Source organism: Ascaphus truei, chromosome 17, assembly GCF_040206685.1.
Source record: "Ascaphus truei isolate aAscTru1 chromosome 17, aAscTru1.hap1, whole genome shotgun sequence".
NCBI lineage: Eukaryota > Metazoa > Chordata > Amphibia > Anura > Ascaphidae > Ascaphus > Ascaphus truei.
In genome coordinates this window covers 7410350-7478760 of record NC_134499.1, presented here as the reverse complement: position 1 = coordinate 7478760, position 68411 = coordinate 7410350, and the positions used below count along the sequence as shown (strand labels likewise).

The 68411-nt window shown below is 53.5% G+C and overlaps 2 protein-coding genes across 3 annotated transcripts; one reads left to right on the top strand and one right to left on the bottom strand.

The window, feature by feature from the left end:
- Positions 1-7816: 7816 nt before the first annotated feature.
- Positions 7817-34330, bottom strand: LOC142468451 (uncharacterized). The gene is made up of 6 exons (XM_075575058.1): positions 34205-34330; positions 30298-30340; positions 29894-30044; positions 8832-9784; positions 8377-8485; positions 7817-7968 (listed from the first exon to the last, which is right to left on the bottom strand). Exons 1-6 carry the CDS (start codon positions 34321-34323, stop codon positions 7928-7930), a joined length of 1416 nt encoding a protein of 471 aa, XP_075431173.1. The 5' UTR covers positions 34324-34330; the 3' UTR covers positions 7817-7927.
- A 7593-nt stretch (positions 34331-41923) lies between these two features.
- On the top strand, positions 41924-60291 carry LOC142467875 (protein shisa-5-like). Of its 2 annotated transcripts, none has more exons than XM_075573817.1 (5): positions 41924-42188; positions 53531-53693; positions 57174-57295; positions 58414-58629; positions 59014-60291. In XM_075573817.1, exons 1-4 carry the CDS (start codon positions 42131-42133, stop codon positions 58617-58619), a joined length of 549 nt encoding a protein of 182 aa, XP_075429932.1. In that variant the 5' UTR covers positions 41924-42130; the 3' UTR covers positions 58620-58629; positions 59014-60291. The 2 variants fall into 2 exon arrangements, with proteins under 2 accessions (XP_075429932.1, XP_075429931.1); XM_075573816.1 differs by having other exon boundaries at positions 41931-42188; positions 58414-58581.
- The last annotated feature ends 8120 nt before the right edge of the window (positions 60292-68411 follow it).

Genomic DNA, 68411 nt, shown 5'->3' with positions numbered 1-68411 from the left:
AGGCAGAGGTGCCAGGTTGGCGCATGCCCCTTGACAGACTAAGAAAAGGTACCCACCCGGCTTTACAATACCGGCAAATCAGTGATTGGCTGGCAGGAGAATTCCCACGCTCTGATTGGCTGTAGAGATTTGTGAATGGGACACTGAAACCCATAAGGAGCCTTGCAGCCAATGAGATTCGGCGATTCCAAGCGCCAAACCATCAGCGGGAAATTCAAAGATGCTCTGTACTGAATGGACGCGAGCCGGCATCAAGGATTTTCAACTCAGAAAAGTTTCTACGTCCCGCTTTTTGAGAACGTAGCGGTCGCGGTTGGCATTGCGCCGAAATCAGTTCCAGGACTTTCGTGAGAACCTCCCGGTCAAAGAAAAGGCTCCTACAGAGGTCATTTTTGTGAATTTAATTTAAAGGACAAGTTTAGTCGTTAGCCCCGTTCCCAGTAAGTATGCTAACCCTGTAAATTGTGTTACATTGTGTGTATATGTCTTTTCCTGTAATAAATCACAATTTATTTTACCTCCTTGCTTTGCTCAAAGATCCCGGTATAAAAAAGGTGTTCATAAACCTGGTCTCCCGTGACAACGGTCAAGCAAGGTCAGCCTGTGCAAGGTCATCCTGTGCAAGGTCAAACAAGGTCAGCCTGTCCTGAAGAGCTCACAGCCCATTCTTGTTTTGCTCCAGCAATTAAATGGTTAAGCAAGTCCAACACAGCACAACAATGCATTTGATTTCCCGGTGTTTAATGGGTTAACTCTTGGTGCGTTCATTAATTCCCCTGTTTCAATAGGGTTAGGGCCTGGAACGCATGGCTGGCTAATTTATCTGCCTAGTGGGACTGACGGCACTCGCATGGTTGTGGGATTTCTGTGTGGGCTCGGTTATCAGGGATCAGACGTGCCTTGTTATTATTATTATCGCTTATTTGTAAAGCACCAACATACTCCGCGGTGCGGTACAATGCGGGTACAGAGAGGTGATAAGGACGTAAACGGAGTTACAGACATAATGAAAATATTCAGTCTTTTGGGACACAAACAGTTAACTTGAGCTACAAGCTGTCTTAAAAATAGGGAGAATTGGTTTCAGGGCCAGTCAAGCCGCTGACCGTACCTGTTTTGTTCTGCGGGTTTAAAGGACGGAGGTTATCTCAGGTCAAGGTCTGGTTTTAGGAATCTGGCATCACAATTCTTCTCTGATCGTTGAAATGAATCAAAACACTTTTATTACATAGTTACACAGTTATATACTGTAGTAGTTACATAGTAGTTACATAGTTACATAGTTACACAGTTATATACTGTAGTAGTTACATAGTTACATAGTTACATACATAGTTACATAGTTACATAGTAGATGAGGTTGAAAAAAGACGTACGTCCATCATGTTCAACCTATGCTAAATTTAGACAACTGATAATTTATCCTATATCTATACTTACTTATTGATCCAGAGGAAGGCAAACAAAAAACCCCATTAAGGGGAAAAATTAATTCCTTCCTGACTCCAAGAATTGGCAATCAGATTATTCTCTATGACTATATTTTATCTATTTTAATACCATAGGGTGTGTCCAGGAAGGTATTCCAGAATGGTGTAAATTGACTAAATATAAAGATAAAATGGGTCTAGCAACGATTCCCGAGCATTACAGATGAATCTTTGTAACAGTTGCGATTACCAGATTAGATTGATACAAAGAAAGAATGACAGGCTGGTTTATGTTATATCTCTGATAACGGATTTCTCCTGCAAAAGTCAAAGGTGAGTGGGTATATTTGATATCTACTCCTGTATGTTAATTATGTATGTCTTGTTTATATAGCGCCATTAATGTACATAGCGCGTCACAGCAGTAATATACGCAATAATCAAATAAATAACATAATGGGAAGACGCGCTTCAGACATAAAAGTAACATTAGAAAAAGGAGTCCCTGCTCCGAAGAGCTTACAATCTAATTAGTTGGTGGGAAGAACGTACAGAGACCGTAGGAGGGCGTTCTGGTAAGTGCGTCAAACTTAACAGTGAAGATTGCTTTCTAAGTATTATAGGAATACAAATATAAAATGTCCCATATGTCCAAGGCAGATATTTTTTATGTTGTTTTTGGTTTCTATAGTCTCATTCCTCTCTGAAGTAATTAGACGCTATGCAGTAAAGTAATTAGACAAATCTATTTTACTCCCTTTTATTTGATGAAACTGTCTGCATTTATTGTACTGTAAGTTTTTGTAATTTTACCTAAGTGCTGTACTATTTGACAGTGGAAGGCAGAGTGTGGGCGTAGGGTGACAGTGGAAGGGAGAGTGTGGGCGTAGGGTGACAGTGGAAGGGAGAGTGTGGGCGTAGGGTGACAGTGGAAGGGAGAGTGTGGGCGTAGGGGTGACAGTGGAAGGGAGAGTGTGGGCGTAGGGTGACAGTGGAAGGGAGAGTGTGGGCGTAGGGGTGACAGTGGAAGGGAGAGTGTGGGCGTAGGGTGACAGTGGAAGGGAGAGTGTGGGCGTAGGGGTGACAGTGGAAGGGAGAGTGTGGGCGTAGGGTGACAGTGGAAGGGAGAGTGTGGGTGAAGGGGTGACAGTGGAAGGGAGAGTGTGGGCGTAGGGTGACAGTGGAAGGGAGAGTGTGGGCATAGGGTGACAGTGGAAGGGAGAGTGTGGGCGTAGGGGTGACAGTGGAAGGGAGAGTGTGGGCGTAGGGTGACAGTGGAAGGGAGAGTGTGGGCATAGGGTGACAGTGGAAGGGAGAGTGTGGGCGTAGGGTGACAGTGGAAGGGAGAGTGTGGGCGTAGGGTGACAGTGGAAGGGAGAGTGTGGGCGTAGGGTGACAGTGGAAGGGAGAGTGTGGGCGTAGGGTGACAGTGGAAGGGAGAGTGTGGGCGTAGGGTGACAGTGGAAGGGAGAGTGTGGGCGTAGGGTGACAGTGGAAGGGAGAGTGTGGGCATAGGGTGACAGTGGAAGGGAGAGTGTGGGCGTAGGGGTGACAGTGGAAGGGAGAGTGTGGGCGTAGGGTGACAGTGGAAGGGAGAGTGTGGGCGTAGGGTGACAGTGGAAGGGAGAGTGTGGGCGTAGGGTGACAGTGGAAGGGAGAGTGTGGGCGTAGGGTGACAGTGGAAGGGAGAGTGTGGGCGTAGGGTGACAGTGGAAGGGAGAGTGTGGGCATAGGGTGACAGTGGAAGGGAGAGTGTGGGCGTAGGGGTGACAGTGGAAGGGAGAGTGTGGGCGTAGGGGTGACAGTGGAAGGGAGAGTGTGGGCGTAGGGGTGACAGTGGAAGGGAGAGTGTGGGCGTAGGGTGACAGTGGAAGGGAGAGTGTGGGCGTAGGGTGACAGTGGAAGGGAGAGTGTGGGCGTAGGGTGACAGTGGAAGGGAGAGTGTGGGCGTAGGGTGACAGTGGAAGGGAGAGTGTGGGCATAGGGTGACAGTGGAAGGGAGAGTGTGGGCGTAGGGGTGACAGTGGAAGGGAGAGTGTGGGCGTAGGGTGACAGTGGAAGGGAGAGTGTGGGTGTAGGGGTGACAGTGGAAGGGAGAGTGTGGGCATAGGGTGACAGTGGAAGGGAGAGTGTGGGCATAGGGTGACAGTGGAAGGGAGAGTGTGGGCGTAGGGGTGACAGTGGAAGGGAGAGTGTGGGCGTAGGGTGACAGTGGAAGGGAGAGTGTGGGCGTAGGGTGACAGTGGAAGGGAGAGTGTGGGCATAGGGTGACAGTGGAAGGGAGAGTGTGGGCGTAGGGGTGACAGTGGAAGGGAGAGTGTGGGCGTAGGGGTGACAGTGGAAGGGAGAGTGTGGGCGTAGGGGTGACAGTGGAAGGAAGAGTGGGCGTAGGGGTGACAGTGGAAGGGAGAATGTGGGTGTAGGATGACAGTGGAAGGCAGAGTGTGGGTGTAGGGGTGACAGTGGAAGGAAGAGTGGGCGTAGGGGTGACAGTGGAAGGGAGAATGTGGGTGTAGGGGTGACAGTGGAAGGGAGAGTGTGAAAGGGAGAAAGATTAATTAAGTTTTGCACATGTTAAGCTTCTGATAATGGTGGGACATCCAGGGGGCGATCATGGACACAGTTGGTGACACGGGCCAAGAGAGAGGTAAATTTGGGTGTCATCAGCATAGAGATGCTACTGAAAGCCAAAAGGATTGTATTAGTTCACCAAGAGAGGCGTAGAGCGAGAAGAGCAGAGGACAAAGGACAGAGCCTTGTGGGACTCCAACAGAAAGAGGGAGTGAAGGAGACAAAAAGAGTGGTTGCATAGGTAGGACTTTAACCAGGAGAAGGCTATATCACGGGGGCCAATGAAGCAGAGAGTGCAGGAGAACAGGGTGATCAGTGTCAAAAGCAGCAGAGAGAGAGGAGAACTAGTAACCCTTAGACTTGGCTGCGAGTAGGTCATTGGCCACGTTTCTTAGTGCTCTCTCAGTGGAGTAAGGATGGAAACCACATTGCAAAGAGTCCAGCAGGGAGTTGGAAAAGAGAAAGTGAAATCAAGCGGTTGTATACAAGTTGCTCAAGTATCTTGGAGGTGAAGGAGAAGTGATAGGGTGGTAGTTGGAGAGGGAGGCTGTGTGAAGAGAGGGTTTCTTTAGAATGGGCGTGATGAGTGCATGTTTAAAGGAAGATGGGAATGTGCTGGAGGTGAGAAAAGTTTAAAAGGCGAGTTAGGGTGGGGTTTAGTGTGCCAGAGAGGAGATGTGAGGGAATAGGATCAAGGGGGCAAGTTGTAGGGTAGGATGGAGCAGAGAGACTTCAGTTACAGGGGGAAATGAGCAGAGCGGGAATTTAGGTGTGTGACGGGAGGTAGATTTTGTATGTGGAGCATGACCTGAAGAGATCTCACGTCTAATAGACTTATCTAATCTGTGAAGCAGGTGGCGAGGCCTCAGGCCGTGAGAGGGGAAGGGGGTGAAGGTGCCATTGGGCAGAGAAGGGAGTTAAAGGTAAACAGGCATTAAGGGTTAGGAGGACAAGAGTTAGTGGGAGAAAAGGTAGATTTGCTTGGCAAGGGAAAGGGCAGATTTATAGGAGGAGAGTAGGAATTTGAAGTGGAGGAAGTCTGCTTTAGAGCGCGATTACCTCCAGTAATGCTCCTCAGTGTGAGCACTGAGTTACTCGGAGTTAGCGGTGGAGCTTGTCCCATGGTTGTGATTGAAGTGGTCAGGGGTGACAGGAGCAGTCTGGTCCATGGCTGATGAGTGCCGCGGTCAGTGATGCTGCCAGGTCTGTGCAGGAAAGGTTACAGATGGACCAGAGGTTGCATGTTGGAGGGAGTCTAGGTGCATCTAGGTTTCTGTATGTGCGTGTGTAAGTAGATGTTGGGGAGGGTGCAGAGGGTGGAGCAAGGTCCAGGGGAACAATAGATGACAGGGACACAGGCCGGGATAGTGCAGCATGGGGAAAGACAGACATGTGCCAACTCCTCCACCATTTCTGCTCCCTTGTCTGGGGAGGGGTGGGGGGTGCAGCTGAGGGAAAGACCACCATAGGAGAGAGCAGGAGACGCGGTGGTCTGAGGGAGAGTCCAGTTTCGGTCATTGCAGAGAGTTGGACATAAAGACATGTATTGTAGTAAGTTTGTTGCAGATCGTACGTTCCATGGGACACAGGAACAGGGAAGGGGGGTGATGAGGTTGGAAAGATTGGCAGTGCATGGCGAGAAGACTTTGGAGCAGGGTGTGGGACAGGAGAGGACTGGCATGTGGATAAGCCCATGATTAGGGGACAGGTTGACAGAGTAGGAGTAACAGTAAGGAGAGGGGGAGAATGTGTCAGACTGGGTGTGTAACGAGAGGAGCAGATGGGAGGCGATGGCTGCAGAGTGAGGGAGATGACCGAAGGGCAATTGAGGGTTTAGGGGTGAAAGTGTGGGAGCAAATAGGGGGAGCAGAGTAACGGTGGTGCAAAGTCAAAAGGTGTTTGAGGTCATGACTTTGCATGTCCCTGTGCAATGCACAAACGGAGGTGTGCAAGTGTCCGTTCTTTGCATCTTCATAAGGAAAGAGATGGAACGAAGGTTTAAGAGCAGCCAGCGATTAGGGCAATCTGTACGTGCATTACCAGATCGCTTCTTGCCCTTCCCAAAGCAGCCGTTCAGAGATATTGCAAAGGTGCCTGGGAGGTTAAAAATGGAGTCCATATGCAGTCTGAAAGGTTACCATGGTAACCTGAGAAGCAAGAGAACTGTTGTTTTAACACTAGGAAGTCCCCTCCCCAAAGCAGGACATGTTCAGGGCGCGAAATCCCAACATTAGGAGTTAAACCCTATAGGATTCTGAGGGCATTGCCGCTTTAAACACTGAATGCAGCAAAAGCACGAGAACCTTGGTACACAGCGCCTCCAAGTGGTGCTAAAAGATAGCTACATCTCTACGTCTGTGTTCTCAGAGCAGAACAAATCCACCAAAGGTGTCACGTACAGTACAGCCACAGGAGGGAGCCAGAGCCCATAAACGGGCCTTGGGTACCAAGCAGTGATGGGGCAAAGGAAGTCTTACAGCTCAGCACCACTAATATGCCTGCCCCCCTCTGTATATGGATATTATGCCTGCCCCCCTCTGTATATGGATATTATGCCTGCCCCCCTCTGTATATGGATATTATGCCTGCCCCCCCCTGTATATGGATATTATGCCTGCCCCCCCCTGTATATGGATATTATGCCTGCCCCCCTCTGTATATGGATATTATGCCTGCCCCCCCCTGTATATGGATATTATGCCTGCCCCCCCCTGTATATGGATATTATGCCTGCCCCCCCCTGTATATGGATATTATGCCTGCCCCCCCCTGTATATGGATATTATGCCTGCCCCCCTCTGTATATGGATATTATGCCTGCCCCCCTCTGTATATGGATACTATGCCTGCCCCCCTCTGTATATGGATACTATGCCTGCCCCCCTCTGTATATGGATACTATGCCTGCCCCCCTCTGTATATGGATACTATGCCTGCCCCCCTCTGTATATGGATACTATGCCTGCCCCCCTCTGTATATGGATACTATGCCTGCCCCCCTCTGTATATGGATATTATGCCTGCCCCCCTCTGTATATGGATATTATGCCTGCCCCCCTCTGTATATGGATATTATGCCTGCCCCCCTCTGTATATGGATATTATGCCTGCCCCCCTCTGTATATGGATATTATGCCTGCCCCCCTCTGTATATGGATATTATGCCTGCCCCCCTCTGTATATGGATATTATGCCTGCCCCCCTCTGTATATGGATATTATGCCTGCCCCCCTCTGTATATGGATATTATGCCTGCCCCCCCCTGTATATGGATATTATGCCTGCCCCCCCCTGTATATGGATATTATGCCTGCCCCCCCCTGTATATGGATATTATGCCTGCCCCCCTCTGTATATGGATATTATGCCTGCCCCCCCCCTGTATATGGATATTATGCCTGCCCCCTCTGTATATGGATATTATGCCTGCCCCCTCTGTATATGGATACTATGCCTGCCGCCCTCTGTATATGGATATTATGCCTGCCCCCCTCTGTATATGGATACTATGCCTTCCCCCCCCCCCCTGTATATGGATATTATGCCTGCCCCCCTCTGTATATGGATATTATGCCTGCCCCCCCCTGTATATGGATATTATGCCTGCCCCCCCCTGTATATGGATATTATACAATATATTCATGATAAATTGATTGGGAGGCCTCCAACACCACATACGTCCTTTGTAACTTCCATTCAGACCCTACCCACGCGGCCGTAATAATCAGGAACCATGCTACAAAATAAGCAGACATCTTTATTTGCATCCAGACTTTTTTTTTTTTTATATAGAATATATTAAAATATTTCCCCGTGCTCACGTCAGCAGAAAATGCCCCTGTGCAGCCAACGCCTCCCAACACAGAATGGGGGCCATGAGCCCGCCGCAGTGACGCCGTGCAACCCGCGCCCAGGTTACAGGGGCGCTAATCTTCCCACTCGTCCGCATTGTCACCATCTTCCTCACCTGCAACAAATCAGAGAAACCGCGTTCAGAAAGGGGACAAGAGCAAGCACGAGGGGAGCGGCTCACAATCCTAAATGAGGCGTGACCGAGTGCTCATTTGCATGACATTACCCAGAATCCCTGGCAGCACTGCGAGTTAGGAGGCAGCTCTCTACTGGTCTTTGATGTGTTACAGGGGGTTTGCCACCATATGCCACAGACTAAAGACCTTCTCACCCAAGGTGTCCACTCTTAGGGATCAGGACTGGGACCTTCCCCCACCAGGCAAGGAGCTCCAGGCTGGCCCCTAAAGTGCCGTCTTTACAGATCGGAGGTTCCAGTGGGCAGGGGCGCCCTCCTGTATGGGACCAGCCAATTAACCGGTCCTTTGCTGCATGACAAAGCCCCTTACAGAGCGAGCGGACGCACCCGAGGAATGAATAGCCCTGTGCCTCTTCTGTATAACATCCATCAGGGCGGTGACGATCTCGTGGGTGCTGGAACAATGGGGGGGGCCCACCTTCGCAGCCACGGCAACCTGGGAACAGTTTACATGCAGGGGCATTAGGGAAGATCCATTTAGATTGCAAGCTCTGTGGGCCAGATTATTTGAAGGACTTTATCCTAGAGTTGCATTATTCCTGTATCTATAGGCAAGGACCATACCAGAATATTGAGGCAGGTCACGGGCGGCTTAGAACACACTGCAATGTCAGGAGGAAGAGGGGGTTTGCAGGACATCCCTAACGCAACTCGTTACTTCTAGGGGAGAAGGGGGAGCAACACAAATGCAATAAATGGGGGTGCTCATGAAATCAGGTATCTGAGCATACACTCCTCCCAGCAACTTACACCCCCTCTCTGCTGCACCCCAGGTTACTCACAGACTTTAGCTGCACCCCCTGCTTTATCTGCTCCAGGAAAACAGGCGGATCATCTCCTCTATTGGAGTGCTGGGTGCCTTCTCTCTTTATCTCTTTGCTCTGTGCCACCCTCTTGAACGCCGAGGCTGGTGCTGGCACTGCACCATCAGAGAAAGGGCCAGTAAGGGGAGGGGGTAAGGAGGACACCTTACTCTCAGAGTGGTGCTTGTTAAAAGACAGAAGAGGGGGAGGCGGGGGCACCATGCCATTAGTAGGGTCACCGGGTAGGGGAGCAGATGCCGAGCTCGGAAAGGAAGGCATAGGGGGAGGGAGAGGGGGGAGAGGGCCCAATGCAGAGTTCTGGATGGACGTTGGTAAGGGGAGAGGGCCCAATGCAGAGTTCTGGATGGACGTTGGTAAGGGGAGAGGGGGGAGAGGGCCCAATGCAGAGTTCTGGATGGACGTTGGTAAGGGGAGAGGGCCCAATGCAGAGTTCTGGATGGGCGTTGGTAAGGGGAGAAGGGGGAGAGGGCCCAATGCAGAGTTCTGGATGGACGTTGGTAAAGGGAGAGGGCCCAATGGGGATCTTTGGATTAAAGGAGGGAGGGGAGGCCGGTGAGTGGGACATGGGGGAACAAAAACCACAGGTAGCTTATTTTTGGAACGTGGTGGTATAGGAGGGACTCTATTGGCTGAAGGTGGAGTCAGCACCGAGGAAGGTGAATAGTTCCCCAGGCACGGAGGTGGTGGAAGGGGCCTCATGGATGGCAAGTAGCTGAGAGGTGGAGGAGTGGGCATGGGAGGGGGCACCTTGCTGATAGAGGGCAGGTAGCTGAATGGAGACCCAAGTGGCAGGGTGGTTGGCATTTTAGCCGTGTGGGGAGAGGGCACAGAGCTTTGTCTCTTGGACGGGGTCAGCTGTGAGGACGACAGTGATCGAAGCCGGTAACGAGAGCTGGGCCTCTCCACGGCCGCTGGAGAGAAGAGATGACATGGGTTAGACAGCAGCCATTATGTACCCAACACCTACCCGACAACCAACACAGGGCAGAGAAACGTCACGTACCCAATGTGCGCAAAGCCACGTCCAACAGTTACATCATAAAAACAGCATGACACCACAACACATGGGGAATATGTACCCAATGCCTTTCAATAGCAATATTTACATCGTTAAAATAATTACTCCAACAAACTAGGTTTTCCATTTAAAGTCCCTTCCACACACAGAGGACCCTTCCACCCACACAGAGGACCCTTCCACCCACACAGAGGACCCTTCCACCCACACAGAGGACCCTTCCACCCACACAGAGGACCCTTCCACCCACACAGAGGACCCTTCCACCCACACAGAGGACCCTTCCACCCACACAGAGGACCCTTCCACACACACAGAGGACCCTTCCACCCACACAGAGGACCCTTCCACCCACACACAGAGGACCCTTCCACACACACACACACACACACAGAGGACCCTTCCACACACACACACACACACACACACAGAGGACCCTTCCACACACACACACACACACACACACAGAGGACCCTTCCACACACACACACACACACAGAGGACCCTTCCACACACACACACACACAGAGGACCCTTCCACACACACACACACACACAGAGGACCCTTCCACACACACACACACACACAGAGGACCCTTCCACACACACACACACACACACACACACACACACACACACACACACACACACACACACACAGGACCCTTCCACACACACACAGAGGACCCTTCCACACACACACAGAGGACCCTTCCACACACACACAGAGGACCCTTCCACACACACACAGAGGACCCTTCCACACACACACACACACACACACACACACACACACACAGAGGACCCTTCCACACACACACACACACACACAGAGGACCCTTCCACACACACACACACACACACAGAGGACCCTTCCACACACACACACACACACAGAGGACCCTTCCACACACACACACACACACAGAGGACCCTTCCACACACACACACACACACAGAGGACCCTTCCACACACACACACACACACACACAGAGGACCCTTCCACACACACACACACACACACAGAGGACCCTTCTACACACACACACACACAGAGGACCCTTCCACACACACACACAGAGGACCCTTCCACACACACACACACACACAGGACCCTTCCACACACACACACACACACACACACACACACAGAGGACCCTTCCACACACACACACACACACACACACACACACACACACACACACAGAGGACCCTTACACAGAGGACCCTTACACACACACACACACACACACACACACACACACACACACACACACACACACACACACACACACACACACACAGAGGACCCTTCCACACACACACACAGAGGACCCTTCCACACACACACACACAGAGGACCCTTCCACACACACACACACACACAGAGGACCCTTCCACACACACACACACACAGAGGACCCTTCCACACACACACACACAGAGGACCCTTCCACACACACACACACAGAGGACCCTTCCACACACACACACACACACACAGAGGACCCTTCCACACACACACACACAGAGGACCCTTCCACACACACAGAGGACACACACACACACACACACACACACACACAGAGGACCCTTCCACACACACACACACACACACACACACACAGAGGACCCTTCCACACACACAGAGGACACACACACACACACACACACACACACACACAGAGGACCCTTCCACACACACACACACACACACACACACAGAGGACCCTTCCACACACACACACACACACACACACACAGAGGACCCTTCCACACACACACACAGAGGACCCTTCGCCACACACACACACACACACACACACACAGAGGACCCTTCCACACACACACACACACACACACACACACACACACACACACACACACACACACACACAGAGGACCCTTCCACACACACACACAGAGGACCCTTCCACACACACACACAGAGGACCCTTCCACACACACACACAGAGGACCCTTCAACACACACACACACACACACACGACCCTTCCACACACACACACACACACACACACACACACACACACACAGAGGACCCTTCAACACACTCACACACACACAGAGGACCCTTCCACACACACACACACACACACACACACAGAGGACCCTTCCACACACACACACACACACACACACACACACACACACACACACACACACACACACACACACACACACACACACACACACACACACACACACACAGAGGACCCTTACACACACACACACACACACACACACACACAGGACCCTTCCACACACACACACACACACACACACACACACACACACACACACACACACACAGAGGACACTTCCACACACACACACAGAGGACCCTTCCACACACACACACAGAGGACCCTTCCACACACACACACACACAGAGGACCCTTCCACACACACACACACAGAGGACCCTTCCACACACACACACACAGAGGACCCTTCCACACACACACACAGAGGACCCTTCCACACACACACAGAGGACCCTTCCACACACACACAGAGGACCCTTCCACACACACACACAGAGGACCCTTCCACACACACACACACACACAGAGGACCCTTCCACACACACACACACACACACACAGAGGACCCTTCCACACACACACACACACACACAGAGGACCCTTCCACACACACACACACAGAGGACCCTTCCACACACACACACACAGAGGACCCTTCCACACACACACACACACAGAGGACCCTTCCACACACACACACACACACACACACACAGAGGACCCTTCCACACACACACACACACACACACACACAGAGGACCCTTCCACACACACACACACACACACACACACACACACAGAGACCCTTCCACACACACACAGAGGACCCTTCCCCACACACACACACAGAGGACCCTTCCCCACACACACACAAACACACACACACACAGAGGACCCTTCCACACACACACACACACACACACACACACACACACACACAGAGGACCCTTCCACACACACAGAGGACCCTTCCACACATACACACACACAGAGGACCCTTCCACACACACACACACACACACACAGAGGACCCTTCGACACACACACACACACACACACACACACACACAGAGAGGACCCTTCCACACACACACACACACACACACACACACACACACACACACAGAGGACCCTTCCGCGCACACACACACACAGAGGACCCTTCCACACACACACACACACACACACACACGACCCTTCCACACACACACACACACACACACACACACACAGAGGACCCATCCACACACACACACAGAGGACCCATCCACACACACACACACACACAGAGGACCCTTCCACACACACACACACACACACACACACACACAGAGGACCCTTCCACACACACACACACACCCACACACACACACAGAGGACCCTTCCACACACACACACACACCCACACACACACACAGAGGACCCTTCCACACACACACACAGAGGACCCTTCCACACACACACACACACACAGAGGACCCTTCCACACACACACACAGAGGACCCTTCCACACACACAGAGGACCCTTCCACACACACAGAGGACCCTTCCACACACACAGAGGACCCTTCCACACACACAGAGGACCCTTCCACACACACAGAGGACCCTTCCACACACACACACACACACACACACACACACAGGACCCTTCCACACACACACACACACAGAGGACCCTTCCACACACACACACACACACAGGACCCTTCCACACACACACACACACACACACACACACAGGACCCTTCCACACACACACACACACACACACACACAGGACCCTTCCACACACACACACACACACAGAGGACCTTTCCACACACACACACACACACACACACACACACACACACACACACACACAGAGGACCCTTCCACACACACACACAGAGGACCCTTCCACACACACACACACACACACAGAGGACCCTTCCACACACACACACACACACACACACAGAGGACCCTTCCACACACACACACACACACACACACACACACACACACAGAGGACCCTTCCACACACACACACACACACACACACAGAGGACCCTTCCACACACACACACACACACACACACACAGAGGACCCTTCCACACACACACACACACACACACACACACACACAGAGGACCCTTCCACACACACACACACACACACACACACACACACACACACACAGAGGACCCTTCCACACACACACACACACACACACACACACACACACACACAGAGGACCCTTCCACACACACACACACACACACACAGAGGACCCTTCCACACACACACACACACACACACACACACACACAGAGGACCCTTCCACACACACACACACACACACACACACACACACAGAGGACCCTTCCACACACACACACACACACACACACACACAGAGGACCCTTCCACACACACACACACACACACACACACACACACACACACAGAGGACCCTTCCACACACACACACACACACACACACACAGAGGACCCTTCCACACACACACACACACACACACACACAGAGGACCCTTCCACACACACACACACACACACACACACACACACAGAGGACCCTTCCACACACACACACACACACACACACACACACACAGAGGACCCTTCCACACACACACACACACACACACACACACAGAGGACCCTTCCACACACACACACACACACACACACAGAGGACCCTTCCACACACACACACACACACACACACACACAGAGGACCCTTCCACACACACACACACACACACACACACACACACAGAGGACCCTTCCACACACACACACACACACACACACACAGAGGACCCTTCCACACACACACACACACACACACACAGAGGACCCTTCCACACACACACACAGAGGACCCTTCGCCACACACACACACACACACACACACACAGAGGACCCTTCCACACACACACACACACACACACACACACAGAGGACCCTTCCACACATACACACACACAGAGGACCCTTCCACACACACACACAGAGGACCCTTCCACACACACACACAGAGGACCCTTCCACACACACACACAGAGGACCCTTCAACACACACACACACACACACACACACGACCCTTCCACACACACACACACACACACACACACACACACACACAGAGGACCCTTCAACACACTCACACACACACAGAGGACCCTTCCACACACACACACACACACACACACAGAGGACCCTTCCACACACACACACACACACACACACACACACACACACACACACACACACACACACACACACACACACACACACACACACACACACACACACACACACACCCCTTACACACACACACACACACACACACACGGGACCCTTCCACACACACACACACACACACACACACACACACACACACAGAGGACACTTCCACACACACACACAGAGGACCCTTCCACACACACACACAGAGGACCCTTCCACACACACACACACAGAGGACCCTTCCACACACACACACACAGAGGACCCTTCCACACACACACACACAGAGGACCCTTCCACACACACACACAGAGGACCCTTCCACACACACACAGAGGACCCTTCCACACACACACAGAGGACCCTTCCACACACACACAGAGGACCCTTCCACACACACACACACACACACAGAGGACCCTTCCACACACACACACACACACACAGAGGACCCTTCCACACACACACACACACACACAGAGGACCCTTCCACACACACACACACAGAGGACCCTTCCACACACACACACACAGAGGACCCTTCCACACACACACACACACAGAGGACCCTTCCACACACACACACACACACACACACAGAGGACCCTTCCACACACACACACACACACACACACACACAGAGGACCCTTCCACACACACACACACACACACACACACACACACACACACACAGAGGACCCTTCCACACACACACAGAGGACCCTTCCCCACACACACACACAGAGGACCCTTCCCCACACACACACACACACACACACACACACACAGAGGACCCTTCCACACACACACACACACACACACACACACACACACACACAGAGGACCCTTCCACACACACAGAGGACCCTTCCACACATACACACACACAGAGGACCCTTCCACACACACACACACACACACAGAGGACCCTTCAACACACACACACACACACACACACACACACACACACAGAGAGGACCCTTCCACACACACACACACACACACACACACACAGAGGACCCTTCCGCGCACACACACACACAGAGGACCCTTCCACACACACACACACACACACACACGACCCTTCCACACACACACACACACACACACACACACACACACACACAGAGGACCCATCCACACACACACACAGAGGACCCATCCACACACACACACACACACAGAGGACCCTTCCACACACACACACACACACACACACAGAGGACCCTTCCACACACACACACACACCCACACACACACACAGAGGACCCTTCCACACACACACACACACACACACACAGAGGACCCTTCCACACACACACACAGAGGACCCTTCCACACACACACACAGAGGACCCTTCCACACACACACACACAGAGGACCCTTCCACACACACAGAGGACCCTTCCACACACACAGAGGACCCTTCCACACACACAGAGGACCCTTCCACACACACAGAGGACCCTTCCACACACACAGAGGACCCTTCCACACACACAGAGGACCCTTCCACACACACAGAGGACCCTTCCACACACACACACACACACACACACACACACAGGACCCTTCCACACACACACACACAGAGGACCCTTCCACACACACACACACACACACACACACACACACACAGGACCCTTCCACACACACACACACACACACACACACAGGACCCTTCCACACACACACACACACACACACACAGGACCCTTCCACACACACACACACACACACACACAGGACCCTTCCACACACACACACACACACACACACACACACACACACAGAGGACCTTTCCACACACACACACACACACACACACACACACACACACAGAGGACCCTTCCACACACACACACAGAGGACCCTTCCACACACACACACACACACACACACAGAGGACCCTTCCACACACACACACACACACACACAGAGGACCCTTCCACACACACACACACACACACACAGAGGACCCTTCCACACACACACACACACACACACACACACACACAGAGGACCCTTCCACACACACACACACACACACACACACAGAGGACCCTTCCACACACACACACACACACACACACACAGAGGACCCTTCCACACACACACACACACACACACACACACACACAGAGGACCCTTCCACACACACACACACACACACACACACACACACAGAGGACCCTTCCACACACACACACACACACACACAGAGGACCCTTCCACACACACACACACACACACACACACACACACACACACAGAGGACCCTTCCACACACACACACACACACACACACACACACACACACACACAGAGGACCCTTCCACACACACACACACACACACACAGAGGACCCTTCCACACACACACACACACACACACACACACACAGAGGACCCTTCCACACACACACACACACACACACACACACACACACACACACACACAGAGGACCCTTCCACACACACACACACACACACACACACACAGAGGACCCTTCCACACACACACACACACACACACACACACACACACAGAGGACCCTTCCACACACACACACACACACACACACACAGAGGACCCTTCCACACACACACACACACACACACACAGAGGACCCTTCCACACACACACACACACACACACACACAGAGGACCCTTCCACACACACACACACACAGAGGACCCTTCCACACACACACACACACACACACACACACACACAGAGGACCCTTCCACACACACACACACACACACACACACACACACACACACACACACACACACACACACACACACACGACCCTTCCACACACACACACACACACACACAGAGGACCCTTCCACACACACACACACACACACACACAGAGGACCCTTCCACACACACACACACACACACACACACACAGGACCCTTACACACACACACACACACACACACACACACACACACACACACACACACACACACACACACACACACACACACACACACACACACAGAGGACCCTTCCACACACACACACACACACACACACACACACACAGAGGACCCTTCCACACACACACACACACACACACACACACACACACACACACACACACACACAGAGAGAGGACCCTTCCACACACACACACACACACACACACACAGAGGACCCTTCCACACACACACACACACACACACAGAGGACCCTTCCACACACACACACACACACACACACACACACACACACACACACACACACACACACACACACACACACACACACACACACACACACACACACACACACACACACAGAGGACCCTTCCACACACACACACACACACACACACACACACACACAGAGGATCCTTCCACACACACACACACACACACACACACACACACACACACACACACGACCCTTCCACACACACACACACACACACACACACACACACACACACACACACACACACACACACACACACACAGAGGACCCTTCCACACACACACACACACACACACACACACACACACACACACACACACACAGAGGACCCTTCCACACACACACACACACACACACAGAGGACCCTTCCACACACACACACACACACACACACACACAGAGGACCCTTCCACACACACACACACACACACACACACACACACACACACAGAGGACCCTTCCACACACACACACACACACACACACACACACACACACACACACACACACACACAGAGGACCCTTCCACACACACACACACACAGAGGACCCTTCCACACACACACACACACAGAGGACCCTTCCACACACACACACACACACACACACACACACACACACACACACACACACACACACAGAGGACCCTTCCACACACACACACACACACACACACACACACACACACACACACACAGAGGACCCTTCCACACACACACACACACACACACACACACACACACACACACACACACACACACACACACACACACACACAGAGGACCCTTCCACACACACACACACACACACACACACACACACACACACACACACACACACACACACACAGAGGACCCTTCCACACACACACACACACACACACACACACACACACACACACACACACACACAGAGGACCCTTCCACACACACACACACACACACACACACACACACACACAGAGGACCCTTCCACACACACACACACACACACACACACACACACACACACAGAGGACCCTTACACACACACACACACACAGGACCCTTCCACACACACACACACACACACACACACACACACACACACACACACACACACACACACACACACACAGGACCCTTCCACACACACACACACACACACACACACACACACACACACACACACACACACACACACACACACACACACACACACACAGAGGACCCTTCCACACACACACACACACACACACACACACACACACACACACACACACACACAGAGGACCCTTCCACACACACACACACACACACACAGAGGACCCTTCCACACACACACACACACACACACACACACACACACAGAGGACCCTTCCACACACACACACACACACACACACACACACAGAGGACCCTTCCACACACACACACACACACACAGAGGACCCTTCCACACACACACACACACACACACACACACAGAGGACCCTTCCACACACACACACACACACACACAGAGGACCCTTCCACACACACACACACACACACACACACACACACAGAGGACCCTTCCACACACACACACACACACACACACACACACACAGAGGACCCTTCCACACACACACACACACACACACACACACACACACACACACACACAGAGGACCCTTCCACACACACACACACACACACACACACACACACACACACACACACAGAGGACCCTTCCACACACACACACACACACACACACACACACACAGAGGACCCTTCCACACACACACACACACACACACACACACACACACACACACACACACACACACACACACACACACGACCCTTCCACACACACACACACACACACACAGAGGACCCTTCCACACACACACACACACACACACACAGAGGACCCTTCCACACACACACACACACACACACACACACAGGACCCTTACACACACACACACACACACACACACACACACACACACACACACACACACACACACACACACACACACACACACACACACAGAGGACCCTTCCACACACACACACACACACACACACACACACACAGAGGACCCTTCCACACACACACACACACACACACACACACACACACACACACACACACACACAGAGAGAGGACCCTTCCACACACACACACACACACACACACACAGAGGACCCTTCCACACACACACACACACACACACAGAGGACCCTTCCACACACACACACACACACACACACACACACACACACACACACACACACACACACACACACACACACACACACACACACACACACACAGAGGACCCTTCCACACACACACACACACACACACACACACACACACAGAGGATCCTTCCACACACACACACACACACACACACACACACACACACACACACACGACCCTTCCACACACACACACACACACACACACACACACACACACACACACACACACACACACACACACACACACAGAGGACCCTTCCACACACACACACACACACACACACACACACACACACACACACACACACAGAGGACCCTTCCACACACACACACACACACACACAGAGGACCCTTCCACACACACACACACACACACACACACACAGAGGACCCTTCCACACACACACACACACACACACACACACACACACACACAGAGGACCCTTCCACACACACACACACACACACACACACACACACACACACACACACACACACACAGAGGACCCTTCCACACACACACACACACAGAGGACCCTTCCACACACACACACACACAGAGGACCCTTCCACACACACACACACACACACACACACACACACACACACACACACACACACAGAGGACCCTTCCACACACACACACACACACACACACACACACACACACACACACACACAGAGGACCCTTCCACACACACACACACACACACACACACACACACACACACACACACACACACACACACACACACACACACACAGAGGACCCTTCCACACACACACACACACACACACACACACACACACACACACACACACACACACACACACAGAGGACCCTTCCACACACACACACACACACACACACACACACACACACACACACACACACACACACAGAGGACCCTTCCACACACACACACACACACACACACACACACACACACACACACACACACACACACAGAGGACCCTTCCACACACACACACACACACACACACACACACACACACACAGAGGACCCTTACACACACACACACACACAGGACCCTTCCACACACACACACACACACACACACACACACACACACACACACACACACACACACACACAGGACCCTTCCACACACACACACACACACACACACACACACACACACACACACACACACACACACACACACACACACACACACAGAGGACCCTTCCACACACACACACACACACACACACACACACACACACACACACACACACACAGAGGACCCTTCCACACACACACACACACACACACAGAGGACCCTTCCACACACACACACACACACACACACACACACACACAGAGGACCCTTCCACACACACACACACACACACACACACACACAGAGGACCCTTCCACACACACACACACACACACAGAGGACCCTTCCACACACACACACACACACACACACACACAGAGGACCCTTCCACACACACACACACACACACACACACAGAGGACCCTTCCACACACACACACACACACACACACAGAGGACCCTTCCACACACACACACACACACACACACACACACACAGAGGACCCTTCCACACACACACACACACACACACACACACACACACACACACACACACACACACACACACACACACACACACACAGAGGACCCTTCCACACACACACACACACACACACACACACACACACACACACACAGAGGACCCTTCCACACACACACACACACACACACACACAGAGGACCCTTCCACACACACACACACACACACACACACACACACACACAGAGGACCCTTCCACACACACACACACACACACACACACAGAGGACCCTTCCACACACACACACACACACACACACAGAGGACCCTTCCACACACACACACACACACACACACACACACACACAGAGGACCCTTCCACACACACACACACACACACACACACAGAGGACCCTTCCCCACACACCACACACCACACACCACACAGAGGACCCTTCCACACACACACACACACAGAGGACCCTTCCACACACACACACACAGAGGACCCTTCCACACACACACACACACACACACACAGAGGACCCTTCCACACACACACACACACACACACACACACAGAGGACCCTTCCACACACACACACACACACACACACACACACACACACACACACACACACACACACACACACACACACACACACACACACACACACACACACACACACAGAGGACCCTTCCACACACACACACACACACACACACACACAGAGGACCCTTCCACACACACACACACACACAGAGGACCCTTCCACACACACACACACACACACACACACACACACACACACACACACACACACACACACACACACAGAGGACCCTTCCACACACACACACACACACACAGAGGACCCTTCCACACACACACACACACACACACACACACACACACACACACACACACACACACACACACACACACACACACACACACACACACACACACACACACACACACACACACACACACACACACACACACACACAGAGGACCCTTCCACACACACACACACACAGAGGACCCTTCCACACACACACACACACACACAGAGGACCCTTCCACACACACACACACACACACACACACACACACACAGAGGACCCTTCTCCACACACACACACACACACACACACACACACACACACACACACACACACACACACAGAGGACCCTTCCACACACACACACAGAGGACCCTTCCACACACACACACAGAGGACCCTTCCACACACACACACAGAGGACCCTTCCACACACACACACAGAGGACCCTTCCACACACACACACACACACACACACACACACACAGAGGACCCTTCCCCACACACACACACACACACACACACACACACACACACACACACACACACACACACACACACAGAGGACCCTTCCACACACACAGAGGACCCTTCCACACACACAGAGGACCCTTCCACACACACAGAGGACCCTTCCACACACACACACACACACACAGAGGACCCTTCCCCCCACACACATACACACACACACACACACACACACACACACACACAGAGGACCCTTCCACACACACACACACAGAGGACCCTTCCACACACACAGAGGACCCTTCCACACACACACAGAGGACCCTTCCACACACACACAGAGGACCCTTCCACACACACACACAGAGGACCCTTCCACACACACACAGAGGACCCTTCCCCACACACACAGAGGACCCTTCCCCACACACACAGAGGACCCTTCCACACACACACACAGAGGACCCTTCCACACACACACACACACAGAGGACCCTTCCACACACACACACAGAGGACCCTTCCACATACACACACAGAGGACCCTTCCACACACACACACAGAGGACCCTTCCACACACACACACAGAGGACCCTTCCACACACACACACACAGAGGACCCTTCCACACACACACACAGAGGACCCTTCCACACACACACACACACACAGAGGACCCTTCCACACACACACACAGAGGACCCTTCCACACACACACACACACACACACACACACACACACACACACACACACAGAGAGGACCCTTCCACACACACACACACACAGAGGACCCTTCCACACACACACACACACAGAGGACCCTTCCACACACACACACACACAGAGGACCCTTCCACACACACACACACACACACACACACACACAGAGGACCCTTCCACACACACACACACACACACACACACACACACACACACACACACACACAGAGGACCCTTCCACACACACACACACACACACACACACAGAGGACCCTTCCACACACACACACACACACACACACACACACACACACACACACACAGAGGACCCTTCCACACACACACACACACACACACACACACACAGAGGACCCTTCCACACACACACACACACACACACACACAGAGGACCCTTCCACACACACACACACACACACACAGAGGACCCTTCCACACACACACACACACACAGAGGACCCTTCCACACACACACACACACACAGAGGACCCTTCCACACACACACACAGAGGACCCTTCCACACACACACACACAGAGGACCCTTCCACACACACACAGAGGACCCTTCCACACACACACAGAGGACCCTTCCACACACACACAGAGGACCCTTCCACACACACACACAGAGGACCCTTCCACACACACACACAGAGGACCCTTCCACACACACACACAGAGGACCCTTCCACACACACACAGAGGACCCTTCCACACACACACAGAGGACCCTTCCACACACACACAGAGGACCCTTCCACACACACACAGAGGACCCTTCCACACACACACAGAGGACCCTTCCACACACACACAGAGGACCCTTCCACACACACACAGAGGACCCTTCCACACACACACAGAGGACCCTTCCACACACACACAGAGGACCCTTCCACACACACACAGAGGACCCTTCCACACACACACACACACACACAGAGGACCCTTCCCCCCACACACATACACACACACACACACACACACACACACACACACACAGAGGACCCTTCCACACACACACACACAGAGGACCCTTCCACACACACAGAGGACCCTTCCACACACACACAGAGGACCCTTCCACACACACACAGAGGACCCTTCCACACACACACAGAGGACCCTTCCACACACACACAGAGGACCCTTCCCCACACACACAGAGGACCCTTCCACACACACACACAGAGGACCCTTCCACACACACACACACAGAGGACCCTTCCACACACACACACAGAGGACCCTTCCACATACACACACAGAGGACCCTTCCACACACACACACACAGAGGACCCTTCCACACACACACACAGAGGACCCTTCCACACACACACACACAGAGGACCCTTCCACACACACACACAGAGGACCCTTCCACACACACACACACACACAGAGGACCCTTCCACACACACACACAGAGGACCCTTCCACACACACACACACACACACACACACACACACACACACACACACACACACACACACACACACACACACAGAGGACCCTTCCACACACACACACACACAGAGGACCCTTCCACACACACACACACACAGAGGACCCTTCCACACACACACACACACACACACAGAGGACCCTTCCACACACACACACACACACACACACACACACACACACACACACACACACACACACACACACAGAGGACCCTTCCACACACACACACACACACACACACACAGAGGACCCTTCCACACACACACACACACACACACACACACACACACACACACAGAGGACCCTTCCACACACACACACACACACACACACACACAGAGGACCCTTCCACACACACACACACACACACACACAGAGGACCCTTCCACACACACACACACACAGAGGACCCTTCCACACACACACACACACACAGAGGACCCTTCCACACACACACACACACAGAGGACCCTTCCACACACACACACAGAGGACCCTTCCACACACACACACACACAGAGGACCCTTCCACACACACACAGAGGACCCTTCCACACACACACAGAGGACCCTTCCACACACACACAGAGGACCCTTCCACACACACACAGAGGACCCTTCCACACACACACACAGAGGACCCTTCCACACACACACACAGAGGACCCTTCCACACACACACACAGAGGACCCTTCCACACACACACAGAGGACCCTTCCACACACACACAGAGGACCCTTCCACACACACACAGAGGACCCTTCCACACACACACAGAGGACCCTTCCACACACACACAGAGGACCCTTCCACACACACACAGAGGACCCTTCCACACACACACAGAGGACCCTTCCACACACACACAGAGGACCCTTCCACACACACACAGAGGACCCTTCCACACACACAGAGGACCCTTCCACACACACAGAGGACCCTTCCACACACACAGAGGACCCTTCCACACACACACAGAGGACCCTTCCACACACACACAGAGGACCCTTCCACACACACACAGAGGACCCTTCCACACACACACAGAGGACCCTTCCACACACACACAGAGGACCCTTCCACACACACACAGAGAGGACCCTTCCACACACACACACACAGAGGACCCTTCCACACACACACAGAGGACCCTTCCACACACACACAGAGGACCCTTCCACACACACACAGAGGACCCTTCCACACACACACAGAGGACCCTTCCACACACACACAGAGGACCCTTCCACACACACACAGAGGACCCTTCCACACACACACACACAGAGGACCCTTCCACACACACACACAGAGGACCCTTCCACACACACACAGAGGACCCTTCCACACACACACAGAGGACCCTTCCACACACACACAGAGGACCCTTCCACACACACACAGAGGACCCTTCCACACACACACAGAGGACCCTTCCACACACACACAGAGGACCCTTCCACACACACACACACACAGAGGACCCTTCCACACACACACACACACACAGAGGACCCTTCCACACACACACACACACAGAGGACCCTTCCACACACACACACACACAGAGGACCCTTCCACACACACACACAGAGGACCCTTCCACACACACACAGAGGACCCTTCCACACACACACACAGAGGACCCTTCCACACACACACACACACACACACAGAGGACCCTTCCACACACACACACAGAGGACCCTTCCACACACACACACACACAGAGGACCCTTCCACACACACACACACACAGAGGACCCTTCCACACACACAGAGGACCCTTCCACACACACAGAGGACCCTTCCACACACACAGAGGACCCTTCCACACACACAGAGGACCCTTCCACACACACAGAGGACCCTTCCACACACACAGAGGACCCTTCCACACACACACAGAGGACCCTTCCACACACACACAGAGGACCCTTCCACACACACACAGAGGACCCTTCCACACACACACAGAGGACCCTTCCACACACACACACACAGAGGACCCTTCCACACACACACACACAGAGGACCCTTCCACAGACACAGAGGACCCTTCCACACACACAGAGGACCCTTCCACACACACAGAGGACCCTTCCACACACACAGAGGACCCTTCCACACACACAGAGGACCCTTCCACACACACAGAGGACCCTTCCACACACACAGAGGACCCTTCCACACACACACAGAGGACCCTTCCACACACACACAGAGGACCCTTCCACACACACAGAGGACCCTTCCACACACACAGAGGACCCTTCCACACACACAGAGGACCCTTCCACACACACAGAGGACCCTTCCACACACACAGAGGACCCTTCCACACACACAGAGGACCCTTCCACACACACAGAGGACCCTTCCACACACACAGAGGACCCTTCCACACACACAGAGGACCCTTCCACACACACAGAGGACCCTTCCACACACACAGAGGACCCTTCCACAAAAGAGGTCCCGTCAGTGTAATGAGCTCTTCTAAACCAAATCTCAGGACGCCAACATCTGGCCGCTTTTAATTACCATCACAAGTTGTATTTAAAAGCCGCTGAACGGGGAAAGTCAGTCACTCGCGTGCTTTCTGTAATAAATATCCCACCCTGTCCGTATCAGAGCCAAAAAATATATATAATGAAGGGGGGGGGGGGTCCCTGCGCAAACTCTTGCTCAGCACAGACTCAAGACAAAAGGGCACAGATGGAGGATGGCGGCACCACGTGAGCAGGGAAATCTGGCAGCGTTTCAGGGCGACGGTAGGTGGCGTGGGTGGTACGCGCGGCGGTGGGTGGTACGCGCGGCGGTGGGTGGTACGCGCGGCGGTGGGTGGTACGCGCGGCGGTGGGTGGTACGCGCGACGGTGGGTGGAACGCGCGACGGTGGGTGGAACGCGCGACGGTGGGTGGTACGCGCGACGGTGGGTGGTACGCGCGACGGTGGGTGGTACGCGCGACGGTGGGTGGTACGCGCGACGGTGGGTGGTACGCGCGACGGTGGGTGGTACGCGCGACGGTGGGTGGTACGCGCGACGGTGGGTGGTACGCGCGACGGTGGGTGGTACGCGCGACGGTGGGTGGTACGCATTACAGTTTGGAATATTAGGAGGTCCGGTTTGCTGGCAAACAATGGCCTCTATATACGAGGTAACCAGGAGTGGGGGGGGGGGGGGGCAGGATGACCGGCCTAACTTTGCCGTACTGCGGTTTGCATACTGTGGGGCCAGCTGTGTGTGTAGAAAGCGACACACACAGGTCATATTAACAACTACATTGCATTCAGTCAGGAAATCTACTGATAAGATGGGAACAGGCGGGACCTCAACATACAAACCGGTGTCAGAGTTTAGCTAAGCCCCCACTCAAACAGCCCACCCAAACTCCTGTATTCAGTTTTAGTGGCCAGTGTTGGTTCCTAGACATTAAAAACAGCACTGCAACAGGCCACTGCAACAGGCCACTGCAACAGGCCACTGCAACAGGCCACTGCAACCTACTGGGCGGTGGTATTTGGCAGCCATTTTGATTTACCTAAAGGGGAAGTAAACACCAGTAAGTAGCTCAGAAACCAGTTGGTACCTGGGAGGCAAAGATCGTGCAGTTCAGCCCTGTTGGACCATATCACAAAGCAAATGGGTAGGCAAGATGGCAGCTTTAACCCTTTGCGAGTCTGAAGGGCAGTGGTCCAGCATACCACGACCCTCAGCGAAGCAGGCTTACGTGACCACACGGTCACCGTGAATTGAGAACCTTCAGAAGCGTAGGATGTAGAGCAGGGGTGGCCAACTCCAGTCCTCCAGAGCCACTAACAGGCTAGGTATTAGGGATATCCCTGCTTCAGCACTGTTGGCTCAATCAGTGGCTCCGTTATGACTGCACCACCTGTGCTGAAGCAGGGAGATCCAAAAAAATAAAAATAAAACAGAACTATTGGTGGCCCTTGACAACTGGGAGTTGGCCACCCCTAACGTAGTCTGTCACGGAGACCTGACCTTACACCCCAAGGGTTAAACAGGTCCCATGGCAGGGACTGCCTGCCGAGTAACGGCGAGAGTATATTTCAGAGTACTGCGTTCGTTACGCCACATACTCATCCGGCGAGCCTCGTTCCTCACGGCCGCCATCCCGCCCTTCTTCTCGATCACCTCGAAGATCTTGCGGGACGTGTCGCGATCACGGAGGTGCTCCTCTCGGATCCCCGCCAGGTTAAAGAGCCTCTTGAGGTCGGCGTCAGACCCGGCCTGGAACACACAGGAGGAGGGTTACCGTCACTGACCAGGGAGCTAACCCCTTCACTGCCAAGCGGGCAGTTAAATCCATTTACTGTACGGATCAGAACTCATCATGGGGAGGGAGGGGAGAAAACTAAATCTAAACAATAAATATTTTACTTATAAGAAGAAATATTTTTAATAATAAACATTTTATTAATAATAATAATAATAATAATAATAATAGTAATAAACCCACAAAGTATATACACGTATTACTTACGTCAAATCCAGTCACAGAATTCCATCCGATGTGTGTCACGTGTCTGAAGATAGAAGGATAAAGGGAACACAGGTTGCGCAGGGATCCCAAGCACTGGCGCCATCTTTAATCCTGCCCGTTCTACTTCATTGTATGATCGTTTATCAGTGTAGCAGCAACATATTCCGCAGCGCGGTACAATGGGGCACAGAGTGATGTATATTACACAAACTGTGACATACAAACATGCACAGATACAAAGAGGTAGTGAGAGCCCTGACCCAGAGAGCTCACACTCTAATGGAATGAGGGACACTGTTGAAACAAGTAGGTAAGGCGGCTGCTTGTTCTTACTGATAGATCTATCCCTCGCGCTTTATAGCGGGGACACTGGAACACACGGGAATAAGCGCTTTGTACATTATTATAGTAACATAAGCAAAAGGAGACCCTGGCCCGAAGAGCTTGCAATCTAAATGTTAAGTAGGGAAAATGTAGACAACCGCGTTTAGGATACATTGTAGGGAGACAGGAAGGTTACAATGGCCGAGACGGGAGCAGCAGCGCCGCCCCGAGGCACGGACATGTGTCCTGCCGCCTTCCATCGCCTCTGGAATCCCAGCGTCCAACGATGCCGCAGACAATCAACGCGACGTCACACTGCGTCTCGTTGCCATGGTAACGCACCGCCACGAGACGCCGTCATGTTGATTGTCTGCGGGTGCTGGGATTCCAGAGGAGACGGAGAGCGGCAGCAAGGAGGCGGCAGACGCGCAATTGCCTTCCCATTAGGTCTGATAGGCCAGAGTGCGCGGCAAATGCATATGCCGCCCTAGGACCGGGCCTAGCGGGAAATCAGAGAGCCTGTGTGAGAGTTTCAGCAGTAGAGGGACAGAGGAAAGGGCGAATCTTTGTAATGTTACGGAGGGAAAATACGACAACAGGTGTCAGACATGGTGAACGTGAGGAGAATGTGAGCGAGGAGTCTTGTGACCCGTAGGCCACGTGCTTGTGATACTAGGTGCCGGGTTGCGCTGCCCGCAGTAATGCGATAGATCTTTATCAGGCAACGGATTGCGTAACAATACATGTGATGAAAATGCCCATAACACCGATCAATATAAATACACCAGAAAATAACCCCGTCACTGCCAGGAGAGACCAGCGAAATTACTGGGCAAAGCTAGCCCCCCCCCCCCCCCCACCTCACTACCGGGCAAAGCTAGCCCCCCCCCCACCTCACTACCGGGCAAAGCTAGCCCCCCCCACCTCACTACCGGGCAAAGCTAGCCCCCCCACCTCACTACCGGGCAAAGCTAGCCCCCCCCACCTCACTACCGGGCAAAGTTAGGCACCCCCCACCTCACTACCGGGCAAAGTTAGGCACACCACCCACCTCATTACCGGGCAAAGTTAGGCGCACCACCCACCTCACTACCGGGCAAAGTTAGGCACACCACCCACCTCACTACCGGGCAAAGTTAGGCACACCACCCACCTCACTACCGGGCAAAGTTAGGCACACCACCCACCTCACTACCGGGCAAAGTTAGGCACACCACCCACCTCACTACCGGGCAAAGTTAGGCACACCACCCACCTCACTACCGGGCAAAGTTAGGCACACCACCCACCTCACTACCGGGCAAAGTTAGGCACACCACCCACTTCACTACCGGGCAAAGTTAGGCGCACCACCCACCTCACTACCGGGCACAGCTCGGCGCACCACCCACCTCACTACCGGGCACAGCTCGGCGCACCACCCACCTCACTACCGGGCACAGCTCGGCGCACCACCCACCTCACTACCGGGCAAAGCTAGGCGCACCACCCACCTCACTACCGGGCACAGCTCGGCGCACCACCCACCTCACTACCGGGCAAAGCTAGGCACCCCCCACCTCACTACCGGGCAAAGCAAGGCACCCCCCACCTCACTACCGGGCAAAGCTAGGCACCCCCCACCTCACTACCGGGCAAAGCTAGGCACCCCCCACCTCACTACCGGGCAAAGCTAGGCACCCCCCACCTCACTACTTGGCAAAGCTAGGCACCCCCCACCTCACTACTTGGCAAAGCTAGGTGCACCCCCCACCTCACTACTGGGCAAAGCTAGGCACCCCCCACCTCACTGCTGGGCAAAGCTAGGCGCACCCCCCCACCTCACTACTGGGCAAAGCTAGGCGCACCCCCCACCTCACTACCGGGCAAAGCTAGGCGCCCCCCACCTCACTACCGGGCAAAGCAAGGCACCCCCACCTCACTACCGGGCAAAGCAAGGCACTCCCCACCTCACTACCGGGCAAAGCAAGGCACCCCCCACCTCACTACCGGGCAAAGCTAGGCACCCCCCACCTCACTACCGGGCAAAGCTAGGCACCCCCCACCTCACTACCGGGCAAAGCTAGGCATCCCCCACCTCACTACTTGGCAAAGCTAGGCACCCCCCACCTCACTACTTGGCAAAGCTAGGTGCACCCCCCACCTCACTACTGGACAAAGCTAGACGCACCCCCCACCTCACTGCTGGACAAAGCTAGGCGCACCCCCACCTCACTACTGGACAAAGCTAGGCACCCCCCCCACCTCACTACTGGACAAAGCTAGGCACCCCCCCACCTCACTACTGGACAAAGCTAGGCACCCCCCCACCTCACTACTGGACAAAGCTAGGCGCACCCCCCACCTCACTACTGGACAAAGCTAGGCGCACCCCCACCTCACTGCTGGGCAAAGCTAGGCGCACCCCCACCTCACTGCTGGGCAAAGCTAGGCGCACCCCCCACCTCACTACTGGGCAAAGCTAGGCGCACCCCCCACCTCACTACTGGGCAAAGCTAGACGCACCCCCCACCTCACTACTGGACAAAGCTAGGCGCACCCCCACCTCACTGCTGGGCAAAGCTAGGCGCACCCCCCACCTCACTACTGGACAAAGCTAGGCGCACCCCCCACCTCACTGCTGGACAAAGCTAGGCGCACCCCCACCTCACTGCTGGGCAAAGCTAGGCGCACCCCCCACCTCACTACTGGGCAAAGCTAGGCGCACCCCCCACCTCACTACTGGGCAAAGCTAGACGCACCCCCCACCTCACTACTGGACAAAGCTAGGCGCACCCCCCACCTCACTGCTGGGCAAAGCTAGGCGCACCCCCACCTCACTGCTGGGCAAAGCTAGGCGCACCCCCCACCTCACTACTGGGCAAAGCTAGGCGCACCCCCCACCTCACTACTGGGTAAAGCTAGGCGCACCCCCCACCTCACTGCTGGGCAAAGCTAGGCGCACCCCCACCTCACTGCTGGGCAAAGCTAGGCGCACCCCCCACCTCACTACTGGGCAAAGCAAGGCGCACCCCCACCTCACTGCTGGACAAAGCTAGGCGCACCCCCACCTCACTGCTGGGCAAAGCTAGACGCACCCCCCACCTCACTGCTGGGCAAAGCTAGGCGCATCCCCACCTCACTACTGGGCAAAGCTAGACGCACCCCCACCTCACTGCTGGACAAAGCTAGGCGCACCCCCCACCTCACTACTGGACAAAGCTAGGCGCACCCCCCCACCTCACTACTGGACAAAGCTAGGTGCACCCCCCACCTCACTACTGGACAAAGCTAGGCGCACCCCCCACCTCACTACTGGGCAAAGCTAGGCGCACCCCCACCTCACTGCTGGACAAAGCAAGGGCCCCCACCTCACTACTGGACAAAGCTAGGCGCACCCCCCCACCTCACTACTGGACAAAGCTAGGTGCACCCCCCACCTCACTACTGGACAAAGCTAGGCGCACCCCCCACCTCACTACTGGGCAAAGCTAGGCGCACCCCCACCTCACTGCTGGACAAAGCAAGGGCCCCCACCTCACAGTTAAATGGTCTAAACTCTGGCAATCTCAAAGGGGACAGCAACAGGGACGGCTCAACTCACGTGAAGTTACTGGGGGAGCCGATATCCGCTTTATTCAGCTTCCCTCTCGGCGGACGCCCCTTGGGAGTTTCCATCGGCGAGAAGTACACGGAGACATCCTGAGCGCGCGTCTCCTGCATCTGGAACATGGAGCCTTGGGACAGGCGAGAGAGCGTCAAGAGAGCATTGCCGGCAGTGAAAGGGTTAAACTGCAAGGCGCCTCCGGACACCCACCGAAGCAGCCGCCGGCGATCGATTGTGTCGCCCGACCGGTTGTATTACCACAAATAAAGTTTATATAATATTTATGATTGGAAGACAGAAAACGGACAGATTATGGAACACGCGCACAATAGTGAAAAAACAAACCCATGGATCGTTACATTTACCTCTGTATAAAGCAAGGGTGTGCAACTCCAGCTCTCTAAGGCCAGCAACAGGACAGGTTCAGGATATCCCCGCTTCAGCACAGGTGGCTAAGTCAAAGAGCCTGCTTCAGCACAGGTAGCTCAAGCAGGGATATCCTGAAAACCTGACCCGTTTGGTGGCCCTTGCCCACCCCTGGTATAAAAGCATGAAAAGAACACCTTTACATAGTGAGCGCGGGACGGGACGGGCTCGGCATTGCTCTCCCGCAGGCGGGTTACAATATAAACAAGGCCTCAAGAATAATATTTATTCATCTCTTTTCAGAAGAGGGAGGACCTCTAATTTGGGCCAGGAACACAGTTTTCGGGACCAGTGTTTGGGAATCCCATGGACATGCAACAGTTGAGAGATCTGTCAAGTAGGAACCAGGTTAGGCCGCGGGCATGGTCAGCGCTGACCCGCGCTCACCAGTGCGCCCCTGCAGCCGCAATGAGAGCGGCTTTAGCAGGGGCGCGCGCACGCTTCCGCAGGCGTGCGGAGGCGGAGCAGACAATTTTATTTTTTTAGTTTACGCGCTGAGGGGAGCGGAGGGACGGTCACGTGAACGGTTAGCCCAATGAGGGGGGACCAGCTCCGTGACGTCACTGGCCCGCCCCCAGACAGCGCGCGTATTAAGGCCGGGGAAAGCACCCGCCTCCGCCCGGCTGGAGTCTCTATGGGCTCAGCCTTAGAAGTCAGCACCCCACCCCCGCCCAAATTATGCAAATAACAGGGAGAGGGGGGCAGTATATAAAACATTATGGGGGCAATATGCAAGTTTAGGGGGGCACAACTCCAGTCCTCTTCCCCCAACAACAGGTCAGGTATTCAGGATCTCAGCTTCAGCACAGGTGGCTCAAACATAAAGCTTGGCCCCCTGCAGACGCACTTACTAGTATTCCCTCCTACTGTCTCTGTACGTTCTCCCTACCTACCAATTAGACTGTAAGCTCCTCGGGGCAGGGACTCCTCTTCCTTAATGTTACTTTAATGTCTAAAGCACTTATTCCCATGCGCTGTTATTTATATTATCTGTTATTTATATGATTATGTCACGTGTATTACTGCTGTGAGGCGCTATGTACATTAATGGCGCTATATAAAGACATACAATACAATCAAAGACTGAGCCACCTGTGCTGAAGCAGGGCTATCCTGAAAACCTGACCTGTTGGTCGGGAGGTCTTGGGCACCGCTGACATAAATGTAAATAAGTTAACAAACCCAAAACTCACCTATAATATTAAAAAGTGCCATGGTGCAGACGTGGGTGGGACACTCAGAGAGGACACGGGTGGGACACACGGAGAGGACACGGGTGGGACACACGGAGAGGACACGGGTGGGACACACGGAGAGGACACGGGTGGGACACACGGAGAGGACACGGGTGGGACACACGGAGAGGACACGGGTGGGACACACGGAGAGGACACGGGTGGGACACTCAGAGAGGATACGGGTGTTCCCTCCACTGCTTATCTATACTCTGCACCCAGCAGTGCTGCTGGTAACGAGCCTCACCTGGGGGGTGGGGGAGAGGGGAGAACTGGCCAATGGCTGGCTGGCCCTGCTGAGATTGGGAGAGAGGTGTGCAGGGATATCTTATGTAACCTTATTAAGGCCAGATTGGGGAATGCTCTGCTAGGGGTGAAAATCAGAGCATCGCATAATGCCATATTATCAGGACAGGCTGAGACATTGATATGTAATGCAGGGTGACCCCCTAACTGCAGAGTATCAGGGACAGGCTGAGACATTTATATGTAATGCAGGGTGACCCCCTAACTGCAGAGCATCAGGGACAGGCTGAGACATTGATATGTAATGCAGGGTGACCCCCTAACTGCAGAGTATCAGGGACAGGCTGAGACATTTATATGTAATGCAGGGTGACCCCCTAACTGCAAAGTATCAGGGACAGGCTGAGACATTGATATGTAATGCAGGGTGACCCCCTAACTGCAGAGTATCAGGGACAGGCTGAGACATTGATATGTAATGCAGGGTGACCCCCTAACTGCAGAGTATCAGGGACAGGCTGAGACATTGATATGTAATGCAGGGTGACCCCCTAACTGCAGAGTATCAGGGACAGGCTGAGACATTGATATGTAATGCAGGGTGACCCCCCTAACTGCAGAGTATCAGGGACAGGCTGAGACATTGATATGTAATGCAGGGTGACCCCCTAACTGCAGAGTATCAGGGACAGGCTGAGACATTGATATGTAATGCAGGGTGACCCCCTAACTGCAGAGTATCAGGGACAGGCTGAGACATTTATATGTAATGCAGGGTGACCCCCTAACTGCAGAGTATCAGGGACAGGCTGAGACATTGATATGTAATGCAGGGTGACCCCCTAACTGCAGAGTATCAGGGACAGGCTGAGACATTGATATGTAATGCAGGGTGACCCCCTAACTGCAGAGTATCAGGGACAGGCTGAGACATTGATATGTAATGCAGGGTGACCCCCCTAACTGCAGAGTATCAGGGACAGGCTGAGACATTTATATGTAATGCAGGGTGACCCCCTAACTGCAGAGTATCAGGGACAGGCTGAGACATTGATATGTAATGCAGGGTGACCCCCCTAACTGCAGAGTATCAGGGACAGGCTGAGACATTTATATGTAATGCAGGGTGACCCCCTAACTGCAGAGTATCAGGGACAGGCTGAGACATTTATATGTAATGCAGGGTGACCCCCTAACTGCAGAGTATCAGGGACAGGCTGAGGGCCTCATGCAGAGAGCAGCGCTATTTAGAATTGGAGAGGGGAATTTTTTTTTAGCTTTATTGGAGAGTTTTTTTCTCCATATGCAGAAAGGGCATAAAACTGCATTTACAATCCTTTCTGCATATGGAGAGTATCAAACAGCGCTATGAGCGCTATAAGCGCTATGAGCGCTGTTGAAACTACTGGGAAAGAAATCGATTTTTTTTTTCTCCACCGGCCCGCGGAGCGCCAGCTTCACGGTGGAGAGGAAAAATGTTGAAAATCGCGCCATTTTTTTGCCGCGAACAGCCACTAGATGGCGTTCGCTGCTCTCTGCATACGCATGGGCGTCCGCATAATTTTTTTTGGGGGGGGGGCATAATTTTAACTCATTGGTAGTGCTACCAATGAGAGCCACCTCATTCCCGAGTGCTGGGAGGAAGGGGAGGGAGGGAGGGCGTGAGACTAGCGGGCGGCTGCAGCATCCCTCGCGGCAGCTGCTGGGTTGGCGCATGGAGGCGGGCGCGAGACTGGCGGTGGGCAGCTGCATCCCTCGCGGATGCTGCTGGGTTGGCGCCTGGAGGTGGGTGGCTAGGGGGGGGGCGAGATTTGCGGGCGGCTGCAGCATCTTCCGCAGCAGCTGCTGGGTTGGCGCGCGGAGGTGAGCTGGGGGGGACACGTCAGACTGGCAGGCGGCTCCAGCATCCCCTGCGGCTGCTGCCTGGGACAGGTTGGCGCACGCGCGCGGTGGATGCTGGGTTGGGTCCCCACCCTCCGTCCCACGTTGGGATGGGGAGCAGGCCCACAGGCAGCAGGCCGGACACCCTGCTTGCCCTGCGGGATCTCGGGGCTGCGAGTGATCCAGGGGGGGGCAAGCGCCCCCCTTGCCCCCTCCTGCGGACGCCCATGTGCATACGGCCGTTTTCAAGACTGGAGAGATTTCTGTTCTCTCCAGCCGCGCGGCGATATTCTGAGAAAAAAAATGGCGCTTTTTTTAAAACTCCCCATTATCTGCCTTTCTAAAGGCAGATTTCGCCAATACATGCCGCTTGCCCTGTTAGCGCTGCTCTCTGCATGAGGCCCTGAGACATTGATATGTAATGCAGGGTGACCCCCTAACTGCAGAGTATCAGGGACAGGCTGAGACATTGATATGTAATGCAGGGTGACCCCCTAACTGCAGAGTATCAGGGACAGGCTGAGACATTTATATGACAGGGTGACCCCTAACTGCAGAGTATCAGGGACAGGCTGAGACAGAGACATTTATATGTAATGCAGGGTGACCCCCTAACTGCAGAGTATCAGGGACAGGCTGAGACATTTATATGTAATGCAGGGTGACCCCCTAACTGCAGAGTATCAGGGACAGGCGGAGACATTGATATGTAATGCAGGGTGACCCCCTAACTGCAGAGTATCAGGGACAGGCTGAGACAGAGACACACGGGGAGAGGTTTATTACACACACACACACACATACACGGAGGGTTTAACACACACACACACACACACACACACACACAACACACACACACACACACACACACACACACACACACACACACACACACACACACACACACACACACACACACACACACACACACACACACACACACAGACACACACACACACACACGGAGAGGTTATTACACACACACACGGAGAGGTTTATTACACACACACACGGAGAGGTTTATTACACACACACACGGAGAGGTTTATTACACACACACACGGAGAGGTTTATTACACACACACACACACACGGGGAGAGGTTTATTACACACACACACGGAGAGGTTTATTACACACACACACACGGAGAGGTTTATTACACACACACACACACGGAGAGGTTTATTACACACACACACACACACGGAGAGGTTATTACACACACACACACACGGAGAGGTTTATTACACACACACACGGAGAGGTTTATTACACACACACACGGGGAGAGGTTTATTACACACACACACACACACGGGGAGAGATTTATTACACACACACACACACACACACACACACACGCCCTTTTTTGATTTTCCTGCTGCAGACAACACATGAGTTCAGAGAAACGAAACTTATCCCAGTTTCCACCTAATGGGGGAGGAGCAGCACTCCCACACAGCAAGGGGAATGTGGAGTGGGGGCTGCCAGTTATCTGGGTTGGGCATCCTATATGGCCGTTTAACCCCTTCAACACCAGGGGGATTCCTGGCACTAACTGGGTTAAATAATGGGGTAGCCCCATTCAGCAGCAGGATACAGAAGGGAGAGTTTGTGCCAGCAAGAGGGTAATAGGAGTTATAGGGAGGGGTATATGGGTAATAGGAGTTATAGGGAGGGGGTATATGGGGTAATAGGAGTTATAGGAGGGGGTATATGGGGTAATAGGAGTTATAGGGAGGGGGTATATGGGGTAATAGGAATTATAGGAAGGGGTATATGGGGTAATAGGAGTTATAGGGGGGGTATATGGGGTTATAGGAAGGGGGTATATAGAGTTATAAGCAGGGGTATATGAGGTAATAGGAGTTATAGGGTGAAGTTATATGGAGTAATAGGGGGAGTTATAGGGTGCAGTTATGGGGTAATAGGAGACATTATAGGGAGTGGTTATATAGGGTAATAGACGTTATAGGGTGAAGTTATATGCGGTAATAGGAGTAATAGGCAGCGTTTATATGGGGTAATAGGAGAATTTATAGGTAGCGGTTATTTTTGGTAATAGGAGATGTAGTTTATATGGAGTAATAGGAGGAGATGTAGGTTATATGGAGTAATAGGAGGATATATAGGTTATATGGAGTAAGAGGAGGGGATGTAGGTTACTGTATATGGAGTAAGAGGAGGGGATGTAGGTTATATGGAGTAATAGGAGGAGATGTAGGTTATATGGAGTAATAGGGGGAGTTATAGGGTGAGTTATGGGGTAATAGGAGACATTATAGGGAGTGGTTATATAGGGTAATAGACGTTATAGGGTGAAGTTATATGCGGTAATAGGAGTAATAGGCAGCGGTTATATGGGGTAATAGGAGAACTTATAGGTAGCGGTTATTTTTGGTAATAGGAGATGTAGTTTATATGGAGTAATAGGAGGAGATGTAGGTTATATGGAGTAATAGGAGGATATATAGGTTATATGGAGTAAGAGGAGGGGATGTAGGTTATATGGAGTAAGAGGAGGAGATGTAGGTTATATGGAGTAATAGGAGGAGATGTAGGTTATATGGAGTAATAGGAGGATATATAGGTTATATGGAGTAAGAGGAGGAGATGTAGGTTATATGGAGTAAGAGGAGATGTAGGTTATATGGAGTAAGAGGAGGAGATGTAGGTTATATGGAGTAAGAGGAGGAGATGTAGGTTATATGGAGTAAGAGGGAGATGTAGGTTATATGGAGTAATAGGAGGAGATGTAGTTTATATGGAGTAATAGGAGGAGATGTAGTTTATATGGAGTAAGAGGAGGGGATGTAGGTTATATGGAGTAAGAGGAGATGTAGGTTATATGGAGTAATAGGAGGAGATGTAGGTTATATGGAGTAATAGGAGGAGATGTAAGTTATATGGAGTAATAGGAGGAGATGTAGGTATATGGAGTAAGAGGAGGGGATGTAGGTATATGGTGTAAGAGGAGGGATGTAGGTTATATGGAGTAAGAGGAGGAGATGTAGGTTATATGGAGTAAGAGGAGAAGATGTGGGTTATATGGAGTAAGAGGAGGGGATGTAGGTTATATGGAGTAAGAGGAGGAGATGTAGGTTATATGGAGTAAGAGGAGGGATGTAGGTTATATGGAGTAAGAGGAGGAGATGTTGGTTATATGGAGTAAGAGGAGGGATGTAGGTTATATGGAGTAAGAGGAGGAGATGTAGGTTATATGGAGTAAGAGGAGGGATGTAGGTTATATGGAGTAAGAGGAGATGTAGGTTATATGGAGTAAGAGGAGGGATGTAGGTTATATGGAGTAAGAGGAGGAGATGTAGGTTATATGGAGTAAGAGGAGGAGATGTAGGTTATATGGAGTAAGAGGAGGAGATGTAGGTTATATGGAGTAAGAGGAGGAGATGTAGGTTATATGTAGTAAGAGGAGGAGATGTAGGTTATATGGAGTAAGAGGAGGAGATGTAGGTTATATGGAGTAAGAGGAGGAGATGTAGGTTATATGGAGTAAGAGGAGGGGGTGTAGGTTAGATGGAGTAAGAGGAGGAGATGTAGGTTAGATGGAGTAAGAGGAGGAGATGTAGGTTATATGGAGTAAGAGGAGGAGATGTAGGTTATATGGAGTAAGAGGAGGAGATGTAGGTTATATGGAGTAAGAGGAGATGTAGGTTAGATGGAGTAAGAGGAGGAGATGTAGGTTATATGGAGTAAGAGGAGGGGATGTAGATTATATGGAGTAAGAGGAGGAGATGTAGGTTATATGGAGTAAGAGGAGGAGATGTAGGTTATATGGAGTAAGAGGAGATGTAGGTTAGATGGAGTAAGAGGAGGAGATGTAGGTTATATGGAGTAAGAGGAGGGGATGTAGATTATATGGAGTAAGGGGCATTGCAGGATCCTCTGGTGACCTGGGATTACTGGTGTCTGACAAACAAATAGACCCAACTTGCTTGATCCAGAGAGGAATGGGTGTGTGTCTCCTGCCCGGCAGCACAGGGGTTAAGATGCCTCCCTCCCAGAGAGGGGGTGTGGGGAGGTCCTGATGACGTCACGGTGGGGTTTAGGTGAAACACATTTCCTCCCCTGATGTGATACAGAGACACACAGCTCTGCCACCTGCACCCTGCACCATGCCTGCCTCTGCCACCCCCCTGCTCGGGGCTCTGTGCCTCCTCTTCATGCCAGCAGGTGGGTAATAATACTTGTGCCCCCCGTGCTGGGGTGTGGGGGGCCATGCTTAGAATGAATGTTTCCCATAGGGTGCCCACATTGCGTGACATCTCCGCATTACTAGTAATTCTGCATGCACCACAGGGGGCAGGGTGACCTCCTAACTGCAGAGTATCAGGGACAGGCTCACACAGTCCTGGGATTATATGTAACGCAGGGTGACCTCTAACTGCAGGGTATCAGGGACAGGCTCACACAGTCCTGGGATTATATGTAATGCAGGGTGACCTGACTGCAGAGTATCAGGGACAGGCTCAGACAGTCTGGGATTATATGTAATGCAGGGTATCAGGGACAGGCTCAGACAGTCCTGGGATTATATGTAATGCAGGGTATCAGGGACAGGCTCGGAAATACTCTACGTGTGCGCAATGTGAACTAACAGCCCTTTCCTCTCTCTGATACTCTCCTCCTAAGGCCGAGTCCATAGAAGGACAGGCCGCGCTGAGCCGTGCGGACGCTCCGCGCTGAGCCCCTGCATCCTCAATGAGGATGCCTTGAGAGGGGGCTCACGCGAGCGTCCGCAGGCGTGCTGACGAGTTGAGTTTTCAGCCGAGCGCCAAGCTGTTTTTCAGCGCGCTGTCGGCTGAAAACATCCAATCACAGAACAGCAGCGTCAACGTCACACGGCGCCGTGACATTGACATCAGTGCGTCGCGGGCGATTGGCCCAGCGACGTCACAGCCCCGCCTCCAACCACCTCCCCCCGGCTCCCTTCGCGCACGCTGGCTCGCCTGCAAGTCCGTGCAATCGCGCTGACTGAAGCAGGCGAGCCTCAGCGTTAGCGCGCCGCCGCTCTCCCCACCCCTCTATGGCCCGGGCCTAACCTTTACCTCACCCTACCCTGTGCACCCTCCCCAACACCCACTCCCCTCACCCCCCCCCCATACATACCCGAGACCAGGGGTGGGCAAACTCTTGAAGTTGCGCCCCCCTGCCCTCTTACCTGCTCTCTGGCATCTCCTCATCTCCTCGCTATCAGAAGTTGGAGGAGAAGCCGGAGAGACAGTAAGAGGTCCGGGGGTCTCCCCCGGCAACCCGTTTCCATGTTGCGGGGCGCGGGGCTTGCTTCAGCGCGCTCCTTAGAAAGTTTTGCGCGAGCCCCCGCCCTACACCCCCTCCAATTTTCCACACCGCTACCTCTCCTCTCTCCCCTTTCCTGTCCCAACCTAGCAACCTCTCTACACAACGGCGCAGGGCGTGATTATACCAAAACGCGCGCGGCAGCGCCAAAACAAATAGCATGCATCCCCGCAAAGCGCTTATACCTGCCGCGACTGTCACGCCGCTTGCTACTGCAATGTGGGCGACGGTGAAGCGTTTTTCCAAATTTGTTTTCTGGTTGCGACGGCCGCGTCACGCGACGCAGTCGTCCAATCATAGAACAGATGTCAGCCTTGTCTCCCCTGCAGTCGCACGCAGAAGAATGCGCTTGTGCACGTCACGGATGCGGGCGCGCATTGCATCTGTATAATCGCAGCCTTAGACAAGATGGCTCCGCCACCACACGTGGCCCCTGACAATCTAAGCCACAACCGTGGCACACGCTGCAGAGGAAATCCTGCTCAAAAGCAGGCTTCCTCCCCTATAAATTCATGCTCTCCCCCTACCACCCTGCCCCTCTCCCCCCTACCGCCCTGCCCCTCCCCCTACCGCCCTGCCCCTCTCCCCCTACCGCCCTGCCCCTCTCCCCCCTACCGCCCTGCCCCTCTCCCTTTTACCCCTCTCCCCCCTACCGCCCTGCCCCTCTCCCCCCTACCGCCCTGCCCCCCTACCGCCCCCCCCCCTCTCTCCCCTCCTCGCGCCCCCCCCCTCTCCCCTCCTCTGCCCCGTCCTCTCTCCCCTCCTGTTGCGGCGGTGGGGGCGCACTGGCCGGAGTCCACGCGCATCCCGAGTGACCAGCGTGAGGTGTCAGGGCCGGGGCTTCGGTGCGGACCTTACACTTTCAGATGTTTAAACACTGCCTGAAAACTCGCCTTTCCAAGGACACCCACTGGCCAGGACCCCTAACACCCACCCATCCCAAACCAGTGGGGACCAGCTGTGCGGTTGGACCAATCTCCACCCTATATATAAAATTGACCTGTTTAGGGGGTGACATCTGGGTGATTTGTACATTTTATCTGTCACCTATATTTTTGAAATAATATTTTAAAGTTGGTCTGTAAACACGCTGAGGGGGGGGGGGTCATCTGTAAACACGCTGAGGGGGGGGGGGTGGTGATCTGTAAACACGCTGAGGGGGGGGTGGTGATCTGTAAACACGCTGAGGGGGGGGTGATCTGTAAACACGCTGAGGGGGGGGTGATCTGTAAACACGCTGAGGGGGGGGGGTGATCTGTAAACACGCTGAGGGGGGGGGAGGTGATCTGTAAACACGCTGAGGGGGGGAGGTGATCTGTAAACACGCTGAGGGGGGGGAGGTGATCTGTAAACACGCTGAGGGGGGAGGGGTGATCTGTAAACACGCTGAGGGGGGAGGGGTGATCTGTAAACACGCTGAGGGGGGGGTGATCTGTAAACATGCTGAGGGGGGGGGTGATCTGTAAACATGCTGAGGGGGGGGTGATCTGTAAACACGCTGAGGGGGGGGTGATCTGTAAACACGCTGAGGGGGGGGAGGTGATCTGTAAACACGCTGAGGGGGGGGAGGTGATCTGTAAACACGCTGAGGGGGGGGAGGTGATCTGTAAACACGCTGAGGGGGGGGAGGTGATCTGTAAACACGCTGAGTGGGGGGGTGATCTGTAAACACGCTGAGGGGGGGGGTGATCTGTAAACACGCTGAGGGGGGGGGAGGTGATCTGTAAACACGCTGAGGGGGGGGAGGTGATCTGTAAACACGCTGAGGGGGGGGAGGTGATCTGTAAACACGCTGAGGGGGGAGGGGTGATCTGTAAACACGCTGAGGGGGGGGTGATCTGTAAACATGCTGAGGGGGGGGTGATCTGTAAACACGCTGAGGGGGGGGTGATCTGTAAACACGCTGAGGGGGGGTGATCTGTAAACACGCTGAGGGGGGGGTGATCTGTAAACACGCTGAGGGGGGGGTGATCTGTAAACACGCTGAGGGGGGGGGAGGTGATCTGTAAACACGCTGAGGGGGGGGTGATCTGTAAACACGCTGAGGGGGGGGAGGTGATCTGTAAACACGCTGAGGGGGGGGAGGTGATCTGTAAACACGCTGAGGGGGGGGGAGGTGATCTGTAAACACGCTGAGGGGGGGTGGTGATCTGTAAACACGCTGAGGGGGGGGTGATCTGTAAACACGCTGAGGGGGGGGGGGGTGATCTGTAAACACGCTGAGGGGGGGGGAGGTGATCTGTAAACACGCTGAGGGGGGGGAGGTGATCTGTAAACACGCTGAGGGGGGGGAGGTGATCTGTAAACACGCTGAGGGGGGAGGGGTGATCTGTAAACACGCTGAGGGGGGGGTGATCTGTAAACATGCTGAGGGGGGGGTGATCTGTAAACACGCTGAGGGGGGGGTGATCTGTAAACACGCTGAGGGGGGGGTGATCTGTAAACACGCTGAGGGGGGGGGAGGTGATCTGTAAACACGCTGAGGGGGGGGTGATCTGTAAACACGCTGAGGGGGGGGAGGTGATCTGTAAACACGCTGAGGGGGGGGAGGTGATCTGTAAACACGCTGAGGGGGGGGGAGGTGATCTGTAAACACGCTGAGGGGGGGGAGGTGATCTGTAAACACGCTGAGTGGGGGGGGAGGTGATCTGTAAACACGCTGAGGGGGGGGGGGAGGTGATCTGTAAACACGCTGAGGGGGGGGGGAGTCGATCTGTAAACACGCTGAGGGGGGGGGGAGGCGATTTGTAACCACGCTGAGGGGGGCGTGGTGATCTGTAAACACGCTGAGGGGGGGTGGTGATCTGTAAACACGCTGAGGGGGGGGAGGCGATCTGTAAACACGCTGAGGGGGGGGGGGGAGGTGATCTGTAAACACGCTGAGGGGGGGGGGGTGATCTGTAAACACGCTGAGGGGGGGGTGATCTGTAAACACGCTGAGGGGGGGGAGGCGATCTGTAAACACGCTGAGGGAGGGGGGGAGGCGATCTGTAAACACACTGAGGGAGGGGGGAGGCGATCTGTAAACACGCTGAGGGGGGGAGGTGATCTGTAAACACGCTGAGGGGGGGGAGGTGATCTGTAAACACGCTGAGGGGGGGGGAGGTGATCTGTAAACACGCTGAGGGGGGGGGAGGTGATCTGTAAACACGCTGAGGGGGGGGAGGTGATCTGTAAACACGCTGAGTGGGGGGGAGGTGATCTGTAAACACGCTGAGGGGGGGGGGAGGTGATCTGTAAACACGCTGAGGGGGGGGGGAGTCGATCTGTAAACACGCTGAGGGGGGGGGAGGCGATTTGTAAACACGCTGAGGGGGGCGTGGTGATCTGTAAACACGCTGAGGGGGGGTGGTGATCTGTAAACACGCTGAGGGGGGGGAGGCGATCTGTAAACACGCTGAGGGGGGGGGGGAGGTGATCTGTAAACACGCTGAGGGGGGGGGGGTGATCTGTAAACACGCTGAGGGGGGGTGATCTGTAAACACGCTGAGGGGGGGGAGGCGATCTGTAAACACGCTGAGGGAGGGGGGGAGGCGATCTGTAAACACACTGAGGGAGGGGGGAGGCGATCTGTAAACACGCTGAGGGGGGGGGAGGCGATCTGTAAACACGCTGAGGGGGGCGTGGTGATCTGTAAACACGCTGAGGGGGGGGGAGGTGATCTGTAAACACGCTGAGGGGGGGGTGATCTGTAAACACGCTGAGGGGGGGGAGGTGATCTGTAAACACGCTGAGGGGGGGGAGGTGATCTGTAAACACGCTGAGGGGGGGGGAGGTGATCTGTAAACACGCTGAGGGGGGGGTGGTGATCTGTAAACACGCTGAGGGGGGGGTGATCTGTAAACACGCTGAGGGGGGGGGGGTGATCTGTAAACACGCTGAGGGGGGGGGAGGTGATCTGTAAACACGCTGAGGGGGGGGAGGTGATCTGTAAACACGCTGAGGGGGGGGAGGTGATCTGTAAACACGCTGAGGGGGGAGGGGTGATCTGTAAACACGCTGAGGGGGGGGTGATCTGTAAACATGCTGAGGGGGGGGTGATCTGTAAACACGCTGAGGGGGGGGTGATCTGTAAACACGCTGAGGGGGGGGTGATCTGTAAACACGCTGAGGGGGGGGGAGGTGATCTGTAAACACGCTGAGGGGGGGGTGATCTGTAAACACGCTGAGGGGGGGGAGGTGATCTGTAAACACGCTGAGGGGGGGGAGGTGATCTGTAAACACGCTGAGGGGGGGGGAGGTGATCTGTAAACACGCTGAGGGGGGGGAGGTGATCTGTAAACACGCTGAGTGGGGGGGAGGTGATCTGTAAACACGCTGAGGGGGGGGGGAGGTGATCTGTAAACACGCTGAGGGGGGGGGAGTCGATCTGTAAACACGCTGAGGGGGGGGGGGAGGCGATTTGTAAACACGCTGAGGGGGGCGTGGTGATCTGTAAACACGCTGAGGGGGGGTGGTGATCTGTAAACACGCTGAGGGGGGGGAGGCGATCTGTAAACACGCTGAGGGGGGGGGGGGAGGTGATCTGTAAACACGCTGAGGGGGGGGGGGTGATCTGTAAACACGCTGAGGGGGGGTGATCTGTAAACACGCTGAGGGGGGGGAGGCGATCTGTAAACACGCTGAGGGAGGGGGGAGGCGATCTGTAAACACACTGAGGGAGGGGGGAGGCGATCTGTAAACACGCTGAGGGGGGGGGAGGCGATCTGTAAACACGCTGAGGGGGGCGTGGTGATCTGTAAACACGCTGAGGGGGGGTGGTGGTGATCTGTAAACACGCTGAGGGGGGGTGATCTGTAAACACGCTGAGGGGGGGGGAGGTGATCTGTAAACACGCTGAGGGGGGGGAGGTGATCTGTAAACACGCTGAGGGGGGGGAGGTGATCTGTAAACACGCTGAGGGGGGAGGGGTGATCTGTAAACACGCTGAGGGGGGGGTGATCTGTAAACATGCTGAGGGGGGGGTGATCTGTAAACACGCTGAGGGGGGGGTGATCTGTAAACACGCTGAGGGGGGGGTGATCTGTAAACACGCTGAGGGGGGGGGAGGTGATCTGTAAACACGCTGAGGGGGGGGTGATCTGTAAACACGCTGAGGGGGGGGAGGTGATCTGTAAACACGCTGAGGGGGGGGAGGTGATCTGTAAACACGCTGAGGGGGGGGGAGGTGATCTGTAAACACGCTGAGGGGGGGGAGGTGATCTGTAAACACGCTGAGTGGGGGGGAGGTGATCTGTAAACACGCTGAGGGGGGGGGGAGGTGATCTGTAAACACGCTGAGGGGGGGGGGAGTCGATCTGTAAACACGCTGAGGGGGGGGGGGAGGCGATTTGTAAACACGCTGAGGGGGGCGTGGTGATCTGTAAACACGCTGAGGGGGGGTGGTGATCTGTAAACACGCTGAGGGGGGGGAGGCGATCTGTAAACACGCTGAGGGGGGGGGGGGGAGGTGATCTGTAAACACGCTGAGGGGGGGGGGTGATCTGTAAACACGCTGAGGGGGGGTGATCTGTAAACACGCTGAGGGGGGGGAGGCGATCTGTAAACACGCTGAGGGAGGGGGGAGGCGATCTGTAAACACACTGAGGGAGGGGGGAGGCGATCTGTAAACACGCTGAGGGGGGGGGGAGGCGATCTGTAAACACGCTGAGGGGGGCGTGGTGATCTGTAAACACGCTGAGGGGGGGTGGTGGTGATCTGTAAACACGCTGAGGGGGGTGATCTGTAAACACGCTGAGGGGGGGGGGAGGTGATCTGTAAACACGCTGAGGGGGGGGAGGTGATCTGTAAACACGCTGAGGGGGGGGAGGTGATCTGTAAACACGCTGAGGGGGGGGGGAGGTGATCTGTAAACACGCTGAGGGGGGGGAGGTGATCTGTAAACACGCTGAGGGGGGGGAGGTGATCTGTAAACACGCTGAGGGGGGGGAGGTGATCTGTAAACACGCTGAGGGGGGGGAGGTGATCTGTAAACACGCTGAGGGGGGGGAGGTGATCTGTAAACACGCTGAGGGGGGGGCAGGTGATCTGTAAACACGCTGAGGGGGGGGCAGGTGATCTGTAAACACGCTGAGGGGGGGGCAGGTGATCTGTAAACACGCTGAGGGGGGGGGGTGATCTGTAAACACGCTGAGGGGGGGGCGGGTGATCTGTAAACACGCTGAGGGGGGGGGGTGGTGGTGATCTGTAAACACGCTGAGGGGGGGGAGGTGGTGATCTGTAAACACGCTGAGGGGGGGGAGGTGATCTGTAAACACGCTGAGGGGGGGGGGTGATCTGTAAACACGCTGAGGGGGGGGGAGGTGATCTGTAAACACGCTGAGGGGGGGGAGGTGATCTGTAAACACGCTGAGGGGGGGGAGGTGATCTGTAAACACGCTGAGGGGGGGGAGGTAATCTGTAAACACGCTGAGGGGGGGGGAGGTGATCTGTAAACACGCTGAGGGGGGGGGAGGGGATCTGTAAACACGCTGAGGGGGGGGAGGGGATCTGTAAACACGCTGAGGGGGGGGAGGGGATCTGTAAACACGCTGAGGGGGGGGAGGGGATCTGTAAACACGCTGAGGGGGGGGTGATCTGTAAACACGCTGAGGGGGGGTGGCGATCTGTAAACACGCTGAGGGGGGGGAGGCGATCTGTAAACACGCTGAGGGGGGGGAGGCGATCTGTAAACACGCTGAGGGAGGGGGGAGGCGATTTGTAAACACGCTGAGGGAGGGGGGAGTCGATCTGTAAACACGCTGAGGGGGGGGCAGGTGATCTGTAAACACGCTGAGGGAGGGGGGAGGCGATCTGTAAACACGCTGAGGGAGGGGGGAGTCGATCTGTAAACACGCTGAGGGGGGGGGGAGGCGATTTGTAAACACGCTGAGGGGGGCGTGGTGATCTGTAAACACGCTGAGGGGGGGTGGTGATCTGTAAACACGCTGAGGGGGGGGAGGCGATCTGTAAACACGCTGAGGGGGGGGGAGGTGATCTGTAAACACGCTGAGGGGGGGGGGGTGATCTGTAAACACGCTGAGGGGGGGGAGGTGATCTGTAAACACGCTGAGGGGGGGGAGGTGATCTGTAAACACGCTGAGGGGGGGGAGGTGATCTGTAAACACGCTGAGGGGGGGGCAGGTGATCTGTAAACACGCTGAGGGGGGGGCAGGTGATCTGTAAACACGCTGAGGGGGGGGCAGGTGATCTGTAAACACGCTGAGGGGGGGGGGTGATCTGTAAACACGCTGAGGGGGGGGCGGGTGATCTGTAAACACGCTGAGGGGGGGGGGTGATCTGTAAACACGCTGAGGGGGGGGAGGTGATCTGTAAACACGCTGAGGGGGGGGGGGGGGTGATCTGTAAACACGCTGAGGGGGGGGTGATCTGTAAACACGCTGAGGGGGGCGTGGTGATCTGTAAACACGCTGAGGGGGGGTGGTGGTGATCTGTAAACACGCTGAGGGGGGGTGATCTGTAAACACGCTGAGGGGGGGGAGGTGATCTGTAAACACGCTGAGGGGAGGTGATCTGTAAACACGCTGAGGGGGGGGGGGAGGTGATCTGTAAACACGCTGAGGGGGGGGAGGTGATCTGTAAACACGCTGAGGGGGGGGGGAGGTGATCTGTAAACACGCTGAGGGGGGGGCAGGTGATCTGTAAACACGCTGAGGGGGGGGCAGGTGATCTGTAAACACGCTGAAAGGGGGGCAGGTGATCTGTAAACACGCTGAGGGGGGGGCAGGTGATCTGTAAACACGCTGAGGGGGGGGGAGGTGATCTGTAAACACGCTGAGGGGGGGGGAGGTGATCTGTAAACACGCTGAGGGGGGGGAGGTGATCTGTAAACACGCTGAGGGGGGGGAGGTGATCTGTAAACACGCTGAGGGGGGGGAGGTGATCTGTAAACACGCTGAGGGTGGGGGGAGGTGATCTGTAAACACGCTGAGGGGGGGGGGAGGTGATCTGTAAACACGCTGAGGGGGGGGGAGGTGATCTGTAAACACGCTGAGGGGGGGGGGAGGGGATCTGTAAACACGCTGAGGGGGGGGGGAGGGGATCTGTAAACACGCTGAGGGGGGGGGGGATCTGTAAACACGCTGAGGGGGGGGAGGTGATCTGTAAACACGCTGAGGGGGGGGAGGTGATCTGTAAACACGCTGAGGGGGGGGTGATCTGTAAACACGCTGAGGGGGGGGTGATCTGTAAACACGCTGAGGGGGAGGCGATCTGTAAACACGCTGAGGGGGGGGGGAGGCGATCTGTAAACACGCTGAGGGGGGGGAGGCGATCTGTAAACACGCTGAGGGGGGGGGGTGATCTGTAAACACGCTGAGGGGGGGGAGGCGATCTGTAAACACGCTGAGGGGGGGGAGGCGATCTGTAAACACGCTGAGGGAGGGGGGAGGCGATCTGTAAACACGCTGAGGGAGGGGGGAGGCGATCTGTAAACACGCTGAGGGAGGGGGGAGACGATCTGTAAACACGCTGAGGGAGGGGGGAGTCGATCTGTAAACACGCTGAGGGGGGGGGAGGCGATTTGTAAACACGCTGAGGGGGGCGTGGTGATCTGTAAACACGCTGAGGGGGGGGGGGGCGATCTGTAAACACGCTGAGGGGGGGGAGGTGATCTGTAAACACGCTGAGGGGGGGGGGTGATCTGTAAACACGCTGAGGGGGGGGGGGGTGATCTGTAAACACGCTGAGGGGGGGGGTGATCTGTAAACACGCTGAGGGGGGGGTGAACTGTAAACACGCTGAGGGGGGGGGGGGTGATCTGTAAACACGCTGAGGGGGGGCAGGTGATCTGTAAACACGCTGAGGGGGGGGGAGGTGATCTGTAATGTGTTACCAGGAAGTAACACACTGAGAGTTACCTCTCGTTTTCACGTGTGTCCTGGGCACAGAGTTATAACAATACACGGTTACATTAAAAGAACAGGGTTATACAGACACTTCATGGGCAGTTAGAGTTGGACAATTGGGTGCAGGGGATAAAGGGCTGGTGAGTCTCACAATGAAATAGAGCAGCTTTAACACCAGCGAACGGCAGCAAACACCTCACACCCTTTGGCTGCCCTTTGACTGCGCAAAAGGCTGTCCGCCATTGGGACAACGCAGATGTACACTGGGGTGATTGATTTTCAATGCAGCTGTGTACAAAAAGCCCTTTGTCCTCTTGGCTCATTAACATTCCAGTGGGTGGGGTTGATGTTCCACAAAGTACAAGCACATGTTAACCCTTAGCACGCTGGACCTGTGCGGAGGGGAGCAGCTCTTGGGGAGCCCCATCAGGCGTCTGCCTTTGGGGCAACGCAGATGTACACGTTCCCATTCAGCGAGAAGGCAATCTTCCAATTCATTTCCAGTGACTCAAAAGTAGACCTCTTTGCTTCGCATAGTTAGGGACATTCATGGAGGACAGTGTACAGCAAATAAAAATATCAGTAGTGAGCACATTCACATGTCATACAGGTCCGCAACCCTGCTCTTCCCCATTATCTCTTCGCATACAACACTTCCACTGCTGCCAGGGAGTGTGGGTAATGACATGCAAATCAGCTCTCCGTGAGTCACCTTTTGCTGGTTGAAGATTTTCACCTGGATCATATAACTCCTTTTCCCATTGTTGGATGAGTACAGGTCATACACGGCACTGCTGCTTCTTGTTGCCATTTTGACCCTATTCTGAAGCCAGGGTCACGTGTGATGTGTGAATGGCCCCCGATAGCATTAACTCAGCCCCCTTTCCAAATCACTCCAAGTCCTATAATATTTCCTTCACTTTATTGGAAAAAGCAGCAGAATACAGGTTCTTGTGAATGGTGTGTAGTACTGATTTGTAGTTAGAAGCAGGTAGAAACAGATGGCCTTGCCATAGGAGACTAACAGAAATGCGTGCTGTACTCACTGTCTGCAGGGTGGAAAAGGAAGTGAGGAGCAATGTCGGTAAAAGGAATAGTCTTGGGACAGACTATCTGTGAACAAAACAGGGGGAGGGCAGACTAGCCCATTCTGGTAAGGATCTCAGAGGCTGCAGTAGCAACTCACTGATTACTTGTCCAGAGGCAAGAAATGCAACATTGTTACATGTCACACAGGCACAGTGTGTGTGTGCAAACTCCATGCAGCTGAAATAAGAACTGACAGGCAGAAGCTGCAAAGGAAAGGGGGGTGAAACAGGGATGTGATTCTCGTTCCATTTTGACCCCTTAAATGACCCCTCTGTGCCTCAGTGCTGGCTCAGGATTGTGCCGCGTACATGGATACCAGCTTCACTTACCACCCGAAGCAGATCTGCATACTGTCCTTCTGCTCCGGGACCTGCATGAACAGATACTGCAACATCAACCCGTTCGACCAGCTGGATCAGAGCCAGGTCCTGTGTATCATCACCAGGTATGTGACAGTGGTGGGGACAGGACGGAGTATATCGCCCGTTATCAGAGCGGAGGGGAGTAACAGAGTGACACAGACAGAAGGAGCTATGAGCCTGTCCTCCTCCCGCAGGGTGACACAGGGACACAGACAGAAGGAGCTATGAACCTGTCCCTCCCCCCGCAGGGTGACACAGTGACACAGACAGAAGGGAGCTATGAACCTGTCCCTCCCCCCGCAGGGTGACACAGTGACACAGACAGAAGGGAGCTATGAACCTGTCCCTCCCCCCGCAGGGTGACACAGTGACACAGACAGAAGGGAGCTATGAGCCTGTCCCTCCCCCCGCAGGGTGACACAGACAGAAGGGAGCTATGAGCCTGTCCCTCCCCCCGCAGGGTGACACAGTGACACAGACAGAAGGGAGCTATGAGCCTGTCCTCCCCCCGCAGGGTGACACAGTGACACAGACAGAAGGGAGCTATGAGCCTGTCCCTCACCCCCGCAGGGTGACACAGTGACACAGACAGAAGGGAGCTATGAGACTGTCCCTCACCCCCGCAGGGTCACACACACAGAAGGGAGCTATGAGTCTGTCCCTCCCCCGCAGGGTGACACAGTGACACAGACAGAAGGGAGCTATGAGCCTGTCCCTCCCCCCGCAGGGTGACACAGTGACACAGACAGAAGGGAGCTATGAGCCTGTCCCTCCCCCCGCAGGGTGACACAGGGACACAGACAGAAGGAGCTATGAACCTGTCCCTCCCCCCGCAGGGTGACACAGGGACACAGACAGAAGGGAGCTATGAACCTGTCCCTCCCCCCTCAGGGTGACACAGGGACACAGACAGAAGGGAGTTATGAACCTGTCCCTCCCCCCGCAGGGTGACACAGTGACACAGACAGAAGGGAGCTATGAGCCTGTCCCTCCCCTCGCAGGGTGACACAGTGACACAGACAGAAGGGAGCTATGAGCCTGTCCTCCCCCCGCAGGGTGACACAGACAGAAGGGAGCTATGAGCCTGTCCTCCCCCCGCAGGGTGACACAGACAGAAGGGAGCTATGAGCCTGTCCCTCCCCCGCAGGGTGACACAGTGACACAGACAGAAGGGAGCTATGAGCCTGTCCTCCCCCCGCAGGGTGACACAGACAGAAGGGAGCTATGAGCCTGTCCCTCCCCTGCAGGGTGACACAGTGACACAGACAGAAGGGAGCAATGAGCCTGTCCCTTCCCCCGCAGGGTGACACAGACAGAAGGGAGCTATGAGCCTGTCCCTCCCCCCGCAGGGTGACACAGACAGAAGGGAGCTATGAGACTGTCCCTCCCCCCGCAGGGTGACACAGACAGAAGGGAGCTGAGCCTGTCCCTCCCCCCGCAGGGTGACACAGAGAGAAGGGAGCTATGAGCCTGTCCCTTCCCCCGCAGGGTGACACAGACAGAAGGGAGCTATGAGTCTGTCCCTCCCCCCACAGGGTGACACAGACAGAAGGGAGCTATGAGACTGTCCCTCCCCCCGCAGGGTGACACAGACAGAAGGGAGCTGAGCCTGTCCCTCCCCCCGCAGGGTGACACAGTGACACAGACAGAAGGAGCTATGAGCCTGTCCCTCCCCCCGCAGGGTGACACAGACAGAAGGGAGCTATAAGTCTGTCCCTCCCCCCGCAGGGTGACACAGTGACACAGACAAAAGGGAGCTATGAGCCTGTCCTCCCCCCGCAGGGTGACACAGTGACACAGACAGAGGGGAGCTATGAGCCTGTCCTCCCCCCGCAGGGTGACACAGTAACACAGACAGAAGGGAGCTATGAGTCTGTCCCTCCCTCCGCAGGGTGACACAGTGACACAGACAGAAGGGAGCTATGAGCCTGTCCCTCCCCCCGCAGGGTGACACAGTGACACAGACAGAATGGAACTATGAGCCTGTCCCTCCCCCCGCAGGGTGACACAGTGACACAGACAGAAGGGAGCTATGAGCCTGTCCCTCCCCCCGCATGATGACACAGACAGAAGGGAGCTATGAGTCTGTCCCTCCCCCCGCAGGGTGACACAGTGACACAGACAGAAGCTATGAGTCTGTCCCTCCCCCCTGCAGGGTGACACAGACAGAAGGGAGCTATGAGTCTGTCCCTCCCCCCGCAGGGTGACACAGACAGAAGGGAACTATGGGTCTGTCCCTCCCCCAGCAGGGTGGCACAGTGACACAGACAGAAGGAGCTATGAGCCTGTCCCTCCTCCCGCAATGTGACACAGTAACACAGACAGAAGGAGCTATGAGCCTGTCCCTCCCCCGCAGGGTGACACAGTGACACAGACAGAAGGGAGCTATGAGCCTGTCCCTACCCCCGCAGGGTGACACAGACAGAAGGGAGCTATGAGACTGTCCCTCCCCCCCTGGGTGACACAGACAGAAGGAGCTATGAGTCTGTCCCTCCACCCGCAGGGTGACACAGTGACACAGACAGAAGGGAGCTATGAGTCTGTCCCTCCCCCCGCAGAGTGACACAGACAGAAGGGAGCTATGAGTCTGTCCCTCCCCCCGCAGGGTGACACAGTGACACAGACAGAATGGAACTATGAGCCTGTCCCTCCCCCCGCAGGGTGACACAGTGACACAGACAGAAGGGAGCTATGAGCCTGTCCCTCCCCCCGCATGATGACACAGACAGAAGGGAGCTATGAGTCTGTCCCTCCCCCCGCAGGGTGACACAGTGACACAGACAGAAGCTATGAGTCTGTCCCTCCCCCCTGCAGGGTGACACAGACAGAAGGGAGCTATGAGTCTGTCCCTCCCCCCGCAGGGTGACACAGACAGAAGGGAACTATGGGTCTGTCCCTCCCCCAGCAGGGTGGCACAGTGACACAGACAGAAGGAGCTATGAGCCTGTCCCTCCCCCCGCAATGTGACACAGTAACACAGACAGAAGGAGCTATGAGCCTGTCCCTCCCCCGCAGGGTGACACAGTGACACAGACAGAAGGGAGCTATGAGCCTGTCCCTACCCCCGCAGGGTGACACAGACAGAAGGGAGCTATGAGACTGTCCCTCCCCCCCTGGGTGACACAGACAGAAGGAGCTATCAGTCTGTCCCTCCACCCGCAGGGTGACACAGTGACACAGACAGAAGGGAGCTATGAGTCTGTCCCTCCCCCCGCAGGGTGACACAGTGACACAGACAGAAGGGAGCTATGAGTCTGTCCCTCCACCCGCAGGGTGACACAGTGACACAGACAGAAGGGAGTTATGAGTCTGTCCCTCCCCCCGCAGGGTGACACAGTGACACAGACAAAAGGGAGCTATGAGTCTGTCCCTCCCCCCGCTGGGTGACACAGACAGAAGGGAGCTATGAGCCTGTCCCTCCCCCCGCAGGGTGACACAGACAGAAGGGAGCTATGAGCCTGTCCCTCCCCCCGCTGGGTGACACAGTGACACAGACAGAAGGGAGCTAAAGTTAGAGCTGCCCACCCTAAAGTCTTGTCCCCTGTCCCCTCTCTCTGCTGCAGCCTCTGGATGTTCGTTGGCGGTAGCATCACACTATCCCTAATAGTGGTCATCGGGCTCATCGCTTGCTTCTGCTGCTCATGCTGCTGCTTGTACAAAGCGTGCTGCAAACCCAGCCGGCAAAGTATGTGTTCCCTGCCATCCCGCCGCTCACTCACTCCCCACACACTCATTATCTGCCGTCCCGCTGCTCACTCACTCCCCACACACTCATTATCTGCCATCCCGCCGCTGACTCACTCCCCACACACTCATCTGCCATCCCGCCGCTCACTCACTCCCCACACACACTCATTATCTGCCATCCCGCCGCTCACTCCCCACACACACTCATTATCTGCCATCCCGCCGCTCACTCACTCCCCACACACACTCATTATCTGCCGTCCCGCCGCTCACTCACTCCCCACACACTCATCTGCCGTCCCACCACTCACTCACTCCCCACACACTCATTATCTGCCGTCCCACCACTCACTCACTCCCCACACACTCATTATCTGCCGTCCCGCCGCTCACTTGCTCCCCACACACTCATTATCTGCCATCCCGTCGCTCACTCGCTCCCCACACACACTATCATTATCTGCCATCCCGCCGCTCACTCGCTCCCCACACACACTATCATTATCTGCCATCCCGCCGCTCACTCATTCCCCACACACTCATTATCTGCCATCCCGCCGCTCACTCATTCCCCACACACTCATTATCTGCCATCCCGCCGCTCACTCGCTCCCCACACACACTATCATCATCTGCCATCCCGCTGCTCACTCCCCACACACACACTCATTATCTGCCGTCCCGCCGCTCACTCGCTCCCCACGCACACTATCATTATCTGCCGTCCCGCCACTCACTCGCTCCCCACACACACACTCATCTGCCGTCCCGCCACGCACTCACTCCCCACACACACACTCATTATCTGCCGTCCCGTCGCTCACTCGCTCCCCACACACACTATCATTATCTGCCGGCGCTCACTCACTCCCCACGCACACTCATTATCTGCCGTCCCGCCGCTCACTCACTCCCCACGCACACTCATTATCTGCCGTCCCGCAGCTCACTCGCTACCCACACACTATCTGGACGGACTGACCTGTCACTGCCATTATTACACTTTGCTCCTAGGAGAGATCGACCCCTCGGGGTCAGAGCAGTGACCCCGTGCACACGGAGTAACACTATATGACAGTGCTGTGTATGCCAACCCAGCGTTTTTTCTTTCTCCAGCTGCTGTGACAACCATGACGGTCACTAACCACATGCCACCGCCGCAGCAGCACATGGTACCGATGGCGTATACCATGGCGATGCCGCCCCCAGGATACCAGCCAATCCCCCATCAGTTTGTACCTGACGGCCCTGCAAATAAGACGAACGTCCCCCCACCCTACCCAGGTGAGGCTTCAGACAAGTACGGCTACCCTGCTATGTAGGAGGTGGGAGGTGAGTGCGCGCACACGCACACACATTTCTGTATGCCGGTGCTGGGACCCTGATCCACGTATCCACTACCCTTTTCTGAAAACAAGCATCTTCAGTGCATGATCCTTTTATTACAACACCTCATTGCCTCTGCTAGGCACTTTCCTCTTCTATCTTGAGATTTGTTAACGGTCATGCCCCCCTATTCCCCCATTAGTACGATGTGAAGAGGGTGCAGGGGGGGGGGTTGTGTCCTTTTAAGGCAGAACAATGGTTTCTTCCTGTAAAGTTCCTGCATCTCATGTACGAGTTTACTGCGCGATACACAGCAGCTATGCTTTACAGATGCCTCCATTTTAAAATCCCGGTCTGAGCTGCATTGCTTTTGTCTTTCTGTCTTCGCAGGAGCGGAATACGCAATGCACGAAAACCTGGCTTATGCCGCGACTCCGTAACGCCCTCTCACGTTCGCCTACGTCGGTGTATTTTTTTTGACCCGTGGGCACTGTATTATTTTCATGAGAAAAGTAGTTTGCAGCGTAGTGCCGATATCATTAGGATTGTGGTAATATTAGAATTAACGCCACCGGCTAAATATATCGCAAGCCTCAAGGGCGCCGTTACTACCGGAGACTGCTGCGGCGCCCCTCTGGGACTGGAGAGGTTACTGGACGCGCGGGCATTTTTTTTGGTTAAAGATGGCTGCCGTTTATTACACCGTTCCGGTTGTTACCCGGAAATCTTCGCTTGCATTCCTGTGTTCGTGAAAATCTGGTCGTCCCAGACGAGGGACAGTATTTCGCCCGTCTGCTTCACGCCCAAATAGCGTGTCGTCGGCGTCCAGCTCGGGACTGGTACGCCCCACCACAGGCGGCATCCTCTGCGCCCCGCCGTTTGAACGATTGCTCCGTGACTCCGGGCCCCAGATCAATTCGGTCACACGTCGTATTAACCATCGGCAACAACAACAAAATGCGCCCAGAAACCAAGAATTTCGACTCGCCGCGTCGCTTCTCAGAGCCGTGTGGAATTAACCCTTTCACGGCCAGATGCTACAATGGCGGCGAAAAGCGGGTTCGATTTTTATTTTTTCATCAGTGTAAAATACGTCCTAACATTTTTATTGCTACAAAGGGAAAGTAATCATTCTAGCGATGTTTTTTGTTTAACACCGCGTTCTGTTTAGATATTCGCGTTTTTAACGTTGGATTTTCGATGAGTTTTCTCTGGCTCAGCGGGACTTTCGCTGCTTTTGAATTTTCGAAAATACGCGGATTTGTAATTTTCATATAATAGAAAAACGACGGTCGCCATTTAATTTTTAAATTTTTTTTTACTGAGAAAATAGGAACGGGATAGTTATATAGTTAGATAGTTGTTATAGCGCCAGATATTAACGCACGTGTTTTTTTTTTTTTATATATATTCCTGGGGAATAAAGTCCAGAATATTTTGTGTTTTTTTGTTGTAACACTGCGGGGAAAAGCTTGTAAGCAACATGGCGGGGCAGTTTAGTCAAGTGCCAGTGTGGGCTAATGCTCGCGATTCCGGCGTTTAGTCGCGTCAATGGGCGCTAACGCCAGATTGCCAATCTCTTATCGGGGCTTGATGAATCTGGCCGGTGGCGTCTATCATGATGGTTTTGTCCAACCGCGTGAAACAAATAAAGCTTTGACATTGTGACCGACGCGTGTATTGTATAATTCTCAGCGCCGCGTGGCGCCGAGGTCTTTCCAGTAAACATTTCAACCCCGTTTTTTAATATGCAGTGAAACCGCTTCCCAGCCCGGGGGAAAAGATCTCCGACGCGGAGAGGAGGGTTCAGTCTAGCAACTAAGCGCCATAAATAGCATTTTTGGCGTAACAATTGACACAAGTAAATTTCACGTGTGTGTGTGTGTGTGTGTGTGTGTATATTATGTGGTTAAAAAAAATTCCGGCAAAACCGTCTGCCAAATTCAATCTGGCGTGACCGCTAAAACGTCTATATCAGCACAGAATGAAGTTGGTATGTGTCAAGTATTTGACGCAGTGCGGAGGCGTCAGTATATAAGATGAATAAACCGTCTTATTTTCTCAGTGTGACTATTATAAATACCGCAATTTCCGGTGCATAATCCACGGATCATGTGAGCCAACAGGACGCCGCGGATTATCTGTTTTTTTTTAAGCGGTTTGCCTCCTCCCACGGGGCACATTGTGGGCAGCTGCACTCTGGCTTTCTATGTGAGCACATGTAATGTAAGTGTGTGTGAGATTACCAAAATAAAGGGTATTCAGGCATTTAATGCACCCAGGGGAAAAAAATAACACTGCCAGTCGTTTTCCAAATTATTATAAAAATGGCAAAGTAACACGTTGCACCAACGTCACAATACGGAGGGCAATGGTCCATTAACCATGCAACCACTAAATGATATGCCACGGAGAGGCTGGTACTTACTACCGGATAACCTACATTACTCATTGGTACATAGTTACTACCGGATAACCTGAGCTTACGTGTACTGACTAATCTGTGTGGCTGATTTGAAGTGCTGGTTGTTTAAAGTGTGTGCAGTTAGAACCAGAAGCAGTTTGAACAAGGAAGCGGTTTAAACAAGGTATAGTTTATTGAAGTACAGTTTACTGTTAGTACTGTGACAAACGGCTTACTCCGGGGCTCCGCCGTCTGTCCGGGACTGTTAGAACACGGTCTTTTAGGGTAGGTTAAATGATGAGACGTCACGTACTGTTCCTTTAAACAGGCTATGCCTGGTTTATTCAGTCCCAGGCACTGAGACTGCCACAGTTTAAACAGAAAACAAAGCCAAACAAAAAGCTGCTCGTCTGAGCGATAACTTAAACTTAGATGTCCCTGACTCAGAGTTGGAAGTGGCTTGTCCACTTCCACCAACAAAATAAGTACCTTTGCAGTCTTTAGACAAACTAACAGAATGAATGAAGCGATTTGGGAAAGAGGCTTTCTCACCCCTCTGCAGTTCAGCAGCCTTCCAGGCTCTTGGGCGGGGGCCCAGAGGAAACAGGAAACAGGTCTTATATACCTGAACTCTAATCAGCATGACAGGTGACAGAAAACAGGCAGCAGACAAACTGTGGAATGGAGTGCCTGTACCACGAGGCTGCCCTGTTCAGCTTAGACAGGACAGAAACTGTTCAGTATCCTGGGAGCCCTGTATATGGAGTTTATTACCAACCCCTGGTTTCTGTCACATATCCTCCCCCCCAGCTCAGACCTCGAGGGGTGAGCGACCATGGATATTAGGGAGTGCATCCTTGACAACCCGTCGGCATTGCCATGTTTGTGCCCCGACCTGTGTTCCACAGAAAATTTAAAGGGCTGTAGGCTTAGGAACCACCTGGTCACCCTAGCGTTCTTCTCCCTATTTTGACACATCCAGGTAAGGGGTGCATGATCTGTGACCAATCGGAACTTTCTCCCCAACAGATAATACTTGAGTGTCTCTACAGCCCACTTTATTGCGAGACACTCTTTCTCGACTATGGAGTAATTTTTCTCCTGGGGATTTAGTTTCCTACTTAAATAAAGGATGGGGTGCTCCTCCCCTTGAGACTCCTGGGAGAGTACCGCCCCCAGCCCTACCTCAGATGCGTCGGTTTGGACTACGAACTCTTTGGAGAAGTCAGGTGTGACCAACACTGGTTGGGCACAGAGAGCTTCTTTCAGGCTTCTAAAGGCCTGTTCGGCTTCGGGGGACCACTTTACCATTAGCGGTCCTCTTGCTTTTGTGAGGTCGGTTAGTGGGGTTGCCTTAGTTGCAAAATTGGGAATAAACCTCCTATAGTAGCCAATTAACCCCAAAAAGGTCCTTACTTGTTTTTTTGTGACTGGCCTTGGCCAATTTTGTATCGCCTCTACTTTGAGTGTTTGTGGTTTGAGTAACCCTCTACCAATAGAATACCCCAGATACTTGGCCTCCTCCAGACCAATAGTGCATTTAGCGGGGTTAGCAGTTAGTCCAGCAGACCGAACTGCGTCGAGCACAGCTTGGACCTTTGGAAGGTGGGACTGCCAATCTTCACTATGGATTACCACATCATCCAGGTAGGCGGCAGCGTACCGAACATGTGGTTTTAAAATTTTATCCATCATTCTTTGGAATGTGGCGGGAGCTCCATGTAAGCCAAAAGGCAGCACCTTATATTGAAAGAGGCCGTCTGGGGTTGAGAAGGCTGTTTTTTCTTTTGCCCTTTCTGTGAGGGGAACCTGCCAGTACCCTTTTGTTAGGTCTAGGGTTGTGAGATATCGGGCTTTGCCCAGTCTCTCTACAAGTTCATCCACCCTGGGCATAGGATAAGTATCAAATTTTGACACCGCGTTTAGTTTCCGGTAGTCATTACAAAACCTTGTTGTACCGTCTGGCTTTGGGACTAAAACTATAGGGCTGTTCCACCCACTTTGGGATTCCTCAATTACGCCTAGTTTTAGCATTTTTTTAACCTCTAAACTTATAGCCTCTCTCTTGGCCTCTGGGATTCGGTACGGTTTAAGGTTAACTCGGACCCCCGGTTCAGAGACTATGTCATGTTTAATTACGTTAGTTTTACCTGGCTGTGTAGAGAAGATTTCTTTGTTCCTTCTCACTAAACTCTGGACCTCTCGTTTCTGATGCACGGACAGTGTTTCAGCTATGCTAACCTCTGGGTCAGTTTCTTGATTCTCTGACGGACCTGGGGGTACTAGGGTTAACAAGACCTCTCTATCTTTCCAGGGCTTGAGTAGGTTTATATGGTAAATTTGCTCAGGTTTCCTCCTACCTGGCTGCCTTACCCTATAATTTACTTCTCCCACTCTTTCCAAGACCTCATATGGCCCATGCCATTTAGCAAGGAATTTACTCTCCACGGTGGGAACCAGAACTAGTACCCTATCACCTGGAAAAAAAATTCTGACCCTAGCACCCTTATTATACGTATTCCTTTGTGCTTCTTGAGCTTTCTCCATGTGTTCCCTCACTATGGGTAGGACTGCAGCAATGCGGTCCTGCATTTGGGCAACATGCTCTATTACACTTCTGTAAGGGGTAACCTCGTGTTCCCAAGTTTCTTTGGCTATATCCAGTAAGCCCCTTGGATGTCGGCCATACAATAGTTCAAACGGGGAGAAGCCTGTGGATGACTGGGGAACTTCCCTAATGGCAAATAACAGGTATGGTAACAAACAGTCCCAGTTTTTCCCATCCTTATCGACCGCCCGGCGTAACATGCTCTTTAAGGTTTTATTGAACCTTTCCACTAAACCATCTGTTTGTGGATGATAGACTGAGGTTCTGAGATGCTTGATTTTTAGGAGTTTACATAGCTCTTTTGTTACTTGGGACATAAATGGTGTTCCCTGGTCAGATAAGATCTCTTTAGGAATTCCGACCCGGGAAAACAGAAGTACTAACTCTTTTGCTATGTTTTTAGCAGAGGTGCTACGTAGGGGAACTGCCTCCGGATATCGGGTAGCATAATCTAATATTACCAATATATGCTGATGTCCCCTAGCAGACTTTATTAGGGGTCCTACTAGATCCATAGCAATCCGGTCAAATGGTACCTCTATTATGGGAAGGGGTACCAATGGGCTGCGGTATGCTTTGAACGGGGCGGTGATCTGACATTCTGGGCATGAGGAACAATAGTTTGTAATTTCTGCCAGAACCCCAGGCCAATAAAAGCTTCGGAGAACCTTTTCTTTTGTCTTTTCCACCCCTAGGTGTCCCCCCAATGGATGACTATGTGCGAGGTGTAATACTACGTTACGGAATGTCCGTGGTACCAACAATTGTTTAGTTGTAACTGATTTTCTTTTATCAACCCGATATACTAGGTCGTTCTCTACCTCGAAGTAGGGGTAAGCAAGTGACCTATCTGGTTGGCCATGAGTACTATTCTGGTCCCGTATATTTCCCCTTGCTACCGCTAATGTGGGGTCCTCCCACTGGGCCTTCTTAAAACTCCCAGGACTGACCTCTAGGTCAGCGAGGGTCTTATCCTGTACTGGGGTGGTAAGTGCCTGATCAACATCTTGATTTGGGGTATTCCCTACCAAAGTAGTGATGGGGAAGGGAATTTCACAGCACTCCTCCTTTTCCCCTTTCTTATTTGGGCCCTCGTCAACCTCCATTTCTGAAAAAGGGAAAGGATTTGTTTCTTCTAACACTTCGTTATGGTCTGCTATTGAACTCTGGGCGCTATTCTGAGCTGGGGACCACATTTTTAGAAAATGGGGAAAGTCGGTCCCTATTAACACATCATGTGCCAGTTTGGGTACAACACCCACCTTGAAATCTAAAGAACCAAATTCTGTTTCAAAAAAAACATCAACAGTGGAATATTCATGATTATCCCCATGTATACAACAAATTGCCACTCTTTGTGAACTGTTTACCTGTTTCTTCTTAATGGGCAATAGGTATTCGGACACTAGTGTGACCATACTCCCAGAGTCAAGAAGTGCCCGAACCCTCTTACCATTAACCTTTACAAATGCCCACAGATGGTTATTCAAGGGGTCCTCTGGGCTAGGGCCCATACATTGGGACAACAGCGAATAAGGTTCCACGCTGTTGCATTGCATGGGCTCCTCATTTAGTGGGCAGATTTTTGCTGTGTGGCCCCTCTCATGACAATTTACACATTTAGGTACATAGTCTGTGTCCCACTTAGAGCCTTTTCCCGGCTCCCCATGTTGGCTATTGCCCTTAGTGTGCGAACCACTGTTGCTGGTGCTGCGTGAAGGTGGTCGCCGCTCTTCAGCTCCCCTTAACCCCGGTACCCTTTTACCGTCTCTGGAAGAGTCCTGGAACCTCGGGTAGTGGGGTTGCTCCACGACTGTGGGTTGTGGGTGCTCTCCTGCTGCATTGTACCTTTCTACGAGGGCCACAAGCTCATCCGCATTGTGGGGGTCACTCCGACTGACCCAATGGCGTAAGGCAGAGGGAAGTTTCCTCAAGAACTGGTCCATGACCAACCGTTCCACGATGTGGCTTGCTGAGTTGATCTCGGGTTGTAGCCACTTCCGGGCGAGGTGGATGAGGTCATACATCTGGCTTCGGGTGGCTTTATCCATCGTGAAGGACCATGCGTGAAACCTTTGGGCGCGAACAGCCGTGGTTACGCCGAGGCGGGCGAGGATCTCGATCTTCAATTTGGCATAGACGTTAGCTTCGGCTGGCTCTAGATCAAAGTAAGCCTTCTGGGGTTCGCCGCTTAGGAAGGGTGCGATTAGACCAGCCCACTCAGCTTCTGGCCATCCCTCTCTCTGTGCCGTGCGTTCAAACGTGAGAAGATAGGCTTCCACATCATCCGAGGGTCCCATCTTCTGAAGGTAGTGGCTTGCCCTGGTCATTTTCGGAACTGGGGCTGCCACTGCCAGTGGAAGGTTACTGATAGTCTCCCTCAGGATCTCGAGTTCCTGCTGTAAGCCCTGAGCGAACCGCTGTTGCTCCTCTTTCAGCAAGCGGTTTGTCTCTTGCTGGTTTGCATTCGCCTGTTGCAGGGCTTCATTCGCGTCTCTCTGGACAGCGACATTGCGTACCAGCGCACTCACCACGTCTTCCATCTTGTTTGGAGAGAGAGAAAAAAAAACCTTTTTTTTTTTTTTTTTTTTTTTTTTCTTTAAAGTTCTTTAACCCCCAGACCTTTTAGTGTTCTGCCCGCATTCTCCACCATATGTGACAAACGGCTTACTCCGGGGCTCCGCCGTCTGTCCGGGACTGTTAGAACACGGTCTTTTAGGGTAGGTTAAATGATGAGACGTCACGTACTGTTCCTTTAAACAGGCTATGCCTGGTTTATTCAGTCCCAGGCACTGAGACTGCCACAGTTTAAACAGAAAACAAAGCCAAACAAAAAGCTGCTCGTCTGAGCGATAACTTAAACTTAGATGTCCCTGACTCAGAGTTGGAAGTGGCTTGTCCACTTCCACCAACAAAATAAGTACCTTTGCAGTCTTTAGACAAACTAACAGAATGAATGAAGCGATTTGGGAAAGAGGCTTTCTCACCCCTCTGCAGTTCAGCAGCCTTCCAGGCTCTTGGGCGGGGGCCCAGAGGAAACAGGAAACAGGTCTTATATACCTGAACTCTAATCAGCATGACAGGTGACAGAAAACAGGCAGCAGACAAACTGTGGAATGGAGTGCCTGTACCACGAGGCTGCCCTGTTCAGCTTAGACAGGACAGAAACTGTTCAGTATCCTGGGAGCCCTGTATATGGAGTTTATTACCAACCCCTGGTTTCTGTCACAGTACTTATAAACTTCATACTGTAGTTGCTAGAATGAGCAGGATTGAAAATGCCACTCAATGCACATCTTGCCACATGTATGTGCACTTGGAGCAGCTGTTCCAAGGAGCATACCGCTGTGAGAAGTGTGAGCGGGGGGTCTTTAGAATCAGAGATTGCTGATCTGAAGAGGCAACTTGCAATATTGAGGGACATTGGCAATCTTGAAAGGGAATTAGAGCTCACTGAGCAGGCCCTTGCTTTGACTAGTGGTGCAGATGGTGGTGCTGTTAGTGAGGAGCAGGTAGGTAGCTTGGTTGCTGTTAGTGAGGAGCAGGTAGGTAGCTGGGTGACAGTTAGAAGGGGAAGCAGGGGCAATAGGGAGAGGCAGGTCGTTTCTGAGCTGACACATCCCAATAGATTTGCCATGTTAAGTGAAGATATTGGGAATGTTGGGGCAGAAATTGCAAGGCTGGGGGAGACTAATTCATCTAGCAGCCATGGGGAATAGTTCCTCCAGCACAGAGGGGACTCAGGATGCTCAGATACAAAGAAAGATTGTGGTGGTAGGGGACTCCATTATTAGGAAGGTAGATAGGACAATCTGTTGCCGGGACCGCATGAACCGAACAGTTTGTTGTCTCCCGGGTGCTCGGGTTCGGCACATTGCGGACCGAGTAGACAGCTTGTTGGGGGGGGGGGGGGGGGCTGGGATTGACCCGGCGGTATTGGTAAACGTTGGCACCAATGACAAAGTTAGAGAAAGATGGAGGGTCCTAAAAAATGATTACAGGGATCTAGGCCAAAAGCTTAAGGCAATGACCTCCAAGGTAGTATTTTCTGAAATACTACCAGTGCCATGCACTACCGCAGGGAGACAGTCAGAGATCAGGGAGGTTAATGCATGGCTAAGAAAGTGGTGCAGGAAGGAGGGGTTTGGGTTTTTAGAGCACTGGGACTCCTTTTCTGAGAGGTGCCATCTATATTCTAGGGACGGATTTCACCTCAATGAAGAGGGATCTTCTGTGCTAGGGGGGAGCATGCTAAAAAGGTTGGAGGAGATTTTAAACTAGGGTGGAGGGGGGAGGGGAATGAAACAGATAATGAACTAAATGGAATAGAGGAGGATACAAGGGGTTATGGAGGTAGAATGGGGGCAAGTGCGAGTTTGACAAGCAGTGAGACACCCATAGTAAATACAGATAATACTAGAAAACTTCTAAAGACTAAACCAAGTGGGAGCAGAAAGGAAGGAGCAGATAAGACGGGAGACGGAGTGGCTCGGTGAGTAAAGACACTGACTGACACTGAGATTGCTGCAGGGGACGCTGGTTCAATTCCCGGTGTCGGCTCCTTGTGACCTTGGGCAGTCACTTTATCTCCCTGTGCCTCAGGCACCAAAAGCATAGAGTGTAACCTCCACGGGGCAGGGGCCTGTGCCTGCAAAATGTCTCTGTAAAGCGCTGCGTACAACTAGCAGCGCTATACAAGAACATGCTATTATTATTATTTATTATTATAAGATAATAGTACAGACTGAAAAAAAACTTAAATGCATGCTTGCTAAT

Coding starts and splice junctions, on each gene's coding strand:
- LOC142468451 (XM_075575058.1), bottom strand. CDS start 34,323: ATGCAGGAGACGCGCGCTCAGGATGTCTCCGTGTACTTCTCGCCGATG. Junction 8,486..8,831: donor AGGGGGTGCAGCTAAAGTCT/GTGAGTAACCTG, acceptor AACTGTTCCCAG/GTTGCCGTGGCTGCGAAGGT. Junction 7,969..8,376: donor CAGGGCTATTCATTCCTCGG/GTGCGTCCGCTC, acceptor GATTTGTTGCAG/GTGAGGAAGATGGTGACAAT.
- LOC142467875 (XM_075573816.1), top strand. CDS start 42,131: ATGCCTGCCTCTGCCACCCCCCTGCTCGGGGCTCTGTGCCTCCTCTTC. Junction 42,189..53,530: donor CCTCCTCTTCATGCCAGCAG/GTGGGTAATAAT, acceptor TCTGTGCCTCAG/TGCTGGCTCAGGATTGTGCC. Junction 58,582..59,013: donor CGTCCCCCCACCCTACCCAG/GTGAGGCTTCAG, acceptor CTGTCTTCGCAG/GAGCGGAATACGCAATGCAC.